Source organism: Mugil cephalus, chromosome 17 (genome assembly GCF_022458985.1).
Source record: "Mugil cephalus isolate CIBA_MC_2020 chromosome 17, CIBA_Mcephalus_1.1, whole genome shotgun sequence".
Taxonomy (NCBI): Eukaryota; Metazoa; Chordata; class Actinopteri; order Mugiliformes; family Mugilidae; genus Mugil; species Mugil cephalus.
In genome coordinates this window covers 14940481-15012569 of record NC_061786.1, presented here as the reverse complement: position 1 = coordinate 15012569, position 72089 = coordinate 14940481, and the positions used below count along the sequence as shown (strand labels likewise).

The 72089-nt window shown below is 42.8% G+C and overlaps 2 protein-coding genes across 2 annotated transcripts; both read right to left on the bottom strand.

Annotated features, from left to right (window-relative positions):
- Positions 1-61450: 61450 nt before the first annotated feature.
- gjd2b (gap junction protein delta 2b) lies at positions 61451-64685 on the bottom strand. The gene is made up of 2 exons (XM_047611695.1): positions 64205-64685; positions 61451-63500 (listed from the first exon to the last, which is right to left on the bottom strand). The coding sequence occupies exons 1-2, from the start codon at positions 64273-64275 to the stop codon at positions 62657-62659; spliced, it is 915 nt and encodes a 304-aa protein (XP_047467651.1). The 5' UTR covers positions 64276-64685; the 3' UTR covers positions 61451-62656.
- A 1458-nt stretch (positions 64686-66143) lies between these two features.
- Positions 66144-69848, bottom strand: LOC125023714 (actin, alpha cardiac muscle 1). Its single transcript, XM_047611180.1, has 7 exons — positions 69693-69848; positions 69120-69258; positions 68532-68856; positions 68294-68455; positions 67919-68110; positions 66528-66709; positions 66144-66449 (listed from the first exon to the last, which is right to left on the bottom strand). The coding sequence occupies exons 2-7, from the start codon at positions 69246-69248 to the stop codon at positions 66306-66308; spliced, it is 1134 nt and encodes a 377-aa protein (XP_047467136.1). The 5' UTR covers positions 69249-69258; positions 69693-69848; the 3' UTR covers positions 66144-66305.
- Positions 69849-72089: the final 2241 nt, after the last annotated feature.

Sequence of the window (72089 nt, the reverse complement as noted above, 5' to 3'; positions counted from 1 at the left end):
CTGCTTCCCCACACGTCCTACGTGCAGTATACACCGATCAGGTATGACATTAGGACCACCTGCCTAATGTTACAACACGATGTTGTTAGTGGGAGCTTTTGGATCTTTGTAGACCAGGTAAACCGGTTCCTAAACCGTTCTTGTGTGTGTGCCTGTGTCAGGCTACATGTCAAGTAACATCCACACGACTGCCAGGTCCAGCAAAAGATTGTATTGTCAAACGATACTCAATGTTATTCACTTCTGCTGTTAGTGGTTTTAATGCTTGGACTGGTTGGTGTATATGTTCCTTCCTTCTTTCCGTCGACACTAATTATTAAGTGGTATTTTTGGATTACACATACTGCACAGTTTTTAGGGTCCTCTAATCAAAATCTATCTAAAAATCTATCTGAAAAACGTCCTCAGTTTATAATCAGAATTCCTCAAGTGTTACCTCCATTCACCATCTCTTCCTCCCTCCATTCCTTTTATGACACAGTGTCAGTCTCCCCTGTGTCTCTATTAGACTCAGCCCCTCCATCACTGCCCTTCCCTTCCTCCATTCCTCCACCCCTCCTTCTTACCTCAGCCCCCTAGAGGGGGAGGCGAAACTGCTGATGCATCACCAACCAAGATAATTTGTTTAAATGACAGATTAGGAGGGTAACTCGATTTGTGTCCAATACAGTATGTAGTGTCTGTTACCAATCTAATAAAGCAAACATCCACGCCCCCTTTTGCTTCTCCCTCTAACCCCCTTCCCTCATCCACACACCCTGCCCCCTACCCTGCATTTGCAACATTAAGCTCCCGGTTCAATGAGAACAGGGGGCAGGAGAGCCTTGTCTCCAGTGTCTGTAACATGATTGCAGGCAGGGGCCACCAAGGCCTCCACATTAATTGAATTGCGAGGCCGGGAAGCTGCGAGGTTTGGCGAGCTCGCTCATTGACTCATTGATCGCCGCACAGGGGCTTCAGAAATATGCCTTGCAGTCGTGGCCAATCAATCAAACAATTAAGCCCAGTCTCTGTTGCTGCCTGTGCTCCATTTAAGTCTAACCTCCCAGCTCCCGGCGCTGCACATTCCAAATTAATTGCTTCTTGCCACAGAATAGGACCCACCACCTCCCCTTGTGTGCTCGGGGACCCTCTTTGTGCCTGGGGAAAAAGGTAACTGTGAGTCTGCATTTTGAACAATCGCCGTCTCTATAAAGCTCCTGTGTCAGTTGTTACAATGCACACTTCTACACTGCAAGTGTGCATGCATGAGGGAGGCTCAGTGCTGCCTGTCTGTCTTCTTCCTTGTCGTGTCCAAGAATGTTTTATCAGATTTTAGTCGTACAAGCAATAGTTATGTCAGCTCTCGTGTCATTATCCAGAAAAGCGAAGCGAGGTTGGGAGATGAATGCACTCAACAAGGGGAGGGGTCTGTCATCACTGTGGTGTCCCTCAAAGCTTTCCCCTCCTCTTTTCATCTCCTCCTCCACCTTCATCCCCTTCCCCTTTCTTTCCCCCTCCTTCCAGTATTACAGGGTAGTAAAACCATGTCCTACAACAGCAGCAGAAGGATTATTCCTCGATCATGGCTTCGTGACCAGAATTCACAGCTGCCCTCCTCTAGCCATATGGCATTATCAATTTTGTTCACTATGGCAGAGCCTGTCACCTTAAGACTGTGCCTCCCTGGCATGCCGCCCTAGCTAGCATCTGTCATGGGGGACTAGTGGGGGTTTAATATCTCTGTCTTGCTTACACATTGCGTTTTTTCCATCCCTGTCCCACCTCCTTCTCTTTCACTCTCCAACTTTTCCTCCTCACATCCCCTCCTTCGATTTCACTCCAGTCATTTTGAGTGTAACATTTAGAAGGCTTTAGAAGGGATTGTGAGTCTAGCCTGAAACCTCTTGGGTTTCTGCCGACAGCCCAAGCTCCGTAACCTCTCAGCGCTGCCCTTCCATAGCAGAGATAGAATATGATAAATCAAACGTGTCTCTTTTTTAGGAATGTGTCCTTAATCTCTCCAAATGGCCACCTGGCCTGATTTGTGACCTTGAGGATATGTGTCAGATGCTGGGAAGAGCAGCGGGATGTCACAATTCCGCACACAAGCGCACACTATGTATGCCCGCACACACACTGCTTCCACGCTCACATACATTCAGGCAAATGACAAGAAGTGTGTGTGATGCATGGATGTCCTTGGACAGTTAACACGCATACACTCACATACTCAGTCTTGAAAGTGAAGGACATAGGATCTCACCAAATAAAGATTGAAGGTGTGACGAGTTATTCTGTCTTCAAGGAAGCATCCGATGTAAAACAGACAAATGGCCTCACTACCTTTCTTCACATTTATCTGAAACTTTGATATGTATCACTGAATATTGAATACACAATTTGTTTAAAGTCCTAGCTCAAATTAGAATACAGATAACTTCAATGTTAGAACACTCAGACTAGGCTAGACTGTATATTTTTTAAAAGAGATATATTTTAAGGTAGAGAGGTTGCTAATGAGTTTGTATGTGTTTGTATTCATGTCAATGTACTTGGCGTTCCACAGGGGTCGATCCTTGGTCCTTTATTTATCTCAGTGTAAGTCCTCCTTGACAGATATTACGCAATCCCTCTGTTTTGATGTTACTCCGTTCTATCTCTAATGCCAATTCCCTGTCTGGATACTGAATACTGAACTACTCAAAATGTTCTATGACATAATGAAACCCAATCAGGCATTACAAGTATTTAATACTCCCTGTGTGACCACTTTAAAAGCAAGCTTTGCTTCAAATCACAATTCCTAGTTCATTCTTGTTTATTTTTGCATATACGCTTTGTCTGTGAAACACTTTGCAGTTTTATTCATAAAGAGCTAATAAACATGTTATTATCATTCTTTCATACTTTAAAGAGTCTTTGGTCACTCCAAACAGAGAAAGAAAGACAGTAACAGAAGTAGCTCCAGCTCCAGCTGTCCTAAATAAGTAGAACATTTGGACCGTATTGAAATCATCCCAGGCACTGCAGCAGCTTATTTTAGCTGGGCAGCATAGATCTAATGCCAAGTAATTTTTAGTAGGATGATGTGTCATTTATCTGCACCTTTTGGAGCTGTAGGTTCTCTGAGCTTTGAGTTATGATTTAATATTCTTAGTATAGAGTATCAAAAATGTTTCTGACCAGGCACATGGATCTTTTCAGTGTTCGGGGATGTTTTGTATTAAGTAAGAATACTTAATACAAAACGTCCCTGAACATTGAAAATATAATAAAACATATAGCATTGCCTACTAACCGCTAGAAACCAACATTTAAATTGCTTCTGTGTCTCTATAAGATGTGATGACTCTATCTAAAAAGAGGATCTTTGTCGTGGCCACAGTGATGTGTTAACATGATTTTTCCCCGTATCTGACATTCACACACTGAAAGGCTTTTATCTTGGATATCTGGACTAAATCAATGGAGAGTGAGCAAGGATGAAAGCCAACTGTCAGACAACGATCTATGAAGGACTGGGTGGGTAAACTGCATTCCTATCCTATCCATATCTTCTGTAGATTCAACAAATTTATAATTGCTTTGCATATGTTCTCACAAAATGTTCACCCTTTCTCTTATTCCTGTGCTGTGCAACCATGACAACAAGACAATGCAAGCTACTAATGGCTATCACGCTTCCATCACCAATTAGCTAAAGAGAGGAGCTGGCTAATTACTTCTTATGATGTCCAACAGCCAGTCCTTCGTGCGTAGGGAGGGTGATTCAGCCTGTTTTCTTCCCTTCAACGGCCCACAGAAAAAAGCTCTCGAGAACAATTTGAGTTTCACTGACTTTATGTTCAACATTTTAAATGGGCTGAGTCCTAATGGTTAAAAGTGCAGACAAATAATAAATACTAAACTACCAATATGCATTATATTGTCCTCATAGTTGCCTTTATACGGTGCTGCAAATACCAATTAGTATTTTGCAAAATGTCACTACTTCTGGCAGAGGCTTTCTTGTTAAAGAAACACAGGCACACACACACACGCACACTCATGCAAACACAGACACACAAATACATACACAAAACAACTCTGAATTTGCAGAGATTGTTGAGCAGCTGCCATGTTTGTGTCACAAACCATCTGTTTTGACAGATTCTTGTACATATTTTATTCTAAATGTAAGTCCTATCTTTAGTATTAGGTCCCAGCTCTGTCAGTTTTCACTGGTGATATTGTGCAGGTTTGTTGTGAAAAGCTGCTGAGGATTCCCGCAGGGATCCTATTAGGGACACTTCATTTGTGTGTTGAGACTGCATTGCAGGCATACTGTAAACACACACACATTACTCATACATTCTGGACTATAGGTTATGAAGTTATACTATAATTGCTCTATATTTACTCTGCAGCAATTCATCGTGGTGAACTCCTTTCCAACCCATTCCCATTTTTTGTTTATATAAAAGTCAATACTTTTGACCGTATTTTTCTTCCCCAGCACTTAGCCAAATACCTGCCTCTTCAGTCCCCCTATCCACCTTTTCGTTTTTGGTACAGTAACTAAAATGAAGAGGTGCAGGAGGTTGAGGCAGAGGCAGTGTACTATTGAACCGTTTAAAGGGCGTAGATTGATCTCGGTTGGAAGTCATCAATAAATGACCCTCATGATAATCAAAGGCAGATCAATATATGACCCTGTTGCCCAAATGCACATCAATACACAACCTTGTTATTATCATTTAATGATTTAATCAACCATGAAATATGTGCCTGTAGAATCTGCAACCGCTAATGTGGGCTAAGGAATGGAATTTAGGTTGTAAAAGACAGAATATATTGTTTTCATTTCCGATTTTCATACCGTGAGGACGGAAGCATGTATGAAATCAGTATCGGAATAGAGTTGCAGTACATCCTGCAGAGACCACATGTGCTATTTGATGCACTGCGGAAATATATGAAATATGAGAAGGATTATGAAGCTCAATGAACACACGGAGAACGCACTGTGTCTGCTAAGTCCTCCCTGAGGTCCTGCGTTATATTACTTCAAAGCAGTGGGGAGAAGAGGGTGAAATGAAAACTGCCTCATTGACTGATTGAAGGCTCGTTTTCTTTATGAGTGGATTTAGACTCATTAGGACAGATTTACCCATTAATTTTCTTTCCTATCACGCCAGGCAAAATAAAAAATAAAAAAGTCCAAAAGCCAGTGGAGTGGGAGCATGGATGTCAGAAATCTAATGCGTGGGAGTGAAAGTTGTTCAGTCCTCGTGCACTTTGGATTTTCTAGTTGTATTCATCACAACTTTGCTGCACTTCTACTAATACAGATTTATTTAGTTAACAAAGTTCTGTAGTAAGATGCCTTGGTTGGTGAGGCTCAGTAACAGAAGTGCTATTCTCTAGCCACTAGCACTAATTTTAATTGTAGGCATCAACCATTGAGTAGTTAATTACGATCACGCCATGCAACCACATGTCACTGCACTTTGCATATAAACAACACATTGGAAATTGATATGTCCATGTATATACAAATACAAACGCCGCTGTATCGTTTTACATCAGTAAATAAGAGTGCCGTTAGCCCACACAGCTGTGTACATGAGCGGAGTAAACAAACGCAGTATTTGAATTGAAGTGGTGTGTTCGGCTTTTAGTCAGCGACAGTGTGACCTTCATTCACATCTATCTAGAGCGCATAGGGCGGGCGGGGTGGGGGTGATGGGATGTTGGTGATGTTTCAGTTCTGTTCACTAGCTGCATTTCTATGAGTTCCTTGCCCTGAAACAGATACTCTCACGAACAGGATCAAGAGGGGGAGGAGGACAGGGTGGGAGACCTCTCAAGGTGAACGAGGCAGAGAGATTCAAGGCAGGAGATTATAATAATAATAAAAAAAAAAAGCGACTGAAAATAACATAAATTACATGCAAGGAATGAAGATTAAAGATTTAAGGAAGTAGGTATACAGAACATTCTCCCCGATTCTCAGACATACACAAACCTCAGTTAAACAGCGTCCAGACCTTCACGCTACTCCACCCGGGCTCTACCTCTATGCAAGGAATTTGATTCATTGGGGTAGAGTAAGGAAAACACAGCGAGCTTATTTAGGTGCACTAACACAAAAATTGAAGACGCACTGAGAATGTCAGGCTGGAGTCCAGTGGCCGTATGTCACTTGTGAAGACCTTGAGTCCTCTGATTTGCAGCCTTAGCACATCGTCCCTCCCACGCATGATGGATTGGTAACAAAAGGGTGTTCCATGCTCCTTTAATAATAGCAGCAGGTGTAGTGAAGTGAGAAACTTCACACCGTTAAGGACCAGAGATTGATATGACGGAAGCTGCAAGCACAAACTAGTACTGTGGAAAAGGGGCAAACAGAGGCAAACAAATGCACTGTAACAGCAGCAGGTGAAACTCACGTCTCTGTGAGTGGTTTAGTATCATGGCCGCTGTCCAGTAACTCATTAAAAGAGTTGTCCAAGGAAATCACCTTTATTCATTGAAACTATCTACAACCATATACAACTATGTGGCTTAATATGGCTGCAAAGACAGTTTCTGTAGTTTTATTTTAAAACATTTCCAGGTACAGGAGTAAGTACCCGCTGATCGTTCCTCATTAAACGTGTGGATTAGATCAGGACTGTTCAAGGACTCTCTGACCCTCTACTTGTAGATTTCCACTTCAAAATTAAGCATGACAACAGTTGCTAGGTTCACTCAGCCTTCTGACCGTCCACATAACCCGCCACACCTGCTCTGTGAGAGTCAGGAACGGATGAGGTCAAACCTTCACTAGGCAGGACTAATTCAGTGGTGAATAAATGAAGGTTAGACAGTAGATACAGTTAGTTACTATAGCCACTGCGTCTTGAAGCAAGACACTTGATCCACCCACATGTCCCTCCAGCCGGTGATGCACTACACACATACAGTTTCCTGAAAATAATAGTCATAAAAACATGCAGGCAAGCAAACATACCTTCTTGACCTTTACCATCATAAAAGAAAACGTAATTCCATTTAACTCTCAAAAGCGTAATTCTGTGCATAGTATTACTTGAGAATTGTCTCCACTTACATGTACCTGCAGAGACGACCAAACTGTTGCTGGAGGATGGTAGCACCTTCTATATTTAGTCTCTCCCGACACCTCAGTACCACTGCTGCCTAATGATGCTCTTGTAGCCTGTATTATCTGTTCAGGCAGTTGCTTGCCACATATTCTATATATATATATAGAATATTTATTACTTTATTGATATTGTATAGTGCTGTTCTTAACTCTCTTATAGCCCGTGCCTTAAATAGAATGCACACAGCTATGTGCATTATCTATCTGAAGAGGAAAAACAAACATTAACATGTTAATAGTGAGTGGTGTCAACACAGTAGTTATTTTTGATAAATTAATGAGCTCATCCACATGTTATAAAAGTGTCTCATGTTCATTTCATTTACATGAACAAAAAAGGTCAGAGAAGACCTGTGATTCAGATATGATGTAATCCAGTTCCCCGAGCTGATAAAGACGGGGAAAGACAGGCTTTATGTGCCTATAGTGACTAATACCCCTGTGAGCACTAAACTGTGAGGGTCAGGGTTCCTAGACACGTGTCATCCAAGGAGAAGATCTCAATCCCCCCCCCAGAAACATTTACCGCTGGTCCCCACTGTCGCATCCCTTAAAAGACCTTCTGCTTTTTAAAAAAGATTATATGGAAAGACAATGACATCAGTCTGTCGTGATTTGTAATGTAAAGCAGATGGGACTGAATGTATGAACCGCCAAAATCTGTTTTTTTCCTTTTTCCTCATTGTAAAAGAAAAGAAAAGAGGAGGCACGATTGATAGGGACTTTGGTCGTGCCTTCAGGTTCTACTTCATATCTGCTTTGACAATGGGCCCACATGACAGCCTCCGTTTCAGCTGCAAGACACCCAGCACTGACAGCTGTGTGTTTGTCTGCTGAATGTAACAGGGATGACTAACAGCTATTTCAAACATACACACACTTAAGCGAACCATTTCTTCATTTTTTTTCAATGTGTTCTTCTGTTTTTAGCTTGTGTCTTGTGCGCTACATAAATACAATGTATTTTTTTATGCTATACCAGTAAAGGTAGTGGGATTCTACACTATACAGGAGGGAGAGGACACGTGACTGTGCACACACAATCACCCAGCGTGTTTTTTGGCAAGTTTGCACTCATGAAGAGAAGGAATTTGTAAAAAATCTGACGTTTGTCGGCACATTTGCTATGCTAGCAAGGCTTAATTACTCACTGAATCACTCTCTGGCAGATTTGAGGCTCTCTTGCGATTACTGTAACTCAGAGGAGCTTTTGATGTGTTGTCTGTGAACACGCCTTTCCCCACAAATCTGTGCTGCCCTGGTTGACCAGTAAAAAAAAGAAAAATAATAAAACCATGCGAACAGAGCGCATGTTTTAGGCTATAAACATAGGGTGAAAAGTTTTTTGATTTTCAAACTTCTACTGAACACAATTGAGGCTTATGAGGCGGTTTGGCAAGCGTTCACTATTCAATTGACACATTTACTGGTCAGTTTTTAGTTTTGTAATAGTGCTGTTTTGGAACTTAACGGATTGCAGTTTATCTACATAAACCACAAATACGAGCCTCAGAAGTCAGAGGATTAGTAGAGTTATCAGGACTCATCTTTTGGGAACCGGTAGTTGTTTAAAAGCCAGAAATTTCAATCTCACACTGGTGCAAGCAGAAAAGCTTCGGGATCAGCAAAATCAATAGGGTTCATCCTCTGGCCAATGTTTTTTTTTTTCTTTTTTTTTTTTTTTTATAATAGGAAATACTCTGTAGTTATTAATCAGAATCCAAACAGAGCCGTATTAACACAGAAGCATGCAGGCTTCAACTCAATTGACTCATAAACCAGACGCACGAGCGACGCTTAAGAACCGCGATGAAGAATAATTACCATCCAGACCTGCAGGTGGTGGGTGATGCAGTGGGTGCTTTGTGTGATCTTGTCTTTTTTTTTTTTTTTTTGTCTTGCTATGGCGACACATTAGCTCGTAGATTCCCATCTATACAAGCGTCTGCCTGTCTGTCTGTGTCTCTTTCTGCTCTGAGTGGCCATCGGTCAAATATAATGACAGGTAATTCAGACCTAATCTGTCACGGGGTTACAACTGCTGCTCTGCATGTTTCTCAGTTCGCCGAGAGGAGGAAGCCAGAACGCAGGCAGTAAGAGAGGAGACGCGGGAACTGAGAGATGCATTTTGATGGTTTTAACGTGTGAATCACTGGGAACCTAAGCCACTGTCAGCCCTGATTCTTCAGAGAAATGAAATCCCTGGCTTTAATCCAGAGGCCTCTTAAAGCTTTCCAGAGGAGTGTGACCGTCCCGCCCCAACTTCACAACGCTCAGGTAGTAGATGCTGAAGAAGGTTACAGGTTCTGGCCCTAACAACCACCATTGTTATTGTCATCACCACATGGATATTTCCAAGGCATTCACGCGCATGTACACACACTACGTGTTTGAGCATTCAGTACGTGCATTTGCCGCTTTATTCTTCGGGCTTATATCGTGCACTGCGCACACACTAAAAGTGCTTGTTGTGCATTCATGTAAAAGCTATCGACTTTCTTTCTCTTCATTTCTCAGAGGATCAATACCTGTCCAGGACAATGCATGTGAGCACACAGCTGAAAAACAGGGGAACAAGACCTTTTGATGACATTTTTTTTCTGGGTTTCACGAGAAAAACGCACTAATTGGTGTCTCGCGCCAAGAGCATTGTGTCGTATTGGCTTCGCCGTTTTCAATGGAAGCACGCGCAATTGCCTTTAATAGTTACAATGGCTCGGTCAGTTAGGGCTCGAACGCTGACCAGCGAGGAGATGACGTGTTTACTGTTGGTCATCTCAGGTTTTTTATTGGTGTTCGCTGCAGCTTCGGAATATAATTACAAGAAAATTTATGATAAGAACCGCATATTCCTCCTGTTTTAAATCCCTCCTCTGCGAATGACTTTTATTGCATTGTTATTGCTGCCAATAATTTTCCCAAGTTTTAATTACTCTTGCATTAAAGGGGCCTCACACTGCGGCGGCCTGCGTGGTTTAATAATTGCACTCTTACTCTGCATAGTTGTTCAGACTGTGCTGCTAAATTTATTTTTTGCACAATTTCATTACTGCGTGGCATTAAATATTCATAGAATCTGAATGAAGAGCGGTCGAGGGTAATTACATGTTTGTTAAAGTGCACACTAATCCTTTGCAGAACATAAAACACTGACTGACAGCTGTCAGCTTAATATCTTTTGTCCACTGTCATTCCCAGTGCAGTTGTTTCACCACAAGTCACTATCTCTCTCTCTCTCACACACACACTGCAGATTAATCAGGCTTGGCAACAGTATGATTGTGTTACATGTACATGTCCATTTGCTTGGTCATCATAGAACAAGTCCATGTTTGATTGGAACTAATGATCCCATTAATGTTCCATCAAGATAGACTTGAAAAAACGTTTTCACTGTTTTAAAAACAAGTGTTGCCTCTCCCTTCTTCATGTAGATGCACTGACATCATTTTGCTTCAGTATATTCAGTAGATTGAAAAATAAAAATCTGCCCAAGTCACTGTAAATGATTTAAAGATCAATATATGCTGCGAAGTGTTCCTGGATTTACAGTGGATACGCACGGTCGTGGAAAGACTAAAGATATGAGTGAAGCATGCACAGTGAACCAGGACTGAAAAGAAATGAGGGGTGTGGAAGCAAGACAGGAAGATGAAAGTGTAGACAGGGGAAAGAAACTGGCTGACAGCACCTGCTGCTCGCTAAAAGGACCCAGGACCCCTGTCCCCCGTCCACGTCAACACTAGAGGAATGCAGCCACACGCAGTAACGAGTGACGACTCCGTGGCTCGTCACAGTATCGCACATATACCAATACACATGCCAAAGGTTTTTTTAGTGTGACGCCCTTGTGGTTGCAAACGCACCATCAGGTCTTTGACATGTCCGAAAATCAACTCACATTTGTGCACATGGCAGAACTAGAATGAAGATTTGTGGGAAAGTAGGAAAGGTTGAATGTTGTCCTTGACTTTGTGGCGTCTTTGCATCATATGCTGCTGAGGGAGCGGCAGACTCAGTCTCTGATGGTGCAGTGACTTCCACCATGTGTCTGACACATCACTGCTAATAGAGTCCTTCTCTACAGTCTGTCATATGTGTTTGGACTACAAAATAAAGAGCTTCCAGAGACCTCTTATATTAACTGAAGGCCTTAAGAGGCCCTAATTATCTTGACAGGCACTTGAGAAAGTCCTCTGTATCCTATGCTATGCTGCATTAGTGATGCAAGAAGTTAAACAGACACTGCAGCATGCGTATGTTTTAAGTGCTATAGTTGCTTTTTATACTTGGATGTGTGCAACTGTGTGCAGTAATTAATCTCTAAGAGCAGGAATCAAAGATATTCAGGCGTTATTGTAATGGCCTTAGGTGTACAGCTGGTCAGCAAAAATCATCTTCAACTTTGACCCCGGAAGAATTGATTTCTGTGGTGTGATGCATGTTAAATATAAGAATAAGAAACCTCACACACGCTGACATCATGTTGTCGTGCTTCATAATGAGCACACACAGCGGGATAGTTCTGCTTTGGTGCTGCAGTGGTTCTAGGCCGAGCTTTGCAAACGCATGTCTGTCGCCTTCCACTGCAAACTGGTGACAGTGTCAAAAACATGCAGACTATTGTTTTCTGTATTCCTGCTTTGCTGCAATAAAAGGCTGGACAAAGAACTTTGGATAAGTAGCAGGTGTAGTCAATGCGGTGTAAAATGAATCATTTATTTTCATTTCTGGACAAATACACGAAAGACTAAAAACATTCACATTGGCCAAAGTCATGCTTCAAATCTAAGGACAAAATCTCTCGTGCTAACACAATAAAATAAGACAACATATACTGCTAAACACAAGTATTGCCATGTCCTTAAGATCCTCGTTTTTCGATTTTCACAGTTTTCCATTGATCATAATCAGCCGTCGTTCATCTCTGTTTATGCTGCGGTGAACATGTGTTACAGTAACAGTCAAAGAAATGCAAAAAGATCCTTAATTATAATCTAATTAAAATGAGCGTCTGATCAGTGTTCAAGTCTTTGATCTTTCCAAACATAGAGGGAACACTGAAACGTGCCCGTATACAAATCTAACTGGGCCAGGGCCAACTATCCTGTCAGCTTTGTATACACATACACATGTACACACAAAGCTGTCTGAAGCTGACAAGCTCAGCAGGACAGGGCCTTCTTCCTCTTCATCATTTATTCACCAACACAGCACACTGTGGCCGGCGCATCCTATAGAGCAAACATTTATTCTCAGCATTCTTCAATTTCCCTCACAAAGCTTTTTTTTTTTCAAGCCTCGTGCTTAGCCTCTTCGCTGTGCAGCGCGCCGGCCATATTGGTTCCGTAAGCCAGTTTTGGCCGGCGGTATACGGTGATCCGGTCAAATACTGCTGAGAGGAGATATTGGTGTAACTGAATACATGCATGCATGGACAGTATTATGTATGAATGGACAGGATGGAGTCATGTATTTCTCAATGTGTCCTCATTAATAAGTGTCAGACAGAGAACTGACCCGTGGCAGTTCCGAGTAAATGATACGTTTTCCCTGAAGGGTTCGGTGTGAACCAAAATAAAACAAAGAAAGGGAAATATCCCAATCATTAAGAGTGAAATTAATCTGTGAAAAATCACAAATGTTCATACACCATAGATTCTCTTCACACTTAACAAGCAATAGTTTCCAGTGCTCACACATTTTTAGCTGATGTATATATTTTTCCATATTTTCTTTTGTGTTTGATTGATTTCTTTTGCAATCTTTGCTTCTGTTTCTTCTTTTTATGTAATTTAGACATTTTTATTTTTGACTCCATTCTCACAGATTTCACAAGTTTCCATTTCTCTCTGCCTTTCTGCCTTCATCGTTATCATATCTCGCTTTTCTTGCCACCCTGCTCATGTTGCCGAATGACAGTTTTCCGTTTTCACTGTTGCCAAAACGAGGCACAGGAAGAAAACGCATACGCGCTTCTCAAGTCACAACTGTCACTCGGCGAACCCGTTGCATTCAGTATTGCCTGTCATGGCTGGCTGTGTCTCATGAGTTGCACCCTAATGGTATTCATACGTATGCGCCTGCTAGATTGTTCCCCCTCCAGTGCAAATGGAATTAAAGCCCGTCAGCCACGGCCCATTGGAGCCGTGGTGCATATAGGAAAAGAATGGAGGCAGAATCAAGGCTGATGGTTTTACCACACCTGCTTTTGTCAGACATTTTTCATCTACCTTCTATATGCTGGATCAGTTACAATAGTGCAGTTGCGTGGAATGGCTTAAATTAGCTGCATTTAATAAGTCTCACCATGACAACCATATCAGAAACAGAGCAAACATTTTTGGGGGGAAATAAATTTCACATTATGAATGAATGGAGCATAAGTAGCCTATTTTTCTCTGAGATAAGTATCTTTTTGCTCTGACCTGACGGTGTTTGTAGGAACAGGGAATAAAAAAATGTTTTCTTTATAAAGAAAACCCTCAACACCAGAGCCTAAACACGCACGGGGGAACGTTTTGCAGAGGCAGATACTGTATACCACGAATGGCCGGGATGTTTTACAGCCACTCAGACCAGCAGGCACGTGCACTGGCAGGCAGTAAAGTAACAGAAGCTGTACCGTTTCTGTAGAACACACAATATAATTTAGTTCCACGCAGCCATGTTCATATAAGCTGGAAGAGTAATGACCAAATTTATGGGTTTCTATTGAAGTATCAATACCAGCTGCTATGCAACATAAATCAAACGCAATGAAAATACAGGAAAAGCCAGTAAAAGAACCTGAATTCTACAGCCTAGTCTTAAAGTGCGTGTTGTTTCTTTACAGATTGAGCTTTTTCCTTTTTTTAAAATACATATAATTATAATAGTGATAGCTTTAGCTGTGTAAATAAAGGCTTTGTAAGAAAGAACCAACTCTCATGTTGCTTTATGAAAGTCAAAGTCGGAGACAAATGGAAACGCCAGGTGTGACTCATAGATTGACAGTCACAGGAGATGCTCCAGAGCAACGTGAGTAAGATCGTGAAATGAAGCGTCTCAGTCCGCGGGTGGTTTATGAGCTCTGCGTCACTCGCCCTGTCCACCACCCCTCAAGGGAGAGCGGGAAGTGCCTTACCCGGAGCTTGAATGTCCCTGCCCGGATGCAGCGGTGACATTGGCCCGCTGCTCCGCTCCCTAACCTCGGACCTCAGTTATTCATAAATCCCTCAAAGTTCTATTAGCAGGGGGATGACGCTGCAGACTTTTGCTCACAGCTCGACTGTAAACTTGACTGCTTGAGACAAGTACGTACCAGGAGGGCATCTGTGGCGACGGCTGGTACTTGTCAGCCAAGTTTGGAAGATTAGTCATTTGAGTTACAGGAGGATACGAAAGACTCGAGGCTGCAGTTCTGACATATAGACTTGGAGTTGTAAGATGTAGAAAGGTTCAAACATAACGGGGCAAAGGTCACACTGCAGTTTCCTGCCATAAAGACCATCATCATCTGATTCAAGTACATCTGCTGAAATAACTTTAACTGAGACCTGATCTTTTATTCCTCTTTATATGGGAGTAAAAATAAAAACTAAGGATCGTCTTTGAACAGGAAGAAGTTTTTGGAAAAAATTGTATCCTCATGCGTGGACACGAGGATTATTTCACTGGATATTATAATAAAATCAATCAATAAAATCAAAATATGTTTATTTTCATTTCTGAACGTTGCTGTGCAAAAGCAGAATTGCTAATAATGAAGTCCCAATGTCTTCAATTGAGTACTTAATAATTAGCGGATTTGTTGTTACTATTGAGAGAATTTGTCGTATCAAACTAGAAAAGTTAATAAGCATAAAGTTTCAACTGTAGAATTTCATGAGGTTTTGTACCTTGTCCACTGTTGTTACGTGATCGGTTGTAGAATGAATCAACTGAAATGACCGCCATTAGGTTTTTTACACCAACTAGTATCTAGTTATGAGGATAAAAGTTTACATGGAGCAGAATAAGCTGCCACAAACCTACAACTTAATGTAGGTCCTCATATGAGGACGCAGGGTCTCAGGAGGTTAACGACGCTCATTTCATTTATGATTTTGACTTCAAAGCTTGAGGAAGTCGTGATGTCGCTGCTCTGGAATTTGCTCACATCCACCACTGAGCAACAACATACTCACCTTCCAGAGAGATGAAAATTATTTACACAAACTTTTATCTTTATCATCTTTTTTTCATTATTATTTTTTCATAAGAGCAATGCACATTAATCAACATATCAGCAGAAAGCATCAATTTAAATATGCCGGAGTTAGCACAGCTGCTAAATGTCATTCACTGTCCAAAGGCAGGTATCTTAAAAAACAGATATTACACCACAACAAATAGACAAAATTTGTAAAAATAAATAAATGAATAAATTAAAATATTACACAAAGAATATGTCCCGATTCACATAGTGGTTAAAAGTCCATACACAACATAGAAAAGATGAAGTTACCCATGAGAGCATGTTTGACTGTTTTCAACTGCTGTTTTAGGGTCTTTTTAAAGGTGGTGTAATTGTCACTTTACCAACCAGTTGTGTCAAGGTTTTTCAAACTGCGTTACCCAGAGTCCTTCACGCTGTGCCAGGGCGTGTCACTGTTTCCACTGAGGAAATCTTTCCCTGATGTGGTCCTGCATCAAAATGGGCGTGGCTCTCTGGGGTTTTGCTGCATGACCGCTCAACGGCGCAACCCCTCTTGAACAGGGCAGACTGAAATCCTGTCAAAGGCCGGCCCCGTCTCTGCGCACAAACGCAATCCCCTCTTATAAGGTGGCTGCCCGCGCACACAGCTCGCCAGCCGCAGCTTAGCTCCTTGTCGACCTTGAGGAATCGATGCAGAGGTGGTACAGCAGAGCTGAGTGGCCATGTGGAAGCTCATAAATAAGAATGAAGGATGGCCTCAGGGGCCCAGGGTGAGGAAGGTGTGGGGGCCATCACGAAACATCCCAGTACAGAGATGCACGACATAGACACTCGGCTTCCCAGCGCCCCCTCACCCATCTGGAGATTAATTACGCCTGTTTCCACATTACCATCCAGTCCCCCCTCTGGGGAACCTTGACTCTTTCAACCCCTTATGCACTCGTCTTCCTCCACCCACCACGCCATCCACCCACACACACACATTGTAGGCCACGTCAGGGAAACGGGCAGGTCACTGTAACTCAATCTAGTCTTTTACAGCCCCGTGAAAATACACCAGGCAACAGATTACAGTATTTATGCTCCTGATAGGACGTCTTCAAGCCGGAGAATTTCATATTCTTGTCAGCAGCTATCGCATAACACAATCTCTTTCTTCCCAGCGCCTATCTGTAATCGCGTATGCGATGCAGGAGCAGGCGCTGGAGCTGTTTTTGCATTAGCCTTCCTTGCATGATGACCGTGCCGTGCTCATCACTCACCACTCTGCCCTCAGAGATTATACTGCCACTGGATATTGATAGGGCCCTTGAAAAATCACCCTCATTGAAAGCATTCTGCCAACAAGGCCCATAAAGTAAGCCGTGGATCTATATAGAGGGTTAATGGGGCTTAAATGCCGCCAGACTGTACACCCAAATACTGTATATCAGCCACCAATTATGTGGTAATTGTGCTTTTTTTTAGTGATAGTATAGTGCATTTTATAGCAATGTCTTGAGTTAAGAAATCTTTGCTTGATATTTCAGATATTTCAGCTTTCAAATGATCATGTTAAGGGAGAAAAGAAAAGTTTATGGCACACTACCTTTGTTTTGGTGCAGGTTATATATATATATATACATACATATATATATATATCTTGCATGTCCCTCCATTCTTGATTCAATGCAGATAAAACACAGAGTGAAGTCCAATTTTTGTGCGAACCACGGTGCAGCTATAAAAATGAATGCCACAGCAGCGGGAACAGCTGACATTTCAGCTAACCTTGTAATAAAGTATGGTGTGACAAAAGTGCTGACAATGTATCTATCATTCTGTTTACAGTGGGGTAATATGAGAATCGTGTGTTCTGGTGGAGGGACGTTCCTTGATTCAGGAAGCGTTTAGCAGGCCGGCCTGTGAGGTGACCTGGCGTAAAGGTCACCTCTGTCCATCCCAGAACCCCCGCAGGCGTCTCTCCGTCATGCGGACCAGATATTTTAGAGGTGTTGACTTTAGTCCAACCTAAAGCTCTGCTCGCTTTGTATTGTTCTTAAAATAAACCTTTTGTCACCTGGTGTTAGGAACATATGTTTCATTGTCAGTATATCTTTAAATAAAAGGAATAAATAGAAATAGAAATATCAAATAGTGTTCGGAAATGAGCAGAATCTTTGTCAATGTTCCAGGGTTAGCGAAGAAACACTGACCAGGCATAACATTATGACCACCTTTCTTACATTGTGTAGGTCTCCCTTGTGCATACAACACAGTTGTGACTCATCAGAGAATGGTGTGTGTGTGACACCTGGAAGATTTTTATAGATTGTGCGATATGATTGCATACGAACCATTGTTTGTGTTTATTTGTTGCCTTGGTTGTATGGATTTTTATTTGGCATCGACCCCAGGAAGACTAGCGGCCGCCTAAGGTGACAGTTAATGTTGATTTAAATAACTAAACTAAACTAACTAAACTAACTAAACCTGTGGTGTCTGGTTACAGATTGTTGTTAGCGGGGCCACGTGCAAACATTTCCCAGCAGAACATTTTATTATTACAAGATGGTCGATATTATTTATGTCTCCTGTTGATAGTCCTAATGTTGTGGCTGTTTGGTGTATCTGTGATGATTAAATTATTATTTTTTTAAAACTATTTCATAAGTGTAGCGTGTTCTAATGATCTTAAATAATTATTATAACCACATTAGTACAAATCTGTGTAAAGCTCCCAGATCAATACTCATTTATTATGCATTGCATTGGCTACATAATGTGTGAGCAGCCTGAGAGAGGCTCTTATTTTCAGCAAGTCTATTTATATGCTTGTTAATTGTTGAACTCATTATATCTTATTAGCTTAATTATTAACCAGTGTCTAATTCACAGGCGTTTCCCCTGAAGGAGCGAGACTAATGGAAAAATCCTAATTAAGCATAAGTTTTATAACTACTACGATCTAAACCTGGTAAAAAAACAAGTCTTCTGGTGAAAGGAGAAGTAAGACAGATATGATTTCGTTTTCACAATGCATATAATAATTTTGTGAATTCAAGATACGGTTTGACGAGTGGATTGAATCTTGAGCTTTCAAATGCACTAGAAGCACTAAAACTTGACATGATCAGGACTTATCTTTGCCTGCTACCCAAGCCCAGAGAGATAGTACTTATTAATTGCTGCTGCAACAAAAATTCCAAACTTTGTAGTTGTGCTGATGCTTGTACATTTACTGGCTTTATCTACCCACTCTTGCATGACTCAGAACTTTTTCGCTATTTTGTATTCTCTTTCTTTTTCCTATGCTCACATTCTTCAGTCCTCATCGTTGCCTTTGCGTCTCCGTTTCCATCTCTCCATTTATTGGCCTCTCTGTCCGTCTCGCTTGCGTTCTCCTTTTTTTTTTTTTAAGCCTATATGGGTAGCGTGACAGACATCCTCCACCCTTGCCTCTGAGTGCACGTCGGGGCTGACTGAGCCGGCTGTTTGTTGAGAGCGCGTGTTGAGGCTGCTCTCGCTGTCAGAAAAACAAAACCTCTCCGTCACATTTATTTCTTTCCTCCGGGAGTTCCATTTTAAACATCACCTCTCGCTCTCGCAGACCCGAAGAAAGTTTGTCAGTGAGGTAAATAAAATTGTCGTGCTGTTTGTTTAGCGTTAAAGCCGCTACCTGACTCAGCCCTCTTCGCCTCCTCAAACCTGGGAGCCTCTCTGCGAGGGAGAACAGTTTTCGAACAGCGTGTCCCAGAACACCGTGGAGTTCGCGCGCCTTTCATCCCCTCCCTCTGCACTGCAGTGGCAAGGGTATATGTTCGGTACTCACTGTTTGCTTAGGATATGTATTGATCTAGCCATAGGCATCCTGCTCCTGAAATAACATCAAAAGAGACGCAAGGACTCGCTGGAGGGACAAATACCTTTCAGGAGCTGAATGGAAGACAGCCGGATGTTTTATCATTATCTGCAGCCCTCTGCTGTCTCTCTGAGTGCGTTCTGAATACTATACTTGGACACATACTGTATGTGCTATCTGCTCCGCCTGGAAACCACTATGTCACAGCAGATAACAATTCATGAATGTTACATTTGCTAGAGATGTGATATTTCCACACTACACCAGCTACCTCATTAGCTCATTTCAGTGTTTCATGCTGCACCAGTATGCTATTTTCTGCTGCTCATTTGCAGGGAAAATGTGTCACACCAAATCATACCTTACATTTTTACTGTATGTACAGGTTTTCCCATGCACCACATACATCTTTTGAGGTGTTTGACATTTTTACCTAAATTCTCCTGGGCTGAGGATCGAGCGTGATGCACCGTGGGCTGCAGTGCATAATGCGGAGAACTTGGAAATGTGTTCATTGTAGTAAGTCATCCCGCCACGGTAGCCGGCCACCGGCTGCAGCCTTTGTGGTGTGTTCAAGAGCAACTTTCCGGTCCAGACACAAGCGACGTCACAGCTGGCCTTCGTAGCAGGTAGTTCTTTGATGTCGGTTTGGCTCGTCCGGGCTTTATGACCCACCGGTGGACATAAAAGTCCTTGGATTTACAGTATTAGGAACTGCTGTGACGTGTCCTCCATCACTCAGTGGTGATATAGTAGTGGTATCTGTCAGCCAGGAAGGTCTTTGGCACATCGGACATTTTCAAGATGACCGCATGCTACTTTTGCTCAGAATCAGTTGATCCAATTTCAGACAGACCCTCTGCGCTTCTGTCCGTCTTCTGATCCAGAAAGACGACCTCTCGGAAAACCAACCTTGACCTTGCACACCGGGGGACTTCGGTTTACTCACTGCCGGTTGGACCTGCGTTGTGTTGTCTGGATCCCCTTTTAAGCACAGAGTCTCTGCCATAAATCAAAACGAGTCACAGTTGTTCCTCTCCCCTCTTCTCTGAGGTTATTAATGATGTGTGCTGAGAGAGCTGAGCTGGACAAAGCCGAAAGCCTGCTGCTATTACTGCTGGGATCTACCCTCTCAAATCCCAGTGTGGGCCTTCGCCTTTTATTTAAAACTCCCAATTCTGCGCCGCTACATGTTCGTGTCTGTGGGGTGTGTGTGTGTGTGTGTGTGTATCTGGATTTGTACATGCATGGCTGTTTTGTTGTTTTGAACAAAAAACGATCACTTTGACACATCTAAAAAAGAAAATAGCCCTCTGGTCTGCTTCATGTGGAAACAATGCAAATCTCATAATCCTCATATTTCTGCCAGGCCGTGATTAAAACGGGAGCTGGGAGCCGAACAGAAAGGAAAGTGCTGATATTCAAATACTTTGCAAAGTCTTAGTCTGGGTGAAACTGAATGGCGAGCGTGATACCGTTTCTTTCCGGACGCAGCCAGACGACTGGAGGATGATGGATTTTCCTGCAGACATTTTGTATCTCTGTAGAAGGCGAGGTTAAAAGTACATGTTAGAGTTTGACCCTGCGTGCACTCATTGGTCAGGAAAGCAAAGAAAAAGGGTAAAAGAAAAGACGCATGGCTGGGGAAAGAGCAGACGCCTGAGGCCAGGTTGCATGTTCAGACAGAAACAGAGGTTACCAAATAAATGTCCTGGAAATGTCTTTCATTTTCTGACTTCATTGTCTCAGCACCCAAATACTAGAAGTATAGACTCTTAGACACAGGATCTATTTTACATCATTTTGCAGTATGTTTGTGATGTTAATACAGTGACAAATTATTACATCAATGTGATCAATATGTTTATTTGTAATTCATGTAACTTGGGTTCATAGTGATTATATACAAACACAATGCTCCTGCAGGAATGTTTGTTAGTCTGAAAGGTCATGGTTGTCATTTAATCTTTTATTCATTCATAAATCATTTTGACATATATCGCCTTAAGACTTACTTGTTGTCTCTCTACTATAAAAGACTATAAAAGACCGTTAATGTATGGTACGTATATGTGTCTAGCCCTCACACATTTACATCACATTCATTTAGCAGATGCTTTTGTTCGGAGCGACTTCAGAGAACAATGAGTGCCTACGAGCTCCATGGAAGCAGAGGCTAGAAGCCATCAGCAATTTTAACTGGATGCCTATCAAGCGTGTTCAGTGGTCCAGCACAAGTGTTGTGCTGGAGGTGGCTGGTGGTTGGTCTGATGGAAATGAAGACATTAGCAAGTGCTACTGTGTGGTGCAGACTATTATTCAGGAGCTCCACGTTGCAATGCAGTGTTGGGTTTTGGTTGCTGCTCAGAGGTTGAAAGCATCTGACGTTTGACCATCACAGTGTTTGGTGTTTGGGTGGAAAAAAAAAATCTACTGTATAGGAAGGAGAAAGCTACTGCTGCAGGGACTGGGCAAGAGCAGGAGTTGGTTCATACCACACAAAAAATCAAACTCCTATTTATGGTGCTAAAGCAGCGTTATGCTTGAAAAGAATTAGTTTAAAGATAATATAAAAAACTAAATATTTTATACAAGTTCCAAAGAGATACATCCAAAAAGTGAAAGTGCAATTGTAAAATAAACATAAAATATGGGAATAAATTATCCTTTTTTTTTTTTAATCATTTCTCCTTGAATGCATTTGTTCTTTTGCAGTTTTATTTGTAATTTAGTTGAGATAGGGTCACAGTAATTATAAGGAACGCTGTTACTATGAAAGGTCATGACTGTCATTTCATAATTGATTTAGGCCTGATACTCATACATCATATAAATCATTTTGACATTTTATCGCCTTAAGGTCTTTGACGTTCTACTATAAAATACCAAACAACTAAAAACCTAAGAAATAAAAAGAGAGTAATGGGATACATACTTTTAACATTTATGTAAGTGATGTTATAGTTAAGAAGACCTGATAAAATTAAAATTGTCCCATATTACTGAAGGGAGACAAACAGTGTACGTTTTGAGACCCTACACATTTACATCACATTCATTTAGCCCATGCTTTCAATCTCCATGCATGCAGAGGCAAGAAGCCATCAGCAATCATAACTGGATTCCTTTCAAGCGTGTTCAGCGGTCCAGTGCAAATGTTGAGAGGTTGCTGGTGGTTAGTTTGACGGAAATGGGACATTAATAACGGCTGTTGGTGCAGACAGTTATTCAGAAGCTGCGTGCGCAATGCAGTGTTGGGTTGTGGTTATGGCTCAGAGGTGGTGCGTTGAAGTGGATGCAAGTCGCAACACGGAGCCAGTATGGAGAATGTATTCCATCGTCCATTTTTTGGATTGATACCACTTGATATGTTCTTTATTTTATATAATGAAACATAAAAAACAGTGAATAAAGGCAAAATATTTTATACCTATTTCAAATAGCCAAATGTGAAAAGCCATCGGTGGCATAACTGTAATTAATTATAAAATAAACATAAAATATAGAGAAAATGTACCAACATACTTTTCAATTGCTTCTCCTGAAATTTGGGGAATGGTTTCGGGGAAAATTGCTGGGCCCAGCCTTCTGCAGGACATTTGGTTCAGGCATCCAACAAATATTTCAGTTGCAGTTACCATGTATCACCACCGGCGTCGCCAAATCAGAGCCTAACCTAATTCTGTGAGATTGACGCCTCAACTGACACAGCAGAGAAATGATTTTGCAGAGCATTCAGGAAAAAAATTGCTTGCGTAGCTCTTGTGCCACTCCTGTCTATTATCATGAACCTGTGGAACTGCTGTCCAAACACCAGTTGTCGGGTGTTATTGATGGTCGCTGGTGACCCATGACCACCTAATGTCAAACGTTACGTTTAGGACAGCGAGGGAAGACATTCTTATCCTTAAATAAAAGAGTGAGTTTCACAATTTTTCTGATTGGATGACCTAAAGTGAGGGAGGGAAGAGAAGAACCAAGTACAGGAGACAAATCAGGTGACACTAGGATACTAGGATCCAATGAAAATGACTTTGCTGATGTCTGCTGCGAAATAGAAGTTGACATATACAGGTGTCAGCAGAATTTTTTATGGAAGGTCTCCCTCTCCCATCAGAGTGTCACGGCAGATATTTCATTCAACGGGTGGATGCAGAGAATCATCTCAGGCCTGTCGTGCTTCACCCTCTTAAAAAAAAAAAGGCAGATATCAGCAGGGTAACCTGTCATCCTACGTGGGCAGACGCTGACCTGACCTGCCCAGATCTAGACACACCACATCAAAAGAGAAAGAATTGAAAACACATTTATAATTATTTTCCCTCAGAACTGTGCCACATCCAGATTAAGCTTTGTGCGGATATGTTGAGTAACCCAGTCTCTGAGAGTGTGTTTGTGTAAACTCTAAATTAATGCCATTTTGTGTCATCCAGGGTTGCTCAGTGTGGAAATAGCTTTAAGTAATAATTTCGAAACACAAACAAGAAGGATAGATAGATAGATAGATAGATAGATAGATAGATAGATAGATAGATAGATAGATAGATAGTACCCTACATGCCATAAATAAGGAGTTGTGGTGGTCTTGGTGTCACTATAACAATGAAGGTCGTAATGGTCGCCATGAATATACCATGCATAAACTACAACTAATTACTAAAATGACATGCAATTGTGTTGTTCTTACCATGTCCTTGAGACGACAAGGTTGCTCCATTGTCTCCGTTGGTCACGCCCCCCTGAGTGTCAAAAACATGGTGAAATGTAGCAATACAGCGATTATCCGTGGATTATCAGATCAAATTAAGGACAACTAGACTCGACAATGATCCATACGAACCAGTATTGATTTGAAAAGTGGATTAGCCTCAGTTTCAGTTAGTTTTAGTTAATTTCAGTTATGATAAATGTAGCTAAATAAAAGATGCTAACGCTAAGAACTTTACTGAGGAGTAACGCTAGCCATACAATACTGTAGCGTCAGACTGGATGTTAAAAGGATGACGAGGAGTGATCACAAATGTTGAGTTTATGTTTTTATTGTTATTTATACAACTTAAGTTATGACTTCATCAAAAAATACAGCATCAATTCATATTATGAGAACCACAACACCGGGTTTCTGTGCCTGGATTCCAGTTGTTTCTTTGTAATGCAGTGATCCATTTACTTCTCTTTTTTTTGGGAGTAAATATAGATCTTCAACTGCTTTTCAAATCTATTAGTACAGTAAATCAAAGCTCTTTGCCATTTTTTTAGAATTAATTTTACAATTTAGATGCTATTAAAGTCTGTGATTCAAACTAATGCTGATAATCAACTGCCATTTTTTGCTACTCAGTGGCCATAACTTGCCGCTGGCTGTGACCTCACATGAATACCCTCTATATGGTAGAGAGGATATTCTTTCTTAGATTTTCTTCTGTTTATTTTTTTTTGTTTGTTTGTTTTATCATGACCCTGTCAGAGCCCATCCATCGTTTTCAGCTTTGTTTGTTGTTGCATTGTTGTATAATTGAGCACCGCCTAAATAGAAAAGATTCTGTTATTCCAACCTGAGGGTGTTCATGCATTATTCAAAGTTATCCTCACCTTAAAGCTGGCAGCCTGAATTCACCACTTTCCTCAAGTCACATACTGGGGGAAGTTTGTAAAAAGAAACAAACGTGCTATGTCCTTTCACTCGCACATCTGTCAATATTTTTCTTTGGCATGTCTGCAGTTCCTTTTTTTTTCACCTATCAGTGGCGTCAGGAATGTCCAAAACTTCTGCTTCAAAATCCCAAACGGGAGGCAGCAGTGAGTCCTTACACTTGACTGCTTGTAATTACGATACAATCAATATGACGTGAGCTTGGTGTTAGCCCTGACATCGATTCATACCAGGTGCTTCAAGGTGGCCTGCCACACTCTTAATTGCTAACCTCCTTCTCACTCATTTTCTTGTCTACTCCGCACATCCGCCCTGTGTGAATTCTTGCCCGCTATGTGTATGTGAGAGAGTCTGAGAGCTTTGATCTTTACCCGGATGCCTCCCGGTGTGAGGGAGGAAAGCTCATTAGCAGCGCCTTTCACCTGTCTGTAATAGACAACAGTATAAACCAATCACTAATGAAGTCACACATGAATACCGTGTTCTAATGCACAGGTGACTTATTAGATATGGTTCAAATTTAAATGCACATTTAAACTGAATAAAGTTTGATTATAAAGTGGAAAGCTTAGTAGCAAAAAACTAGCTAAACGGACATCTATGCATATCTAGGTTGACAATAAGTGTTCCTGGAGTAAAGCGGAATCTATTGGGATTGATTGCACAACTACAACACACAATTATTCAAAAGATAACTTCCACATTCTTAAGCCAGATTTAGCCATCGGAGCTACGCTGTACAAACGGCTTGTTCTTTGCCCTAGTTTGACACGCTCCTCTTCGATATTGTAACTACGTGTCATGAAAACACACATCACGTCAACTCTGATTGGTACTTAATGCACGTCTTAATCAGTATGTTTACATGCACGTGAAAAGAACGACGTGAAAACGCCTTAATCCGACTTTAACTCGATTTCTCCGAGTTCTCCTTATCCGATTAAGACACCCAGATAATGTGATTGGAAATCAGATTTCTCCGGCATGTATACGTCTTAATCTGACTTTAACTGGATAACGTGCGTACGCATGCCCCACAACCGCTGCGCTGGTGTACGACCGTGGAACAAAAACATCCAAGACAGCCGGTTGCATAAGAAGAAGGTAAACAGAGTCAGTAGAACAACCACCTGAGGGATAGCGCGCATCTTATTTCCACCATAAGTAGCACACACATTACGTACAAGATTTAAAAGCATGTTTTAAATGCCGGTCTTCCGTATAAATAAATGTTTATTATATGACCATATAGGGCCAAATTAACCTACTGAAAAGACACATGTCGCCACCTAGTGGTGTGGAGGAAGACATGTTCCCGTCAGTTATTTGATTTTCTCCGTTGCATGTAAACTGGGACAAGGACGAGAACTCACTCAGAAAGTCGAATATCAAGAATAGCTCTGCATGCACAGAAAATTCAGCACTTCGTTCAACGTTTACTTCATCCAGCGCCAACGCGCACAGTGTCACCATAAATTAAAGGACAGAAAGAACTTAACACAACTGGCTAGCCGCTCTCTAGTACACAATGCATGAATGTTTCCATCTGTGTCGGACGCTTGTGTAGAAGGCGCATGCTCTGTGTAGATCCACTGCTTTAGTATGACAAGCAATATCCTTTTCCTTAATTTATGAACCTTCAGAATTGTGCACAATAGATAACTTGTGGATTTGGCGTGAGTTTGCATTTGCTCTGGTTCTACTGGGCCAGTCTGTTGTTTGTGTGTTGTGTGTAGCTCTGCAGAAATGAGGGGAAGCGCGTAAAAAAATGCTTTCCAGGGCATTGCAATGACATCGTACGGTATTTATCACCTGCTTGTCCTTCCTCTGCTCTCCTACTGAGTTAGGTGAGTCACACGTTGCACTCTTGCTCTCAGATTGCTATTTGCTCTCTTTTCCTTATTACTCTATCAGCCTCTTTCCTTTTTTCGTACCTCCATCTATCCTTCCCTTTCCTTTTCCTTCTCGATGTAAGGAAGAGTGTGAGCCCTTGAAGGATGAGCAGGGTGTAAAAGCCGCTCATTGGGATAAATTACTGCACTTTTAGAAGGTTCTCCAACTCTTACAAGGAGTGAAATTAGAAGAAGGCGGAGGAAATGGAATCGAAATGAAGAAATTCTGAAGAAAATAAAAACGAGAGAGGAGGCCTTTTGTGCTTTATTAGGTCGATATCTCAATCAAGGAACCTGCGATGCAGTTCTGTCGAGCTCTATCATTCTGTTCTCCTCCATTACCAAGGGAAGAAAGCACAGACAAAAAAGCTCTCTTAACACCTATTACTCTTTGATGTAAAGAGTTTAATGTCATTCATGGGCCTTTCTTTCTACATTAAAATAGTGACTCCCGAGCGTTTTTAAATACTTGCGATAATAGCAGAATTGTTACTGAGAGCTGATGCAGACATTGTCCTGCAGCTACTAAAATGAACCAGAGTGCACTCCTATTAAGGTTTTTTTTTTTTTTTTGGTGCCGTAACAAAAGGTCAAGTGAGGGAAATTACCTGAGAGATGTGTTTTATCCTTGCGGAAAGATATAAAGAAAGAAAGATTAATTTCACTAACTGTGTTTGTGACGATCTGCACAAGCAGCTAATTAATTATAGCCATAACGAGCAAATAGAGAGAGAGCGCACATTACCCCTGTAGCCATCTGTCACGTGTTGGGGGATTTGATCCTGTAATTACTTTTTCGCTATGTGCAACTAAGACCAACTGGAACTTCTGGCTGTTTAGAGTCCACATTTAGCCAATGCTGCTAAGAATGAAAGCAGAAATGTTTGCCCTTTTCAATTTCTTCCAGGCTGCTACCTATAGCAATCTCTGAGTGGTCCAAAACTGAAATCCATCTTTCTTATCCCGTGCCAGTTTGTAATTTCACAATGATGGATTATAGAATTGTGGCTTGGTGACTGAGAAAACACACACAAGAAAAACAACCCTTTCACTTTCGTCTCTCTTCTCTGATGAGGGAGCCAGGCTTATAGCCAGGACAGAGATTACAGACATCAAACATATAACGAGGATGAAACTTGTCATACCAGGGTAGTTACGGTAAGGATTGTGAGGATTGATCTTTTACGGAATGTCTGTGTGGCATATAAGTAGATCCATGATTTAATTCTTTTGCCTCAGAATCATATATATTCTAATATATATTTGTGTATGTGTGTGTGTCAAATATATCCCAGAGGACGTAAACAAGACACTAATCAGGTGTCAGTTGTCTCTCTCAGGGCTCCTTTCCTTTACAATTTAATGTCCCCTGTCTGCCACATTAAAGTATCTCCAAGATATGTAACAGGTACTATAAGGATATTTGAAACACCGTGTCTTCCGTTCTGAAACAAGCTGCTGTACCCAGAGCGATGTGGCAGAAGTGGCCGTCAGAACAGAATTTGTATGGTACTGTATACACTTAAAACCATTTGTCCAATATGTGTTTGACTTCTAATAATTGCATCTCTGTCCTTAACTGAATTATATCTCAGAGGATTTTCCGACTCATGTGTGAGGCATCAGTGCGAGAGCAAGAAGGTTCCGGGGTCGTTCTGGGTTTACGCTTCATCGTGTTCATAAATGGTGGACTTGGAAAGAAATCCTTTTAGATTAGATTAGATTAGATTAGATTAGATTAGATTAGATTAGATTAGATTAGATTCGACTTTATGCAGTTTTTGTCATTGCATATAGTATAGGTACATACATGACGAAATGCAGGCATTGAACCAGAAGAACCAAAAAAATGGAAAATGACCCAATAGTGGGGAACAGGCTATGACTAATGTATAAAGTAATTAGTATTTTTTAACGGTAAATCATACTTTAATCTAGATATCCAATCAGTCAAACAGTCTTGATGGTAACTCAAGTCAGCTGAAGCAATAAGTTCCTCTGTGCGTTCTATATTCACACGGAAAGCTACGTCTTTAAACCAGCTCTGTGCCCAAAAAGGAAAAATAATGATGTCACCGTTTAATTACGACATCAGAAAGACAACAAAACAGAATAACACTACATCTGGGTAACAGGATGTCGCGCATGTAGTGTTTCTGAGAAAACACCTTGTGCAATGTCGTTGTGTAGCGTCACCCTAATCTGTTGGCCAAACAATGTGTTACTCAGCCAGTATGGGGGGTTCATCCCTTCTCAGTGCCGCTGGTCTTGACTGCGTCGTTTTCCAATTTAATCTTTAAAGAACGCTGAGAAGGAGAAGTGAGGAGTAAAACCTTTTGCGCAGAAATCCGAGCTTAAAGACCCTGTCGATCTTCTGAGAACCAGTGACGTAATTGGATCCCGGAAGATCGACAAGAATGACGCGTTTTGAAGCTGAGCCTCAGAGAGACAGAATTGTTAAGTAAATGGGTAAAGGCGCTCTTTCAAATCGTTCGAGTGGCAAATTAAATATTTACTGACCTGTAATATAAAGATAAAAACTTGAAATGTGAAAATGTGTCACATGTCAACACAGCAAATGTTTTTTTTATGTGCTGGTTAGCATTACTTATTCCACAAGTGAAATAGGATGCAAACATATACAGTAAAATATAAATGTATAGTAGGAATTATTTGTGAGATGTGAGTCCTTTGTGTTGTTGGGTTTCTACCTTGTGTTTTTGTTGCCATTGTTACCAAAATAATTAAACCTAAACCTCATTATATTATCTCGTATTTTGCCCCTGTAGATGCCTGACACACTGTTTCCTGTGTGACGGATTAGAATGTAGCCCGGCTATGAATCTTCAGCAGTGCTGATTTATTAACCATAACTCCTGCACTCCTCTGGCACCTGTGATTTGTTGATTTAATCAATCTTCTCCTCGTAGACAAACAGACACTTTTGATCTGTTTGATATTCAGCGTTCCTGTGTGGTCAGGGTCACACCTCAGCATGTTTCAGTGGTGCAAATCCGAGAATATTGTAATTTTCGCATTGATGCGAGTGATTTTCTTGGATTTCTGAACATATTAACATATTTACCTTTCCTCATGCATACATTTATCCCACTTTAAAGGTCAAACACTTTGCTCTGTTGTACTAACAATTTTTCTATGTTTTCAGTGTTTTCATTTTACTGGAATTCTCTAGTCTCTCAACTGGTTGTCATGGCCTCTCGTGTGAACACATCTTTGTTTAACAGTATCCGAGATGCCTGGCTAAATAGGTTCTAAGTGAGACGTAGTAAACAGTGATTGGGTGATAAAGACCTTCCACACCTAGCGTGCTTGTGTCCGGCAACAGGATTGATGGAATACCAAATTCCGGTCACACCGCGGCACATCCCGCACTCACAAGCCAATGAATTAGGATCCCGACCGCCCTTTCAGTTCCTATTTGCTTATTGATCGCAGATTTTCATCAGTCTTACGTGCTGAAGTATTGCCGGGAGGAGGGCCGTGAATCTTTTGCCAAAGAGCACCACGAGCCGTAAGTTATAGCCAAAAACAGGGGCTTCTTCTCGGCCAGAGGACGCTCAGCCTTAACCTGTCAGACTGGGGCTCGTGTTGTAAATCCAGGCCCAGAGCTCGTGATGGATATGTGGGGATTGAAGTGATGGCCTTAATACCACCAGACTGACCTGGAGGTTAATCACAATGTGCTGTTTAAGCAGTCTAGCACCCACAGCGACACACCTAAAAAACACCCACGCACTCCTGTCACTCATGCGCCCGCCTCGCACGCTACGCTCACACGCCGATAAACAAACTGCACCGCTCCCGCACTTTTCTCTGGGTATGTGTGCGTTTGACTAATGGCGCGACAGTACATCATGTCACGGCTGCACAGAAGCGCGGGCAGCGGCCACACTGCTTGTCATGGCGTTCCCGGGGGAAGGGGAGGGTCTCTGTCACACTGACCTTTCATTATGCTGAATTAGCACGCCAGTCAGTGTTCAATCTCCTGGGGGGAACCACGTATGACATAGGCGATCACCCATGGTGTTGTGTAAACTGCACCTGTAACCGTCTAATAGGTTGCTACCGTAAGTTCCTATCTTTTTCATGACATGTCGTGAAATCTTGATTTTTAAAGGGATTTTAATCTCTGAGCTGAGTGTGTCTGATTCACCCTGACAAGTTAAAACCTTAAAGAAAAAGGTGGTTATTCTTTTGGTTGAATAGGAATCATTCCTAGTTAGCCACCTTATACTATCCGTGCTGGACACAATCGCCTAAACCGCATTGACTGCACGTATAAAACAGGCCTTCCATGCGAGCGGGCTTTTGCTGCATCACCATTATCTGGAATGAATATGCTGACTGGACATGCATAATACATGAGAAAATGGGTGCAATTGTGATGCGTGAATCTCAGTGGCAGTCCCCTCCGCCTCTCCGAGTAGTCAAAGCGGACACTTATATGCAGTGAAAGGGACATCGCAGCACTGGAGGCCCATGGGCTTCGATGCGATGCCAAGGAGGCAGGAGGGAAGAAAATGAAAATAAGAGAAAAAAACTCGGAAGCCTAAAGCCGCGGCTCATTATTGTCGGCCTATCTCTTTCTCCCTCTCTGTTTTCCTTGCCTCTCCCATCCTTTCCTCTGTCAGTCAGCCTCTGGCCCTTTCTCAAGCATCCTCCTCTCTCCCACTGGGTCCCCACCAGCCACTGGATCTGGCCTGGATTTTGGCACAAAGCGCTAATTACACCGTCTATCTCGGCGCAGTGACAGCCACGGCCGAGGAGATCTCTGCTCCGTTGTTTGTTAATCCACAGCTGGGGAAACAACACTTCACTGAACACTTGCTGCCGTCTGACGAGTTTAAGTTGACATTTAACAGCGCACAACAGCTGATGGGAATGCTTGGACCACAACAAAGCCTCCGTTACATCCGTTGTCACAACTCCACTGAATGTATCCTGACACTCTTATTGGATACTGTAGATGATTTGATATGATTTGATGCACTGTCTTGTGCGGTACGTACAACGTGAGCGATCGGAGACACGCGAGTCAGGCGGCCGCGCGGCCGCTTCGCACGCTTTGTTTATCGTGATGCGAAAACACATGAGCATCGAGCAGCAGATGTCTGAGGGGACACACGGTAGCATCGCCGCTGATAAAAAGATCTCGAATCATTTGCATTGTAATCCACTTTGCTATCCCTTCTTCAGATTGTAAACTCCGCCAATCCTGTTACTTTAAGCCTTCTTTGCCAACCAAAGGGCTGCAAGTTGCCAAGCCTATTGTCAGACACTTACACCCGCGGCCTACACCGCGTGTCCCACAGCGAACAATGTCTTGACAGGAGCACCTGTGTGTGATTGTTGCCGCTCGTGATCATCGCACGCTCGGTCACGCCACCTCTCCCCTCGCAAGGTCGGAGGATAAGCTAATGTGCAAACAAAGGAGAGCCGAGTTGTAACGTTGGTTTGCACGTGTTTTCTAAAGCCAGTTTGCTCCGGTTTGTTTTTTATTCACTGGAGATGGGAGACAAGTCAAGCCAGATTCCTGCCCACACCACATTAAGGCTTTAAGTCTGCTTTGGCCCATTTAAAAGGAATTTGTGTTTACTGAAACAATGTCAACAACAATGTCAACAATGTTTAGGATGCTCTTGCAAGTAAAATGGCTCATAAAGACACAATTTCTAAGCTTCTATCTTGAGAAAAATGGCCACCCTAAATTTGCATTGGCTGTATACTTTTAGGAATAATCTTTAACTAAATATTTAACTTCCTTTTTTGAGTTGTCATACTTTAGGGTAATTTCCAATATTCTGTCAACCAATGCTTTCAACCAAGGTATAGTTGGACATATCTGACTGTTTAGATCCTGAATGCTTCACAGCTGTGGTGAGTGTTCCCTATAATATTCACTTTTTTCTTTTCCATTTGCTGCGACGGCAACTAAGGTCACCGGTGTTTTCTTGGTTGACGTGTTGATTCGCTGCCCCTTTCCCAACCCCTGTTCTCTGACACCTCACGCAAAGGTCAAATCAATTAAAGGGGCTTAAATTAGATCCTGGCACTGTACACTGTTGGCAATTGTGTCTGAGGATACAATGATGTTTAAGAGGAGCTTAAGCTCCCCAGTCTGCCCTTCAACAGGTTCTATTATTCTCTAGTATGTGAGTGCACATGGTGGGGATTTGAAAGTCCCTTCCAGAGCTTATGAAAACCTGAAAGTGTTTGACAGTGACAACATTTTATAATTATATATGTATATATATATGTATATATATATATATTTGGGAATGAGGCAATTTAAGATAAGATAAAGTGCCCATATTTTCATAATTTTCCTGCAGTTACACATTACAGTGCAGGCAGAGAGTCAATGAGTGTGACAATCTCACGTCTCTCAGACAGGCTGCACGTGTGTGTGTGTGTGTGTGTGTGTGTGCGCGTGCGTGCGTGTGTGTAAATGATATGTTCCGAATATTACTTCCCCCAGAGGGTAGCTTATACCTTCACATTGACGGGAGTGCTGATCTGCAAACGGGGACGAGATAAATGCACGTGTCATTCGCCGCCACATGGGATCTCTTCTTGCCGGGGAATGGAAAATGAAAAACGGTAGCGTCATGACAGTGGGCTGCGCTGTGCAGGTTAAATAGTGCTAGGAATGCTGGAAGCCTCTTAGAGCCCTAGCCCTTTAAAACACTTGCTGACCTATACTGTATATTACAGTGCGCCGACTGTGGAAAGGATCGGTTTGGGTCAGCTCCATCTCCTAAGTCAAGGTGATGTAAAAGTATCCGAGTCCTGTCTAAGTGAAGCCCTGCTGACTGATGACCTTTGTGTCTTTCCCCATCTATCACGCCGTGCACAGTGTGCGTCGGTGTTGAAGGGTGCTCGCTTGCGTACCAGTTGGTGCATTTGGACGTGCGTGTGCGAGTGAGAGACTTTGAAGGATTTGTCTTTGTCGTTGCGTTGCGTCAGTGAGCAATCTGTCCTGCTCATATTCAGCCAAGCATATCCAGCCCTGGCCCCAGCTCTGCCCGTAGTGACAGGAAAGCTGTGGCAGTTTAAATCAGTTGACATTGTTCTGGCAGTCGGAAGTACTTATGCCAAGGATATATCTGTTTGTTTTCTGCCATGTGCCGCTAAGAGTTTCGGTATCCCTGATAGATGCCAGCCCATCTCAAGATTAAACCAAAGGCAAATACTGTACATACTTTAGAAGGGATAATATTCACTGAAGTGTTCACTGCCCCATCCTACTGTTCCCAGGTCTACCATAGATGAGACTAGCAACTAACATGAATCACATGTACAAAGGCTTAAAATGATGCATTATTAATGGCATGGCCACTTTGAGGGAGATGTCCGTGCCATGGTTCCAGCAGCCAGACGTCATATAGCCGTTGTTGGACACAGACGAGACCATGACAGCCACATGGTTCAAAGTTGCTCTTGAGCTACAGAGCAGGCGATGTCACTCAGGTTTTATTCATCTTTACAATCCACAGTCTCCTGCATCTCCAGTACCTCTACCAGTGTGTGCACTGACAAAAAATAGTAATATTAGGGATCAACTTTCCAACGTTTAGGGAGTGCAGAAGTGCAACTGTCACCCTAGGGGTAGATTAGCGGTGTTCCTGTCTCCCACGGGGATAACAATTGTGTATACAGTGCCGTGCAACAGATAACGGTGCGGAGGCCGACAGTCGGATGTGTTTATCGGTACCGGGGGCGTTCCCCAAAGCCCCATATTAATGGCAGCTTTACTCCGCATCTTTATACCACGGTTTTTTGGAGAACGGCCAGTTTGAGTTGTCTCCCTTCTATTTTCTTCTCTGCCCACTCTACCAGATCTCCTCCCTCCCTCCTCGTGTCTACCTTTTCTTCCTCTTATTATTATTCTGCTGCCTGTACACTCTCCTCCCTCTTGCCTTTTCTCTTTTCGTCCTTCTTGCGCCTTCTTTTTCTGCTGCATGCCGTGCCGTACCAATCATTCTGTCCGCGTGTATTAGTGTGCGTGTCAAGCCTCTCACTCTGGGCTGATTTACTACACTGTGGGAGAGACAAAGGTGCAGGAAATGGAGGTCAGAACTCATCGTTAGTGGCCAATGAATTCTTAATTAGGCCAACAAATGGTGCAGTGCTTCCACTGTGGCTGGAGGGCTCCCAAAGCGGCAGAGAGCGGAGGGCAGTCACCTACGCACCCCAGGATTCACCTGACCATTTTGCTACATGGCTGTTTGCTGGACTGCAGCAAACACGGGTAATCATTCCACGGTGTGGGTTGATGCGTCTGGGGGTGACGACTGAAGGGAGCGTAAGCAGATTTAAGAAACAAAAATAGCCTGACTTGTATGAAGTAATTAGCTTATCATTATTTTACTTTTAATGGATGACCACCCAGAATAAACGGGAGAACGGAGGAGGAGCCACCACAGGGAGGTTCACAGCATTGTGCGTGTGGTATTCTACGTGCCCCAAGTGATAAGCTGATACAGCCGTTTTGAATCTATTTATGTACATTTAATGAGAACATGGAGAGTTCAGGCATTTTAAAGCGCCAAAAGGACGTTGTTTTTCTCTGCCTTTCATGTACCTGACACAGAACCAGCGATACCCTCCCTGAGAGGTCAGGACGAGAGCAGCAAACAAACAACTTCACTATATTGCTAAAAGTATTTGGTCACGACTAATATGTAAGCTTTAACTTTAGCTTTTTTTGTACTTTTACTGCATAGTGTTGTTTCATTACGTTTGTCTGTCTCAGGGTGCAGCTAAAGCTCTACAATTAGCATCCGGTGGGATCTGGATTCTGTGCTTTTTTTGTGATTACAAAGCCTGGCTGGGAAGGAGATCATATTCAAGTTTGCAGAATTGACTTTTCCACTGTTTTAGTTTGTGTCAGCTCTGAATGGGGAAAATATTTCCCTTTTTTTTTGGCTCTCTACACCCAAAGCTACGCAGTAAACCGTGAATCAAATCAATACCTGTCTAATTAGCAACCGCTCTTCTGCCTGCTTGTCTTGCCATGTGCTGTAAGGCCGAGGCGGTGTCTGTTGGTCGTGATATTTATCAGTTCCCTTGGCAAATCAATGCTTCTGCTTTTAGAATATCAGCACCAGATTAAAAAAAATAATAAATGTTTGTTGTGAAGGAAAAATAACGCATATATGGGTTGTAGCCATGCTCGGTATATGTTATTTTCCCTGGTCTTACCTCCTTTTCTGTCCCCTTCCATCCGTCTCTTCCTTCCTCCCATCTGTCCTCCCATCCTCATGCAGTACATCAAACGTCCCTAGCCTGGCTGTGTGCTGACAGGCAGCCCACTGACAAGCTCCCAGGCCATTCTGAGGGGAGCCGAGCCTCCCTTCATGAGGCCCTCGAAGAGACAGTGTCACAGCGCATCCACTCTGGAGACTGGCCAGCCCAGTCAGGCTTGTTCAGAGAACACACAGGAAACAAACCATAGGAGTTCTACTTTGTACATCTGTAATGTGTAAGAACAATGCCAGAGAGCAGGAGACAGAAAACAGGAATTTAGTTCACGCTTTATGCAAACATAACCCTCCGTTTCCCCCAAATGGCTAAGAATCCTTGGGTAAAAGAAGCACGACTAATAAGTGAGATGTATTCCTGTCTTGGTCTCACTCTGTAGATTGTTGGATTACCTTGGCTGATTGTACCAGGGGACGGGTTAGCACTAGCGTAGCTCCCATGAGGTGCATGTAGTTAGTGAGCGTAGAAACTAATAGGTTGTTTCTAATCCCCGTTCTACAACCTAAACAGCTTCCATGATAGCATGTACCTTTTGTAGCTGTTGTGTGCGAGTGTGTGTGTGAGTCACATGACTTCTCTCCCGATCTATTATTGAACATTCTGCCACACTCTGACAAAGTCGCTGCTGATTAATAAGTAAAGACAAGGCCCCAGAGGTTGTGGCAAGCCCTGAGCAAATTGCAAAGAAATAAATTCATTACAAACAGAGGTAAATCTTCAGAGTTAAGCTAACTTTTACCTTTTACAAGTTTGTCTCTTTTGTTTGAATGTGTCAGTAACTTAGCAGTGGCCGTCGCGGTTGCCTTATTGTCTATAGCTGCCCTGAAATATTTCCACGGAGGCTTGTCTTGGTGCGGTTCTCTGGTTCGGGCTCGGGTCGTGTGAGGTAGATAGAGTGAAGGGTGGTATTTAGACAAGTGCAGCCTCTACAACTCCCCTATCTATCTCCGCCTGAATATGCAAGATGTTGAACTGAAGATCACAATAAGAAGACCTCAAAGAGCCATCCCTCTGAAACACATATACACACTTGCTTGCGAGCAACAAAATACACACAGTAACACACTCACACACACACACACAGTGTCATCTTCAAAGGCACCCAGGGGCTGCATGGCTGACGTGACAACAGCCCTAATGAGCTCGCCTGAGTGGGTGACCCTGGCGCCTGGCGAGAGGAGTGGTGTCACCATGGAGATGAGGAGGCGAAGGGTCTGAGTCATGGTGTCATGCAGGTGTTTTTGGAAGGGGATTAGACACCGTCGGTTTTTTCCACGATTTTCACGTGTGCGCCAATATCCGCGCGCTGCTAAATATAACTAACACGACAAGCTGGTCGGTGTGAAAGATTACCTTCATGGGAAACACGTGTTTGCACTTAAACTACACCCCCGATAATATTAGATCATCGCATTTCCAGCGTGGCCTTGGCCTTTCTCCTCTTTTCAGCGTTACTGTAACACAACTTGGCTTTAGCAGCCTGAGTAAGTGGCCATTATTATTCTGCCTGACAGGGCCGACCATGATACATTTAGTGGTTTGAGGTGTATAATGATGGCTTTGCGCTCCCCAGTTCTTCATCATCTTCAGCGACTGAGAGACAATGAGGAAGAGGCGGCGAGAATGAGTTGGTGGAAAAGCGAGAGAGAAAGGGAGAAGCGAGCGGAAGGCTGAGAGCTCCGGGCTCCTCGGCGTGCTCGGTGATGATATGCGGGGTAATGAACTTCCAGACTTTATGCATTAGAAGCATGACGCTCCACATCGACTTGACTGTCAGCAATTTCTGCCTTGTATCAGAGAGATGACGCCTCCACCCCCTCCTCCTCCTATAATCTCCCTCCATCCACTCCATACCAGCTTTTGAGGCTCGCTCTGCCGACTTAAAGCCTGCATTTCATTTGTCAGCCTAATGGCGAAATTTGTAAGGAGTTTAAATCCGGGCTTCTCCTGGAGGTGTCATGTGTAGTTGTCAGCGGTGTCGGTGCGGAGGGAAGCGAGTTTGCAGCTCGAGGTGAAAAGTAATCACTTTCAACTTGGACAAGTTAGAGTTTCTTAAAAGAAGTGTGGGCTTCAGCTAGGATGTGTACGTCTCCAAACTAATGATACGGTTATTATCACACAGTAGAATTCTTGTAGGAAATTTAAGATCAACCTTTTGCCTCACTTAAAAGCCAGTTCTGTTTTACAAAGACTTGGGTTGATTTTGTAGCTGTAGCGGCATCTCTTGATTGTTGTGATCACCAGGATTGAAAGAATCAGGTTATGTACAAGACAAAAATCATGTTGTCTGAGGTGAAATCATAAATGAGTGAGTATTAGGTTGTAGATATTATTCTATAGAAAACTGTGCACACGCATAAACAAGTATGGAAGGTCAACGAGTGTCCAAGGCGTGATGGATGATGTGTTTCACTAAACGCCTTTGTTCCTTTTCCCACTTAAGTTTCGCTAACCCGAAATTAGTTTAAAATCTTGGACCGATAAATGAAAACTAGGCACAAAAATGTACAGTAGGCGCATGCAAACATAAGCGCACACTTCTTCAGAAGCACTATTTTCTTGGCTCGCGGCGGGGAGAAGCCAGAGCCTCTCATCCCACATGAATAATTAAAACCGAAATAATGCCTTTGGTTTCTTGCAGGGTCAGCGCACAATCAGTAGGAAAGGTCGAAACCGTGGACACTGTTTTGAAGGGGGCTGGGAATGAAAACAAGCTTGTGCCGCCGCACACAGATGAAAGAGAGGTGTGGCGCTGAGATTGGGTGACAGTGGGGGTGGGGGGCGTGGGATATCAGGCGAGGGCTGAGAATGAGATGAAATGGATTTTGAGAGGGCGGATGTGTCTTTGGAGTTATTACAAAAAAGGGTGGATATCTTGGGTCGGGTGATTGAACTGAGAGATCGATCTGTGAGGGAGGGTGACTGATAAAGACTGCGTGTTTCTGCTGTGACGTTACGGCTGCGCCGTCGTGCCCCTGAGAAGACGCGTCGTGTGACAGACTTTCTGTCGGATCGCGGATTCAGAGAGAGGTTTTTCCACGTGAATGCGCTGATGTTTACATGCATCTTTACATGAATCCGGCTCTATAGAACGTGGTGAGGGGTGTTTGCGCGGGTGAGCGTGTTGTGCACGCATGCAAATGGAAACACGGCTAATGTGGATGACAGTCTGTGCATACATGTACATAGATAATGGCCTGTGTCTCCAGCGTTGTCCCCGCAGCAACCAGTGTGTTGCAGGAGATAAAGTTCAGCTCTCATGTGTTAGGCTCTATACAGCGGCACGCATGTCACCTTTCATAATGTATATGATTCTATAGTATAGATGTCATTCTCAAAATCAAACTCAACCTTATAATTTCCTCAAAAGAAAAGAACGATTAGTGAGAAATGCAAAACATTATTCTTTTCGAATTATAGACCGTATGCACACATGTAGAATAATAACAGTGTTCAGATGAAAAGAGCATCAAATCAACTATTGTGTTGAACATACAACATGTACGAATGATAAACTGTGTCTTGACATTTCTTTTCGCTGCTATTGTTACTACTGTACGCTGTTCACAGGGACAACAATGGCTGATCTGCCATTCTCACTCTGAAGTGTTTACAGTTTATGCCTTTAGAGGCTAAAACTGTAGGTTTAGTCCTGTTTGGATGAAAAACTGCATTTGTAGACTGTTCAGATGTTATGAAAAGATAAATTTGGCATATGATTATTGCTTTATGGTTTGTTTTTTTCAAAGTATATCATATTCAGTGGTGCCACAGTTAAGGTTATCCGATTGTTCCCTTAAGTTTGAACTTAGTTTCTTTACTGAGTGCTTGATTTTTAAAACCAAGTTAGATTAAAAGTTACTTTATTAGTTGCATTCTGCACAGTAACTTGGATAAGTAACTTTAATCTGATTACTGGTTTAGAAATAGCAACGTGAAAGATTACTTGTTACTGGAAAAAAGTGGTCTGATTAGAGTTTCTAAGTAAAGTTAGTAAGCAAAGCGTTACTGGTACCACTGACTATATTTACACAAAAAGAGACCTGAGCTTCCAAAGCCCAAATCTGGGAGAATTTATAGTTTTGCCGCGTTAACTCCTTTGGTTTCTCATGAATTCTTTTGTCCCTCTCTGTGTCAAACGATTAACACCATCACAGAATTACTGACGGCTTAAACGCTATAAATTTGGGGAAATGAACAACAGTGGAACCAGTGATTTTTTGGCATTTCATAGTGCTTATAAAAATGACTTGATCGAATACAACCAAATACATTTACATCACTATTTAATAATAATAAAATAAAAGATAATCTTATCTAATTATTTCAACTTTCAAGCACTGCTTAATTAGTGGAAATCACATTAACATGCGTTATAAATAACACCTTTTTGCCCCAGCCCCCCTCAAATATACCCTAGCTGTCAAAATAGTGTAGTCGACTCATCAGTAATTGGCTCATGGCACGTTAGTTAACTACACACGTTAATGTTTGCAGCTTCATTTAGAGCAGACAAACACAACATTCACTCTATTCTTTACAAATCTGCTGTTTTAGGTTTAGAGAAAAGACACCTCCCTGCAAATTCTAGGCTTAAAGCCACTGCCCAAGACTTTGCAATAAATTCATCTCATGACCTAACCTCTACCTGTGGCCAGCTGTCATATGAAAACCCTTAAACAGACCCGGTGTACTGTGATGACTAAACACTAACCACAAAATAAATGAAGAACTTTTCAGGCACTGTATTTACTATAATCTTCCCTCGGAGACACACAGACTTCCACATGACCTCAGATTGGTACCAGTCCATGCGTCCACTCTGCCCACTCTAATCATCAATCTGCAGCCTGGTTCACCAGCCGCTGGCACCTGTCAGGATGAAAGACATGGATTAGAGACAGAGAGAGAGAACGTGAAAAGGTTGGGCATACAATGCTGGCGTCACGTGTCCCGTTGCTAGGGAGGTTGTGTGTGTGTGTGTGTGATTTACATCCAACACTTCTGTCAGGCCTAGCTGCAGGCACAATGGAACGATATCCAGATTTGTGTGTGTGTGTGTGTGTGTGCGCGCCTTTCCCTGGGACGTGTGTGGCTTATACAACTGTGCTTGTGCCTCTTCTCCGACGGTGTCTCGAAAAAGACTATCACTGCGGATCATTCTCACCCTTCGAATCAAACGCACACGCACGCGCGCACACCGCTCCCGCTTATCCCCTCCCTGCTGCGTTTCTAAAAATAGATCTTTTTCTCAATGATCTCTGTGCTTCGTGAGGCAGGAGGCTGCAAGAAGGGCATGTGCATGGGGTTAACGGCAGCCCATGCTCTGAAGTGCTCTCTCTTTCTCAGCACCCCACTCCCCACAAACCTCCACCATCACACACACACACACACACACGCTCAGAACAGCCCATTCATGGTGCAGATGGCAGCCAGTGTGTGTGAGACAAGAGACCCCATGCACTCAGTTGGTTAACAGGGAATGGAGCTCATTGACATGCAGGCAGCGCCTTTCCCTCCAGTCCAGGAGAGCACGCTTTACTCCGGGAGGCAGTTAGCTTACAAGCCATGATGGCCATATGTTCATTACACCCTGATTTCCTATCACCCCCCGTCCCTGCCCTTGGAGAGGATGATATCAGGCTTACAGTGAACACACCACAGTCTAATATAACAGACCTTGTTGAGCAAAGATGGTGGATAAGATGGAAGGAAATGGAAGGTGCCAACAGGCTTTTATATGCGAGTGAAAACCTTCATTCTTCATTTAATTGGGCGCATGTCCTTACGGCAAAAATCACTTTAGCATATATCCCTGTGCACGGCCAGCTGCTCCGCTTACATCCATACAGCCAGTTACCTTCCTAACTAACCTCTGTAACCCCCTCCCCACTAATGATTAATCTACTCACCTTTCCCATGATCTCCCACGTGATAATCCAGTCATTCACATAACCATGCGGCACAGCAATTATGGAGGAGAGGCAGGCTACTCAATCAAAATCAGATCAAGGATTACATGAATGAAAATTCAGGTCTCATTAAATTACTTATGTGCTTTCTCTTTCTTACATACGTGATTATGAGTCAGTTACTACCAGTAGATAAATGAAAAATAACTTACACAAAAACAGGATAATATATAGAATATACAACTTAACATGAAGAAAGCATTCCTCTATGTGATGTTTCAGTCAAAACTATGAAACATTTGTTGTTTAATTTATCAATTAAATATTCTTCTATGATAGCGCAGCATTCGTCTGACTAGGGTTTGAAAATATAAAGGATGACGTTTATTTTGCAACCTCAAACGATCTCATGAAAACTGGAAATTTAGTTCCTCCCTTTAGTTTTGTTTCCGAATTATTAGGCTTAAGATGTTGGTGGAATAAACGTGTGTAGTGTGCACATACAATAAAACACCAGCCCTTACATTGCCCACCGATATGTACAGGACTTTGTTTTGGCCGAAGCGCTTCCTGTTCTGTGTGGAGCCTCGAAAGTGACGGTTGCGAGCAGCTGACGTCCTCATTAGGAGAGTCAGTGTAACAGCGAGCTAGTTAGCGGTGACAGGTAAAGAGAAGGTCGTTGTGGTGTGACTCCAGTCTGTTTGAGGCTAACAGGACGATAGGATCATCCAGAGGGATTAGTGCGGCCGACCAATCTCTTAAACATGTGCAGTGTGACCATGAGTGGTTCAGAGAAATCTGCTGATTAGAGGTCCCTGGGTTTGGGTCGCGTTCGCGGGAGGCTTTCCCTCACGTCCTGCTTGTTGACAGGAGTTTGCTGCGTTCTCCACTTTTTCCTCTGCACATAAATTCTGGTTTTACACCTTGTCTGCGGCCCTCTTTGTGGTGTGACTTATGAGCCGTGTCGGAACAAAGCACACACAATAAAACAAAAAACCCTCCCTCGCGCTCGCTCCCCAATTAGTCACACCGTTCATGTTCACATCTATTTAACCGCCTCACATGTCATGTTCATTAATAAAAATTGTCATTGCCCATAAATTAGATGGATTTCTGGACTGTGCGTGCGTGCCCAAACCAGTGCCTCTGTGTGTGTGTCAGCTGTGCTCTAAGAAAGTAACATCCATCACTCTGCTCAGCCAGGCTTCAATAATAATTGGGTTAGAATAAATGGGCCATGATTTTGGAGCAGAAAGGCAAAAAAAAAAAAAAAAAAACACAGGGGGAGTTTGCCAGCCGAAACAAAGCCAGAGACAATTCAATAACCAGGCCCCACCCAGAGAGGCAAGAAGTAGAGCGTTGAGACACAGTGAAGCAGAGGCTGCAAACACAAAGCGGATTGATGTCCTGCCCCTGGACAGGGCCAGTTCTGAATAAAGATATATTTGTTACTAAGGCGGGGAGGAGGCTGTGTCCCTGAGGAAGTGAGACAGAGTGACACAGCAGAACTCTGCAGTATTTTATCACATAATATGCAGTGGAATCCAGGAAATATGGCATTTTACCAGCCATGCAGCGCGAATGCTGATAGTTCCGAATCCTGTACGCTAGAGTAGGATAAATTCCAGACTGAAGATTAATAGATTCATTTCAATGTGCAAAATGTGAGAGTGAAAAACATTCGTCGAAGGGGAGACAAATGGCGAAAGAAGCAACGCGTCGTGATTTGAGAACTAGTTTTCCAGACTGGTTAGAGCTTATTTAAAGGTGGAAAGCCCTGTACGTGTCACCAGTAGCATGCATGGTGCATGCATGGCTTGTATGTTGGGCACAGCATAAAAAAGAAGAAGAAGATGCATTGTGGTTAGAGAGCGTTTGGGAAATTGCGATAACTCTTGGTGCTTTGATTTTGGCTAAAATTAAGGTTGAACTAAGGTTACATATGAATAATTTTGAAATTGACTGACATTATATTGATGATGCTTTATCCTTGTTTTCCCTTTGACTAGTTTAACATTTGCATTGTGCATTTGAAAGAGAACAGTTTTTAATATGCACAAATTATACACTGAGGATACTGATATAGCCATGGAGACAGCAGTGCACCAGAGAAGTCTTTTGAGTCTCTGCTTCACATAAAAAAAGTATGGAGCAAATGGGAGAGAGACTTTAGATGCAAAATTATCAAAGAGGCCTGATAGGTGACACACAAAACGAGTGGGCATCCCATGTATCCTACATGACGGTCCACATTTTATACAAGCGCACATTCACGCCCTTGCTTCAACCCCCGCTGATACCCTGGCTCACTGTGAATGACTAGGAAATCAGTCAGTGACTGCGTGGATCCTTTGGCGGACTCACTTACACCCAGACAGACTCATTCTTGGACACGTTACTCACCTAAAGATACTACTGAACACATACAAGCACGGATAGACGCTCCCTGTTTCCGCGGATCATTCTCCAAAAACAAAAACAGGAGGATTCCACCTTCCTCCAGTGGGTTTGCATCAGGCAAAGAGATTAACACTCCTTTCAGAATCGTGCATGTTGTGAAACAGAGTAGTGGCTCCGATACAGCGCGGCAATGTGTTGCATTGCCTAAAGTGGGGGTTTTGAAGTCACAGATAATCTGCTTTTGAGACAATGAGATAGTGTTGCTTTTCATTCGCCTCAGTTAAGCCATGCGCCAAATGAGGAGAGAGAGATACTGTGGATCAAAGGTTTTTTTTTTGTGTGTGTGTATGTGTGTGTGTGTTGAATCCCAAAATTTTGCAGCTCTTTTAAGTCTCAACAGCTCCAAATGCTCCGTCTATTGTGCTGACTCCTTTTGGAGATGAATTTCTGCATTTTGGACAAAAATAATCTGCATGAGTACGGATCTCAAAATATCAAACAGAATCCACTCTCCTTCTATAACCGCTGTGCGCTGTACTGTAGTGTACTGTACTATATGTCAGCTTAATATGTCTGCGCACGGGCACCCTCTGGTAAGAAAATACCCCTAAAAACAGTTTGAGGAACAAAAGGCAATTTGACAGCAATATCCATCTTTGTTAATATTACTTGTGGTTTTAAATGCATTCAGTTGTAGGTATTGTTTGGTTTATGCTTGAAACTAATGTAAATGCAATTTAAATATAATACAACAAACACGAATGATGACACGCAGTGTGAGAGAGGGGTTGAAATGTGTTTTACATGAAGGTATATGAACAGATGGCCTCAAAGGTATCCGTAGTGTGACACTTGGTTGAACCCTCAAAAACTAGAGAACAGTTCCAAATGCAAACGCTGCCCCTTTTACGACTCCGTGAAGCCATCACTGAAGCGAGGTTTTTTTTATCTTTTGTTGTGCCATTGAGAGGTAAAACAACAAAATATGTAATTCCCATTATGACATGTTCTGCCAAGACTGCGCACACGCTTGATTGGCCACTGCAGCACCTTGCCAGAAGATATCACAGTGTGACTCTGTGGGTTTTTATTTTTATTTATTTATTTATTTATTTTTTTGCCTTTGTCTCCGACGGAACCCCCACTGCACCAAAATGAGTGGCCTCATTAAAATGAATGAAAGGACTGCGCATTTTCGCCCAACGCTCTTCTTTGTCTGTGTATGCACGTAACAGCCCAAACCTGGCCGGCCGCCGCGTGAAGTGGCTATGATTGTTCAGTTGTTACGTTGTTATGGAAAGATTTGGCAGCGGTCCTCTCTGTTTTGTCTGGTTGACTGGAAAAAGCATAATTTTTTTTTTTTTTTTTTCATAAATAAAATATAAGTCACGAGTGAAAAGTAAACGTCAGAGTTCACGAGTAGTGACGTATTTGCTGACATCTTCCGAAATGGCAGAGGTGGATAATAAATGAATATACTGTAATTCAGTCATATAAAGCTCTTTTAGTAATTTGATAACATCTCTGAGATTTTTCTTTTGATATTTCTAACGGCCTCATTCTTTCATTATGCCTTTGCATTTCCAACATTAAGTGGCCCGGTCGTACTGTAGCTATACAAGAATATGCAGCCCATAATCATATTACGATTTCATCCAGGGATAAATGACTGAACTGAACTCTTGAACCTTGAAATGTATCGTGTTATGTTCAACAGCTCCGTGTGTATATATAAGGATATTTTATATCCTTGCTTAATAAGCTTACCAATGAAAGAGAATTATTTATTTGGTCAATTTAGTCCAATCAATATCTTGCATGTTAGTAATGGACAGGTTTTTTTTTTTTATGAGTGTTATTATTATGATTATCACTGTAGCTGGGATGCATGAAGCTCTCTAGCGTTGCAAATTAGATTTATGCTCAACATAAATCCTGATCCTTTTGTTCTCCTGCCTTTATTTGTATGGTAATGTTTGAGAAAAGAAGCATGAAGCCGAATGACATTTCTGTATTACACCGCGCTGTGTAGAATACCAACTACTGTATTAGGATGTGAGGGCGGAAAAGGACGAAGCAGAACCCCGCAGAATGTGAGATCAAAATGAGATGTTTCTCATTTAAAATTCCAGTAAGGAAAAGTGCTCCGAGACAGAAACAACGTTTCAAGAGGTTTTACACGAGACGGTGTTCGGTTTTTGTGTGCGTGCCCGACGCTGGCCTGCGTGGCGGAGAAGTCGGGGGGCTAAAAGGGGAAGAAAAACCGAAAGAGGCAGAGAACACAGAGTCCTGAGCACACATGTCCAGGTTCGCTAATGGAAACAGGCTGCTGCTCGGCCCTGCCACTTTGAAAAGAGCCCCGGACCATCGACCACGCTTTAATCTTTAGCAGGTGCACGAGCACACAGAAAACAGACACGAGAAAGGGGGGGAAACAAAGGTTAAGTGGAAAGAAGGCTTTACAAAATGGAAACCATGGCAACTTGCTGCAGGTATAAAGTGACTGCCTTACACAATGCAGCTAAATTAGCAACCACTCAGTGGCACACAGTCCCATTAACGAGCAGCAGTTTAGCTTTATTAGCGTAATTCAACAGAGCTATTTATAATTGCTCTGTCAGTAGTCATTCTGGCTTTTCATTATTTCTTCCAAGCGAAATGCTATGAAGCATCCGATCAATGCACTCAAGCCAAGACAGTTGTTACCGTCATTTTGACAATTAGCATAATTTCTAAATTGAGATGTTATATTTATATCATTATATTTTAGACACCTCCTGCCACGGTGTTGTTATAACAGACAAATGTAGCAACTAGCTGCTGAACATAGGGGGCATTCAGTTGTAAGTGTAGAGGTTTTAATGATAAATTAATGTGCAGACAGTAAATAAATCATCCTTTTCAGGGGTTGTTATCTGATTGCATTGAATTGCTTTTATCCTGTTGCCCGCCGTCACCTGTAAGCGACCACAGCGGTATTTGCATGCCTGCATGTGCATGCTGAACGGCTGCTTGTTTGTGTAATGTAGTATGTTAGATAGCCCCTGGCAGCTTTCAGAAACGGACTCCGGGATGAGAGACGAGGGAGGCACAGTAGCCACAGCTGAGCTCTGGCACTGATGAGCCAACACGTAATCAGAGAGACACGAAGAAGAGGAGACGCTTCAGATTTGTGATAGGAAGGAGCTAACGAAGGATGGGGAAAGGACTGTAGTGTGCTTTCCCGGCACTAGTGGGTGACGAGCGTAATGTCTTAGTCGACAACTGTCAGGGCAGGTGTGGGTATGCCCGCGCTCCTGCGTTTCCTGTGCTGCAAAACAGAGCAGGGGCAATCTGAAATTATTCATCTTGAGTCAGCTCACGGGGCATGAGAAAGCAGCACAGAGGCTCCCATTTCCCTCCTATAAGGGCGGCCGCTAACATGGCACCTCACACCAGCAACAAGAGGCTGAGTCGGTGCAGTCCGGAGCCCATCGTGTGTGGAAGTGTGACACGTGTCGCTCGCTCTTCCTCAGACGCGTCGAGCACCGACTGATGCAGTAGGTGTTAAAAGCCTTTAGGATGATATAAGAAGCCGCTCATACCTTTACGGTCTAGCAGCTGTTGATGTCAGGTACACAGGGAGAGGTGTGGATTAGCATTTTAGACTGACAGGTTAAATAATTGTTTTGATATTTCAGCGGAGGACGAGTTTTGGATCAGGAATGTTGCTGGTTATTTACAGTGGCTACGGTTTATAAGCAAGGACGTCTGAGAGAAATGCACAAGCAATTCCTTTTTTAATATTGAAGACCCTCAAAATCCCCCCCCCCTATCTTTTCGTGACTGGAAAGTTACAGCTCTGCTTACAACAGGGGTCTTGAATGTCTTTCAGACCAAGGACCCCCAGTTTACCTTCTATATGTGTATATGTGTTCTATATTAAACTAGTGCTGTTTATAAATATACATTATTACTATCACTTTGCATTCAATATGATGCTAGTCAAATAATGCACAGGTTCAAATATTAATTTTTTTATTTCAAACGTGTGCAACAGTAGGGTGGCCGTGCAACTGCCAGAAACACAAATATACCTACGTACAAATAACTGAACATAGCTAAATTATTAACATATGTACATGAAGAAGGAATACCACTCATTTTGGCCGCAGTAGTTGGCCAACAGGAGTGAGCTGCACTGCTTATATTTCATCTGGGGAATGAAGAGGCTCTCGACCAATTGTGCGGAACCTGACAGAGCCCGTGTGTAATATGCAGTCTCATGATTGGCTCAGCAGCGGTAGGGGCGGGGTCTGCAGTGTATAGGAAGCTTAGACTGACAGGTCTCAGCTAGTGTGGTCCCTTTTATTCCTTCACTGAAATATGTTGGATCCATGTTAATGTGTATTTAAAATTTAAAAAAATCTGTAAAAAAATGTCTAATCAACCAAAGGTTTTGTGACACCCCCCTCCTGCAGACCCATGGCTTACAGCATATGAGTCAGAGCCATGAAATCACCTTGTACTGCGTTGAGGCCTGACTCCACCACTCTAATATACATTCCCCCCCGTGTGCTGCCAATATCACACCTGCTTAAATTACAATCGACAGAGGCAGGAAAATAAAACAGAAAAGAAATGAATAGAAAGTATGTCACTAGTTGGATATAGGCACAACGTCTCAGGTGAGCAATGGACTGACCTTGGAGCTGCTCCCATGAGCTGCCGATTGACGACATCCGTGAATCATCACTTAGGGGACTGCGCTAACGTTTGTGTTTTTGTATCGAGAATTTTACTTTTATTATCATTCTTATTGTTCGCCCTTTCCTGGATCCACGTCTCTGGAGACGGACCTCAGGACTTCCTGCGTCACCAGCTGCCTGTCCTCATCAGAAAATAACTTTACTTTTTTATCACAAACTTCCCGTCCGTCGTCTCCCGTCAAAGTGGCCAAAGTGGGACATGAACTCGCATGGGGGCAGGGAAGTGGGGAGGGGGGCACTGCTGGCTGGCTGGTTGGAGATATTTGGTCCTGAGGGGAATGCTCTCGGGCTTTTGACAGAATAAATGACTGACAGTGAGTGTTTGCCTGGCTGGCAGACATGGGGTGAGTGGGGAGGTCCAGAATGGCAAAAGACACGCCAGAATGGGGACAACAAACAAGGTCATGCAAACTATGCCGACTTTAAAACTATGGAGGGGTAAAAGGGCCACTGTGGTGATGGTAGCGGTTTTAAGTTTGGTGTTTTTCCATGCACACACGGACTTGTTTTAAGGGCGTAAGATCACAGCCAAGAGAAACAAATGAGCTAAAATAAGTTTAACAAAGTATAATGATAAATATTCATTTTCGTAGCCTTCATAAACTATGCAACACGCAGAATGTAACGCCTACAAAGTAAAACTAAAGTGTTCACTGAGAGTGTAAAGATAGACATTTCCAGTCACATATCTTCATGTTGGAGCACAGCTGCAGCTCAGCTCTGATACATTATGCAGTTCAGGATCATCCCAAACGTTTTTTTTTTTGGGTGGGTGGTTTAGTTTCTGCTCTGTACAGTGTAGTAGTAAACAATGCATGATTTATCAAAGGCTAGAAAACATCCTGTATCTGCGCTGCGGGTTTCCACAGAGGAGGAGAAGGAAGAGGAGGAGAAGGAGTCACGTGCATAAAAGTATACGTCTGGCTGTCGCTAATGCCGCATGGCATAGGCCCTGTCTGCATGAGTGAGATCATATCCTCAAACAAGGAAGCTGTGGTGAAGTCATGTCTGGCTAGCTGGAAGAGACAGCAGTCTAAGGCAAACACACATGTGGCCCCGATCCACCGCTCCCCCTCCCCCGCTTTTCTAATTTATTTCTTTTCTTTTTTTTTTTTCCTCCCACTGCAGCTCACATTCTCCTCCTCTCAAGTGTAATTTTCTTTTCCGCGCGCCCTCGCCTGCCGTCGCCTTTTGTTCGGGCCCTGTTCCGCTTCCCACCGCCCCGCGATGGGGTGCAGAGGTGATGTAATGCAGGTCTGCGCTCATGAATGTTTGAGCAGAAATTTCACACTCTACTTCAGTCATGTGAGGAGTAAAGCGGGAGGACTGACCAAGCATATTTAAAAAAAAAAAAAAAAAGTGTGTCTGTGTGTGTGTGCGCATGTGTGTGCATTCACTCCAGAGAATAAGGGGGGTAAAAAAAAAAGTTCAGATCCCACGCAAGTTGTTTCGCATAAATAATAGTTCACCGCTAATCACTGCATTTAGTGGACGTTAAACATATGGAAGTAGTTTGATTTTAGCATATGTGTTCCGTGCAGTGCATGCATTTACATGCATTTGCATACATTCATTCCTATGAGTGTAGCTATGAGGTGATTATTTTGTGAATTTGTTAGTTATTTGCGAAGCAAAAATCTGAACATTTGTCCTTAAAATGCGAGAGTTTACTATTTTCTTGATAATTGTTAAAGGTATACATCGTGAATTAGTGTTGTGTTTCATATACAAAGTAATAACTTGTTATTACATTAATCATAATAAGTGTGCTTGTTAAATTGTGCCCCAGAGTAAGATTACTGGGAAAACAAGTTTAGGAAAATTGGTATTGCATTAAATATGTAGTCAAGTGAAACGCTACCCTTAGCATGCCTTTGTGTTTATGGAGGCCGCTGGACAGTCAAAGACACGGACACACACAAAAAGGGAGCTCCATTAACCCAGAGAGAGGACAGTCTTTGCCAGATGTGTGATGTCTCCCAGGGGGAACCCTGGTGCACTGTGCTCCAGGATTAATCGTTTGAATAAAAGAAAACATAATTAAAACCTTTCCTCATGCCCAGGCAATCAGACTGATAGAGGAAGAGAGGAGAGGGTGGAGAGACAGCTTTGATGGATAACCATAGCCTGCCCCTCTCCCCTTACTCACATGGCACACACACACACACACACACACACACACACACACACACACACACGACATACTGTACATAAGCAGAGATTGCACAATTGATGGCTCTCAAATGCAGACTGCGTCGATATTTTTATTTATTTATTTTTTTTCTTGTGTGGCATTACAGCGGCCACCGCAAAGCGGGAGTCAGCGAGTGGAAACGATTCTCTCTGCCGGACACGTAGTAGTTGGTATGTGAGAGATGTTTTCCTTTACGTGTGCAGGGCCTCGGTTGTTCCAATATTTGCTGTGAGGCATTCCAATCTTAAAACAATAGTGAAGAAATCCTGCTTCATTCATATAAAATGAGATGAGCGCATCCACCATCTGAAACGTTCATTCAAGCGGAACATATTACAGAATATTATTTAATATGGATGGTTTTAGTCTGTATCCCTTCTGGGTGTTTAAGAAAGCTTCCACTGCAATCTCTCTAATGGATGGCAAGCTGCAAACCAGCACTCCCTCCATATTCATGAGGAGGCTCTATAGTCCTGCATGTCAACGCGGGGACCACGCAGCCTTCTGTTCGTGTTGGTCGGACATTTTTTATTGTCTGCGTGTGAAGGAGAGAAGAGCGAACAAGTACGTATGAGTATGTAAAACGGCCTGACATGAATCGTGTCTATATAAATGCATCTGAGTAGAAGTGGGCTGAATAACGAGCGGAGCTTCTCCACAGAGGGCATTCCTGCTCTGTGGTGCTGCAGGGTGGGACTGTGGTGGACAGCTGCTCGCTCAGGTCATGTGAACCCAAATCTCTGTTTGGAGGGAGACCAGCTTGTCTCCAGTTGTGTCTCCCAAGGCACAGCTCCCAGACCGGCCTGAGCCTGAGCAGCTTTCAGTGGAGAGACGCTGTACGAACCCCGTGTACACCGATCAGCCATAAAATTAGAACTACTGACCATCTTGTAGACATGTACCTCCCACCTAGACCAGACCGAGCACCCCCATTCTATAATAATGACACTTTTTTATGGCAGCAGGATGAAGCCTGACACACACACAAAAATGGTTTAGGAACAACTAAAAAACAACATGAAAAAGGTGTTGACCTGGCCTCCAAATTCACTAGATCCCACCCACATGATCCAAACACCCCCACTAAGCAGCATCCTGGTGCCAGACGCCACAGGACTCCCTCAGAAGGTCCATTCTCTGATGAGTCCCAACTGCTTTGGAGGCACGAGGGAGACCTACACAATATTAGGAAGGTGGTCATGATGTTATGCCTGCTTGGTGTACAAACCACTTCCTTGAAGGATTAATAAAGTATTCTGATTCTGACGGTAGAGTTTGGACCAAGAGAAAACATTAAAGTACAAACTGGAACAATTATTTGGTCTCTCTTGCCAGTTTTTTAGGTATATTGGTGAAAACTAATGGTTTCCAATGTAACAGTCCTGCACTAATTTTTGTGAAGGTTATGGGATTCAGAGAGATGTTGTGTATCCATTCTGGACGCTGCTCGTCTACTATTGAACTGGATCAGACTAATATATGCCCAAATACTGTACATGGTATGTGGTGCGTCAGCATTGATGAATTAAGACAGCATTAGTTTATGTGGGTACTTAATACTTAAGAGATCACAATGTCACATTAAATCATATTTTATTAAAAAGTGATCAAGTTAAGCATAAGCCAGTTGGCCAAAGCTAAACACATCAGAACCCGAGGGAACTTATGGTAAGTGTGTACCTGTTAATTCCGACCTAGACTCCTCTCAACGTTTCACACATTTATTTTTCAAAACTAGTCACGCCTGAATGTGTTAAGAAATGAATGCATGGGTGAGCTCCTGAATTTCAGTGTAAAGTTATTAAAACACACTTACTATTAAGTCACAAATGAGCTCTTGACTATGCGCCAGATTCCCTCTAAAACAAATAAAAGAACATTTTTACCCATTTTTTTAAAAAATGCATCTATAACCCACTGCTTATAATATGATCCAGAAGAGATGAATGCACTGAATAGTTATGAAAAAAACAAAGCGCAAATGTGTACATTCAGGGATCAATAATGTGTAACTTCTCTGGATGAAACTGATGGTTATTGGTCAATACGTTTACACATACCTGTACAAGTAATTTCGCCTTAATAATCTAGGAAACTGTCACAGCTGAACATTTGCCATTTTCCTGAGTCTGCAGCAGCAGTGGGAGAAGTGTTTTTACAGTGCAACAAAATCATCTTTTTTTCTCTTAAAAGGAAGTAAGGAAACATCACACATGTCCTAGTCAGAGGGATTAAACTGTCTTTAAGATTCATGATCATTTGCAATACAAGACTAACATGTGCAAAGTTGCCACTCCCCCCCCACCACCCCAAAAAAACAACAAAAAACAGCTGTAGTGGACAGAAAAGGAATTACTTCACCAGCATAAAACATTTTTTAAGACTTGTAAGACACAGGTTTTTTTGCAGAGTGATAGCGTAAATCAGCTGAAGTCAGGAGAAACGGACTTTCATCAGGTAGAGCCCATCTGGTTGCTGCTGGCGTATTGATCCCAGAATACCATTAAGCCATTTCTTTAGGTATTCCACTACATCAGCAGACTGTAGCTACACCACTGAACTCTGCCCCTGTTGTCCTTGTTCAGGTCATCGCTGGTCCTACCACCTCTATAATGATTTTTGCCTTGAAACTCCTCACTCCAGTCGCACTGGTTTGGTTTCATCATTATCTGCATATCTTAAAAGTGTCATTTATCGAACTGTCTTAAGCTTTCATATGTAATATTCATGTATTTCGATTTGAATCTCATCAACACTGTTTTTTTTTTGTTTTGTTTTTTTCCTTTTTTTGCTGTGGCAGCATCCAAATACAGCTTGTTAATTATGTTATGAAACTGCGGCGGTGTTACCTTTGGCGGCACAGACACGTTGGCAAGAGAAAGCCGAGAATCATTAGCACAATCAACGCTTGCCGCATGTCAAAGCCTGGCTGCTGCGATCCAACTCGCAAATTTATACTAGCTTTGGAAGGGAGGCGAAAGACGACGAGATTGCAATTGATCTCCGGCGATCAGGTGGAATTTCATGCACGCATTTCAAGTGGCTCACAGTTTAAGATGTCCTCCGGCGCGCGGAGCTGGCTTTCTCGACGCGTGGGTGGGAGGTGTTCCGTGTGTATGTGTTGTGTGTGAAACTGGACGGCTTGGAAGGAGGGTCGATGGCGAGATTTCTCAGCCTAATTAACGCCTCTGCAACGACGGCAGCATACGTTTCTGCACGAATTTCCCGGCAGAAGAAATGAGGAGGGAGCGGCGCGGCATGTGTGCACGAGCGCTCATGGGAAATGGGGCGGTGTGGAGTATGCATGTGTGCCATTTCATAGGTCATTTTAGGGAAATGGAACAGCCTGACACGCTACTGGGAATATTTGTGCTTCGTAGTCGACGCGCGGCTTGGCCTTAATGCCGCCATTTGCAGCATATTGCCAAAATTCAGGTGTTTGAAGGCATACACACGTATGTAGGGGCTGTGTCTCTATGAGGTTTGATGAAGAAAATGTGACAGATTTAAACTCTTATATTGTCTCAGCTTCCTCAAGAGCTTATTTCAGAGCCAGATTAAAATATAAAGCTAAAATATAAAGGCAGGGGTAGTTCATGCTGTTGTTTTATTTATACAGTTTTCCCTTAAAAAGGTTCAGCTCACTAGCTGATATTTTTGCTTGGGTTAGAGGTGTTGATTCGTCGTTTGCGCTCTCCTGCTGCATCAGGAGAAGTTCAAAACAACGTGGCTTCTCTGTTTATAACAAATGCAGTGAATAAGGTGAACAGAAAGCATGACAGGAACACGACACGGTGCTGCACCAGACTATAGCACACAACTGTCAACACGCAAATAAAAGCTAAATGCATGTGTCTCAGCTGCTATATATATATGTATATAATTTTAGAAGCTTTTGAAATAGTAAAAATGTATTTGCCTTATATGAAGCAGTATAATACATGATTATTCTGCTGTTTTTGCACCGGTCGTGTCTTTTTTGAAACACCTGAGCATTTCCTTTTTCTTTTTTTCTTTCCCCAAGCACAGCAAACAACGGCGAGGCTGTGGTCGCACATGCCTCGAATTCCTCTCTATCATTTGTAAGCCAAACGCATCAGCCCGATCTCTAAACCGCGCTGCGTCAAAAAGAGAGACAGAGAAAAAAAAAACTGATAGCCATGCTTCAAAGGGTGATTTTATACCATTTCTTTGGGGTCGTGTAAAAGCGACGGCCGACAAAGTGGCATCAAACATAATGGGAAGTGGGTGGGGGGAGAGGTGTGGGAGGGGAGAAGAGAAACAAACCGGGGGGATGGTGATGGTGGTGGGGGGGGGGATTAGAGGTATCAAAAGTGCGAGGGTTGGAGAAGGTAGCGGGATGCTGAAATAGGGACATAGATTATTTTGTGGGAGTGAGAGAAAAAAAAAAAAAGAGGAGCAGCAGAAAAGCCACTGAGAAAAAGCAGATGACAGTGTGCCGGGTTCACACAGAGTGCAAAGGTAAACCGGAGCGAGGTAGAGCAGACGACGTGTGAACCGTGGGTTCGTCTCTCACAGCTTGTAATTATGCATTCCTCTTGACATTTCTAAACAAATGAATTGACGATCAAAGTGTTAATATTTGAGGGGGAAAAAAAAGCTCTGTTATTTCTTTATATAGCAGCAGCTTCCCCTGTCATCTGGCTGCTAAGCAGCAGACAAGTTAAAAGGTGGCCCCTTTATTCCGCAGCCACAAATCTTACAAGGGGGGGGTATTATCTTCTATCCCCGCGCGCCTCTCTGTAATGCACAGCCGTGATTCACAGCCTTCTCCGCGCGTGACTGCATTTCAGAGTGTGTAGTTTTGAAATTAATATCTCCCTGCCTCTTTTCCCTCCGTCCTGCACCTCACTCGTCTGCACCTCCTATATCAGCGGAGGTCCAATTGGCCGGCGAACAGCTCCGTGTCCGATTAAGACTTGCCAGCCACTGATTTTTATTGGCTGTGTAATGGTGCAGAACCTAAACATTTATCAGGGTCAATGGCCTGTGTGTAGTACAAGCTATTAGGGATTGCGGAGGAGGAAAGTGGGTGTGGGAAGTTCGAACAAGCTGTAGATGTCAGAAGGAACTGTCGCCGGAAAGAAATAGTTTCAGTTTTGTTTGTCTTGTTTTTTTTTCTGCTGCAGTGTGGCTCGGCCCTGTCTGATTTGCATTAATGACAAACTGCTTTAACGAGGGGGGGGAGTTGGTGCAGTAAGGCAAAAGGTGTAGTACCCCATAGGTTGCGGCTTAAAAATGCTGGATCTTCACAACCGAAAGTCGCTGAACCTTAACAAAGTAATTAGTAAAGAAAGTTGCGTGGTCTCATTTTCATTATCCTAACTTGGCCTACCCGCCAAAAAAAAAAAAACAGAAGAGGAAGATTTCATCTGCTTTTGGGTTTGGGTGCGTCGTGTCCTCACCCAGGTGCTAGCTGTCCCACGGTGAACCTCTGGTTGAGCATAATCCACTAATGTTCTTAATCCTGGGGTCACATTAAAAAATGGATGAGAAATTAATCTGCTGTCAGGTCTGTCAGGTATATTTTGTCAGTGCCAGCGCTTATTTTCAACCAAATCCGTCTGTATGGGCCAATACGGCCTCAACACCAACCAAATCAGCCGGCGAAATCCCTCGGTGCAGACGCTGTCAAATGTTCTCTGTCCCTTTGTCCTTGTATTGTGAAGCATCCATTATGATGGTGAAGTTAACCCTCGGAAGTTTTGGCCTATTTTCGCCAGTTTTGAATACTTTTGATTTTGCCTTTATATACCACATAAAAAAATGTTTTCTATGCCTGTGTTCGGTACCTTTTCTTTAGCTTGACTTCATCTATATAATTTAGTTACCTCCTTCTTTTGGCACCTCCCCCTGATCCACATCTGTATATTTATCATGTATAGTAGTATTAGATGATTCAACTGTCTTTTTTCTGTTTTGTAAAATGAATGATGATTACAAAATACTGGGACAGAGTTTCAAACTGACCGCAGCGCTCCGGGTGACCTAGTTTTTTTAGTTTTTTTTTTTTTGTCTGGCGTGGTCACAGACTAGCAATGGTTAAAGACAAAACACCCAAAGCAAACTTCACAGGCGGAAAACTTTTGCTTCCTTGAACTGCCTTAAAGGACAGTGGCGAGGAAGGAGAGACAGAGAACCTTAACGGCAAGAACAGAGAGAACAGACAACAGAGGTTGCCTTTGCTCCTCTGCCAGACAGGAAGTCAAAAAAACTTGGTTTACAAACGCATCGCAAATGCATTACTGCTCCCTCCTCCACACGGATGCAAACATCAAGTGTGTTTTTGTTTCAGTGTTTGCCATATCTGCCTATGCCATGCTATGCCGTGCATATGCGCCGCCGTAACCGGGCTAATTGCATTGCTTCTGGCTGAGTGGATCAAAAAGACCCACATTCACAGTTTTTTTCTACTGTTCGCTCTCCGCCTTTTCATGCTGCAATATGTGCAAAAGGCAGAATTGAAGCAGCACGCGTCCCCCTCGAGCCAGTCTTCTCTTTTCAGATTGGTGAAAGAGGAGAAATTGGGAGGACATGCTTGTTTTGGGGCAGAGGGAACGCCGGATTCAGGTGAAAGTCCTGCCTTAATCTGTCTATTACTTTGTAAAGGCCACACAGAGGTAGGTCATGCTGCGAGGAAAAGTTTGTGTTGTGTATACTGGTCTATACTGGTCTAAGAGCAATAAGCAGTTATAATCTGTTTTGTTCTCATTCATTACTTTATTTAAACATTAACATCAGCAAACTGTTTTAAAATTGAGTGTTGAATTAAAAGTTTCTCACAGAGAAAATTAAGATGAATCATTTTAACATATGTGGTTCTTGTCCTTAAGTAGTAAGCAAATGTAAACATGTATTTAGGTCATTAGAACATAATTGCTGATTCAGGCACACACACGTCATCACATTAGACAACATTAGGCCACGTCATCATGGAACCTAATAAATCAGTTATGCTCAGCGTTCATGCAGAACTGGACCTTGTAAATCACATTTGACCCCGATTTGACCTGAGAATGTTTCCTTGATCTTCTCAGATTGACACAGGAACGCATAAAGGGTTAATAGTACAGTGGGAAAGTGTTTGTAACTGTGGACCAGGAGGAATCCGGACCACCCCGTCTTCCAGAACTGCTTCGGTGTGAATGTCTCTTTGAGGTCATTCCACAGCGTCTCTATTTGCCTTCTGCTGTGCTGTTGAAGCTTCACTGTGATGTCCGTGGTCATTTTCAGGCTGCATTACCCAACGTCTGCGAGCTCCAGCTGGACAGCCACCCCGCCACGATCCTGCAATGACTTCAGTAGAGTTTGGAGTTTATTTTCCACTTGATGGTTGCGGGGTATCTAGGCCCAGAGGCAGGAAAGCGGCGCAATGTTATTTTCATGGCCGTGGTTCGTAGTAGTGGAGAGGAGTGGAGTGTCAGTGCTCCAGTGCCTCGGTGACTTACACCTGGTAGACTCATGAACAGACTCCAGCTCTAATGGATCTTTTCCGTTACTCTTCTTTTCCCTCAGGTACTCAAAGTTGTGCCTTTTGATTCATCATAGCCGTGCACTGTGGGACTAAATCACTACGGTACTCAGTCATCTCCATTTCTAGACAGTCCGTCTAAATGCAGACGCATGTGGATCTGAATGGTTTAACATGGCTTTGCAAGCTTTCCAGTTGAATGTGTTTATGTATTGATTTTACACATCAGTATAAACCATACTTACATGCTTTCCCCGGCATGCTATATGCATGTGTAGTTTCAGTAAATTCTGTGTTATTAATTTAAAAAAGATTGCGTTTGTTCATGGCTGCACCTGATCCAATCATATTTTAGGACTGCATTTTATACAAATATACAGTCAGAATCAAAGAGTTCATCAACCTTTTCTTGCCAGTGTGTGAGAAGAGGCTGCCGTGATTGTTGATAAAGATGTCAGCGCTTCAGCTCCATCACTCATGTCTGCCGGTCTGGGCCTGTCACTTACATTTAAACACATTGTGGTCAAAATAAATCACATCTCCAATTGCAAACTATGAAAAAAAATAGATAAATAACAACTTGTTCTCCTGAAGAAACAGTCAAGAGACGCTAGTCGCGAAAAACCAACTCACTCAAATCTCAAACTCGGTCTTCTCTGCGTATTCGAACAGACTATGGCCTGGAGCTCCACTCTGTCCAGAGTAAATAAATAAATGTACTCTCTCCTGATAGAAGACATAGAAAAAAATTCTAAATGGCAACAGCGGATGCACATGTGATGATTTTGACTTATTCAGTGAAATCCTGCAGATTTTAGCAATTTCAGTCAACACACGACAACAGAACAGAGTGACCTGGTGACCCGAGAGCAACCTTATACTGTAAATGAATTTTAATGTCAAGCATGAGACCTTTATTCTTAATGCCTTCAAGTCCTGAATATTTATATATTTATATTTGACTTTTCATTCACTATGACGAGTGTATATGTGTTTTTTTTTTTTACTGAAATTTGTAAACTTTCACACACATAGGAACAAATACTCATCCTGTAAATTGAGAATCTTAATTTCTCAATTTTGCAGCATGAGCAGCCTATGGTTTTGTTCTCTTACAGTCCACGCTCAGGGACAAAGCCAGTCCTTTAATGTGCGTGTATTTTTGTTTGTGGTCCACGTTAAAGATCGGGGGAGGAAATATGACTCTAGAAATGCCTTCTTTCCACCCGAGAACCTGCAATCACATGAAATCTGAGGTGTTCCTGCAGCAGTTGTTGCCTTGTAGTCTTAAAATAGCTCGTGTGCAGCCTAATTGTGTTCTACTGCAGTTGTCAAGGTGGCTACTGCCAGCAGATAAACGCAGAGGCCTTTGACGGTAGCCCGTTTCTACATACGGTGCGCCCACATTGCCTCACATGTATGAATATATAAAGGTTAGTGTCATGTAGATTTGCTGTACCGCTGCTCTGTGTGTGGCCGGTAGCCTGGGCGCCGTGGCCACAAAGAAATGCAGATCTCTGCTGAGCCCTGCAACGCTCACATGGTGTAAATGCAGGACAGCATGCATAATTGCGTTCACACATACCCCAATAATTTTGCAGTTCTTGACACCAGGTTATGAATTTTGCAGGAAAAGGCTTCAAAAATAACTTTACAGTGATTGTTTGAAAGGCAGCAGCGTTTTGCTACGTTTTCCCATTTTATTAGAAGTGATTGCCTCATAATTTGTGTTCACTGTGTGAATATTAAACCCTAAAACTGAATGCGGAAACACTGCAGTTTTTAACTGCACTGCATCAAATGAATGTTGGCAAAGCTGGCAAACGTTTTTTCTTTTTCTTTTGTTCTGTTCAGTTCCTCTCTTTTTTTTTTTTTTTTTTTGAAGTTCATGACTTAAGGAGTAAACTCAAATCCCTGCTGAGTTGGAGATGGATGCGCAGGTGCCTTTTTCTGTTTGATTTCTCCCGGCTTTGCAGAGTCATCCTGGCGGGAGAATGGTAAAGAGGCCGGCCCTTCCCTGATCACCTGCAACGGTCAGCTGCAAATCTTCCGTTATAACTCCGTTCCTCTCTCACTCTGAATCTCTCACTCTCTCTCCCTTGTGTGGTCAGATATTTGAGCGCTTTCCTTTTTTTTTTTTCCCCCCTCTCTACATCTTTTGTTTTCACCCTGACCTTCACGAGGAGTGAACAGCTCTCTGCTCAGTTCAGGCTGCTTCCTTTCTTAAATAAGACGAGAAGGGATGAGCGGAGCAGCAGAAAGGGCAGCTCCTACGGTGTTCAGAATTATGATTAGTTTTTCTGTCATCCCTGCAGAGTACAAGGAAGGTCTCATACTAAGTTTACAGTGAAGCCCTGTGAATTGACAGTTCACCTATAAAGATAAGCATCTTATTTGATTCTTGGCATAAAGACTAAAAGTTTCCCTACTCCACTCTGTTATGGAACGTAGGTGTGGATGCGTCTCATGGAGGCAGCATCAGTATTGCAACACATTGCAGAGTGGTGAGATTCTGTACAAGGTGTGTCCTGCAGTAGGTTTTTTTTTTTTTTTTTTTTTTCATACAGAGGAGTGGGTGTGGCTAACATCTTCACTGCACCAAGGCAAAACTTCCCCTGGATGTCTGTGTGATAGCTCGGTCGAAACGCTCTCAAGCAGCCGACACACAAAGCACTGCACCTCACACATTTCTGGTGTACATGAATCCCACTTTTATTTTCCACAGAAAAAAAAAAAAAAAAAAAAAAAGATGTTTGGTTTTTTTTTTCTGGTCTGTTTCGGTTACATTTAAAACCATTCTATGAAAAACTGTAGCACCAGAGCAGATTTCTTTTGCCCGTTCTTTGATAAAAACCTCAATTTGTGCTATGTTTCAGTTTTTGATCAGCTTCAATTGGGGAGAGAGATTCCTTTCATGTCATGTTTATAAAAAAAGACTAGCACTTCATTTCTTTTTCCAGTCATTTTGCAAAGTAAAACAGAGAAAACTGTATATCTTATTCTCTTTGTTTAAATCACAACAAATACATTTAAAGCAAATAAAAAATTGGGCGGTATTTAGCATAATCCAAGCAGGGAATCAGCTTTCATGATGATTATTATATATTTATATATATTCATATGTATACATATATATATTATGTTTATATACAAGTATGGCACTTGATTACACGAAAGCAAGAAAACACTTCACAAATAAAAGCAGTGGGCGCTTTGGTGTGTCATAAATTAAGGAAGTCACAGACGTTAGCGTTTGCAGCAAATTCACCAGATACTGTTTTGCAAGTTAGCTATTAAGCAATGGAATGGTTACATATGTTAAGGTCAGTGGTGCAACACAGGCAACATAAAACATGAAAGAAGCTGATGTATTTTAACTACGTGGAACCATAATCAGTAAGGATTTATATAGCTATGCATATATAAATCTGGATGGTAGATTTGTCCTTTGTATTGTGCCATTGAAATAGGTTGGTGCCAAAAACAAGGTGGAAAGAAAATCTTAAAAACACCGTCAGGTCAGTAGCACATTTGGATAAGATCAGGCTCTGCAGTGTTCACCTCTTAGTGCAATTTTTGCATTTACTCTCTTCAAGTACAGCCCACAAAGAGTAAATATGTGAACACGTCAACATGGTCTCCTTTTCAGCATCTTACAGAGTATAAACGTTACTAAAAAGTTGCATCAGTGCAATAATAAATAAGTAAACAAACGTGTAATCCACGCTTGCCATGAAGTCCCAACAAATCAAAACAACGAACAAAAATCTGCCCACTCTTTAAAGTCATGACACGAATTAGGCGTGCGGAGCTGTCCATCATGTCCATCAATGTTTTAGATGTTTTAGTTTTTTTCTGTCTTTTTTTTCCTTTTTTTTTTTTTTTTTTTTTTTTTTTCATATTTTCCTTCCACTCCTTCTTCCCGGGTGTGTTACACATAAGCAGAGTCACTGGACTGAGTGCGGCCGAAATTGGGCACACTCATCCTTGGCAAGTCCTTATTTCTGATTTCATAAATGGACTTCCGCCGAGCCTGCACACCTCGCACGGCCGTTTTGATTTTCCTCCAGCCCAAATGATTGAGTTCTGCCAGGTTCAACACCACGCAAAAGCCGCTGACCGCGAACATGAAGACCAGGAACACTGTCTTCTCCGTTGGTCTGGAGACGTAGCACTCGACATCTTTTATGCAGGGGTAGCGGTCGCACTCGTACACAGACGGGACGTTGAATCCATACAAGAAATACTGACCCACCAAAAAGCCTATTTCCAGCGCGTTTCTGAAAACCACCTGGATGATGTAAAACCGGGAGATGCCCTCCTGTCGCCTCATTTTGGACTTTGTAGTTCTCATTGCCGAATTAGGGATCTCTTTGACTTCTAAACAGTCTGGCTCGGCTTCTTTGGTGGAGTTCTCTGTGTTCTGAAGTACTCCATTAACAATGGTGTTCTTTATCTTTTTGCTCTCGTCTCGCTTCAGTGAATCTTGATCCTTATCTAGTGTCAGATAGACTGTTGAGTACCGCCGCTCCTTCTGCTTGGCCGACTGGTGCACCGAGTATGTGATAAAACAAAGACTCGGAGTGCACACCATGATGATTTGAAAAACCCAATATCTAATGTGTGAAATGGGGAATGCCTTGTCGTAGCATGCCTGGTTGCAGCCCGGTTGTAAGGTGTTACAAACAAACATGGTCTGCTCGTCATCATAGACAGTCTCTCCAACTATTGCTACGATTAGAATCCGGAAGATGACCACCACTGTTAGTAGGATCCTAAAAAGCAAGCAAACAAACAAACAATGTGAAAATAAGTGTAAATATATATGTGTTTACATGTGGTTCGGTTGTGCGCTGCCGTGGTGGCTGATGCGCTTTGAATCCAAATCGGGCGAATTGGTTTAGGGAGCTGTCCAGTGCTGAAACAGGACGCGCTTAGAGGTGTGCTGTTTTTTTTAATGCAATTTGCTCCTTTTTATGTGTCTGTCAGTGTGTGCGTTCTTTTGTGATTTCATGGCAATGGCATGTAAGCAATCGGCGTTGCTTTGACTGCACCTGTGTGAGGTTTCTTAATGGAATGAGGTGGAAACGCCGACTCTCTCTCCGCCACCCATTAGAGCACAACCACCACTCAAACTCACCAGCAGACATCAAATGAATAAACGGACAAATGAATACATGAAACAACACATGAATTTTGTAGTTTAGTTTTGGAGATTTGACTTTGCAGCATCATCCAGGGTTCTGACAAGACAGCTGGCAACTGATTTACTTGGCTGTCTCTTCTACGAGGAGGACAAAAAGGAAATCTGTGAAACAAGACAGAAAAAATCCACAACACAGACACGAAGGACTGGGCACCATACTACAGACGATCCTTGAGGCACAACACAGAAACGGGGGACTGGGAACCATGCTAAAGACGATCCTGGAGGCTGCTGCGATTCTTCGTTGTTCTTGGTTTTTGTTGATCATCTTACCTTCCTATCATAGTAGAGTGCTGCTGGACAGCAGCCTCCAAGAGCCTCTCTAGTATAGTCCATTCCCCCATTTCTGTGCATCCGGAGAAGACGAGGGCACAACGGCACTCTGTTCAAATCCCTCAAAAAAAAAGCGCTTTATTTCCTGTCAGGCTTCTCTCTGTCTTTCGTTGTTTTCAGTCTCCAAATCGTCCGCTTTCTGCTAAAAAATGCATCCGTTACGGGATGCTGCTACCGTCCCCGTCTCTCTCTGGCTCTCTGCGCGCTATCTGGTTGGTTTTGCGCTGAGCGCGCAACGCCAGGCAGCGTCCTGCTGTGTGTGCCGAGCGCTCTCCCAACGTTGCTACACCTTTCCTTGTCATGAGAATCTGAAGGGCTGATTACTATAAGCCCTCCTATTTTCGATCTTCAGATCAGTTTGATGGGCTGCGCGCTGAGTCTGGATGGAGGGAGGTTGGATTTAATGTCTTGCCAGCGTTAATCCGCCTTTAAGTAGTCTCCCCCCTCCCATGCGTCACGTACGCGCAGACAGGTCGGTGGAGCGCAGCCAGGAGAACCAGGGCTTGTGATTTCCAATATTTTAGGTTAGTATATAGTGTGCGCGATTCGGTGGATACTGCTGAGGACGGCTGTCTCCAGATTGCTACAACCTACATGAGTTTGTGTATTTTATTACTTGGGTGTCTCCTTATCAAACCCAAAACTGCATTGTATCGCCCCATACTCAACTGTCGAAGCTACGGAGCTGCTTGTGCCTTACATAGATCAATTCTTGCTGGGCATGGCTTGTGGATGCACCGTGTCCTGAGAATACCGGTCAAGGTGACTGTGCATAGTTTTTGACTCATCAGTGATATGTGGTCACTTGCTGGTCTAGCTCATATGTTGCATATTGCATCATTTCAACACCACCCATTGTTCCATCTATTGCTCCGTGTCCGCGCCCACAAAGTAGACAGCTTTACAAATGAACGCAATGTTGCTTTCTTGGAGCGGACAGCCCCGCATGCCCCGAGGAGTCACTCCCCGTGTCGCAGGCTGCTGCCCGGCTGGTAGAGCTGTTGTTTCCACCCCGGGCAAAGATGACGCTCTGGATACAGTGACAGAGTGAAAGTACCATCCGAGTTGCTAATCGCTTTACAAGGCAGCCTGTCTGTCCGTCCGCCTGTCTGTCCGCACCTCTCTGTCTGTGTGGAAGTTTAAAAATAGAAGCAAAAAATGTGACCCCGCCCTTGCTCCGAGATTTCAACTTATGGCGCTGCATTGTGTAAGACGCACAATGCAGCGCCATAAGACTGCTGTGCAATTTTACGCAATGTTAAGTCTACATTTTTAATCTTTTTTTTCTTCGTTTGTTTGTTTTTAAAAAAATAAATAAATAAAAATACTAGCCTATTGCTTCATTATGAATTCATGCCGAAGACTAAAAATAGCTCCTCCAATTTTCTCATGTGTTGCTACATTGTGTCCCGCTTTTATGGAGTCACACCGGGGCTTTTACCAAATCATTTACTATTTTCATGTATATATATATATATATATTATATATATATATATATATATTTATATATATATATATAATATAATTATATATATATTTTTTATTATTTTTATTTTTACTCCCACAGGTAGGCGAATGTATCGATCTTTTCTCTTATGATTAATTGTATCCAGCCAGGCTGAATGACGGCATGACAGCAGTGTTTTCGCTAATGAAACTTTGCGAGGTTAATTTCTCATGAGGTGGCTTATCCTCTCCGCTCACGGTAATCTTTTCTAATTCAACCCTTTAATAACCTTTACTCATCCATCACGTGATGAAAGGACAGAGAGCTTTGCTGCTTTCGAATGTCAGAGAAGAAAGAAAGAAAGAAAGAAAGAAAGAAAGAAAGAAAGAAAGAAAGAAAGAAAGAAAGAAAGAAAGAAAGAAACGGAGAGACTGGCTCGAGCTTGTTTATTTATAAACCTATACATATCTACATATAAATTCCATATGTGCAAACAAAGAATTTGATGAGAACACATGTATTGCTGCTTGTGGGCCATGATTTCTGTTTCGTTGGGAGAAGGTATCAGAGGGTGAAAACGGCGAGGAAACGGCTTAGAAGCACTTCCTGTGGACGATGGAAGGTCCAGCCTCATCATACTCCTGCTTGCTGATCCACATCTGCTGGAAGGTGGATAGAGAGGCGAGGATGGAGCCGCCGATCCAGACCGAGTACTTCCTCTCAGGGGGGGCGATAATCTAAACACAGACGCGTTTGTTAATATGGGAGTCAGCCATTCGAAGTGAAGTGCCGCTGTACTATTCAGCAGTGAGTACCTTAATCTTCATGGTGCTGGGTGCCAGAGCGGTGATCTCCTTCTGCATGCGGTCAGCGATACCAGGGTACATGGTGGTGCCACCGGACAGGACGTTGTTGGCGTAAAGGTCTTTGCGGATGTCAATGTCGCACTTCATGATGCTGTTGTACGTGGTTTCGTGAATGCCAGCAGATTCCATCCCTGTGCACACACAGCGGATTGTCTAGTAAGTTTCACTCCGCCCCCGCAGCAAGAAAAATAAATAAAATACTCATCTGACATCGCCATCAGCTGTCATAACAGGTGCTGAAATGGACAGCTCCGCCGACAGCTGCGAGCTATGTGGAGCAAGTGTGAACCCTAAGCCCCCTGCTTTCGTGTCTATTTATCAGCCATGGAGTGGTAATAATAATTACTCAATAAAATTAGCACTTAACGCAGAAAAACTTACTTCCACAAGTTGGCTCTGATATAAGTTCCAGCAGCTACATGAGCCTGAGAAGAACAGTCCAGACTGTTTGCTGACTCACTACACATGTTCTATTAACAACCTGATTATAAATATTTGAAATTATGTCTAACCCTCATCTTTCATTGGGAAACCACAGGATTGATGAATTTGGGAGACGGAATGATAAAAGCATAAAAGTGATGCTCCACAGGGTGCAACCAACCAACTCTTACAGTTTCCACATGTGTAAGCCGCCTACTGGACCATGACTGGCAAATTAGTTGTGTTGTAACACTGCTCGCAAGGGTCCAACTATATCTGAGATGAACTCAGAAAACAAAACAAAACAAAACAAAACAACACACACAAAAAAACAGAAGAATGTGAGCGCAGTCTTCTAGTGTCAAACTCTGAGCTCACATCATCCTGCCCAGTGGAAGCCAGGCGCTTGAGAAACATAATAATGAGCAAAACTGTTTTTGAGGCAACTGAAAATAGCAAAGGTAATACGGTGAAAGCACTCTGTATTATCGGCGCACATTAAAATCAAAAAGCACAACATTCAAACTGCAAACTGGCTCCTTGTCATGTGTGTATGTTATCAGAGGAGGAATCATAACCACTTCCATGTTGATGTTGAGGTGCAGGCAAACCATGTAGTTTAACCTAATGTAGTGCACCATATCTTAAAAACTCATGTTTTGGGACTAAATCAATTAAGTTGTCACATAGAATAAAATAGAACAACGTGTCCCTTTGAATAATATCAAAAATCTTAACACAGGCCAGAATGTGTAGTCAACAAATTAAGCAAGAATTTTCACTATTTTTTTTTCAACTATTACGATTTTGAAACATAATTTCTGCTTGCCAAAAATCCTAAATATGGTCACCCATGAGCAACACAGTGTCGCTGAAACTAAATGAATGCTTGGATGCCTGCGTTCGCCTTTACGCACCAATGAATGAGGGCTGGAAGAGGGTCTCCGGGCAGCGGAAACGCTCATTGCCGATGGTGATGACCTGACCGTCGGGCAACTCGTAGCTTTTCTCCAGGGACGAGGAGGAGGCGGCGGTGGCCATCTCGTTCTCAAAGTCCAGAGCAACGTAGCACAGCTTCTCCTTGATGTCACGCACGATCTCGCGCTCAGCTGAGAGGAATCAGACATGGGTGTTTTGACGTTAGTCATGTGCGCCTCATCTAACACCTAAGAGAATGGTGTATGTTCATAGTTTACTGTAAACTAATGGACTGGAGTTCTTGCGTGTATTGTTGTTTTATAAATAAATCATTTATTTTGTCAGATGTGACGGTGATTATCACTTTCTCTCACCGGTTGTGACGAAAGAGTAGCCGCGCTCAGTCAGGATCTTCATGAGGTAATCTGTGAGGTCACGGCCAGCCAGGTCCAGACGCATGATGGCGTGTGGAAGCGCGTAACCTTCATAGACGGGTACGTTGTGGGTCACACCGTCACCAGAATCCAGGACAATACCTAAAGGCAGCACGTGAGCATTTATTTTATGCTTCTACTCACCGGGAAAAATGCACACAGGAGGACTTTGTCATACCTGTGGTACGCCCGGAAGCGTAAAGCGACAGCACTGCCTGGATGGCAACATACATTGCGGGTACATTAAAAGTCTCGAACATGATCTGGGTCATCTTTTCTCTGTTGGCCTTTGGGTTCAGTGGGGGCTCTGTCAGCAGGGTGGGGTGCTCCTCCGGGGCTACGCGCAACTCGTTGTAGAAGGTGTGGTGCCAGATTTTCTCCATGTCGTCCCAGTTGGTGATGATGCCGTGCTCGATGGGGTATTTCAGGGTGAGAATGCCTCTTTTGCTTTGAGCCTCGTCGCCCACGTAGGAATCCTTCTGACCCATACCGACCATGACACCCTAAAAACGGCACGGGCATTGGAAATCAGCGATGTGATGGGACTATTGATGATCATCAATACAGCCAACACTTTACTGGGGAATTATGTGTTTTTAGTAAACACAGATGTTATGTTTTCCTGAGTAGCCGTGCGTAATTCTGTTGCGCAACTAAGGCACGGATGAGCTGGCTTTGTTTGTAGATATATGAATGTGATTTAAACCTCTCAAATTCCCCCCTTCCCCTCCCCTCCCATCAACAACTTTGAGTAGTTTCCTTTTACCTGGTGCCGTGGGCGACCCACTATGGAAGGAAACACGGCGCGTGGCGCGTCATCGCCGGCGAACCCAGCTTTCACCAGGCCAGAGCCGTTATCACACACCAGGGCGGTAGTCTCTTCGTCGTCGCACATGGTGTCAGCTCTGCAACACACAGGACGGGGACGCGCACGTGCACGGTTAAATTCAACAAGGAAATTTCATGTTTGTTTTGGATCAGACAGCTGAAGGCATTAACATGTACGCAAATACAAGTGATCGCTTTTGTTGAAAGAAACTATCAGTGAATTTAAGATTAGTTGTGGGTTACAGTGAACTATAGATCTACACATTTTATATGTAGAAGAGGGCTGCGCGTTATAGGATTGTTAATATTTTTTTAATGTTAATATTTTATTTAATATATCACAAGAACAGTAATCCACAGAAGACACAAGTGTCGATATGGTGAGATAATGTTATCTGGTTAGTCACAGGAGGAGGTTGCTGTGTTGAAAACCTGTGTCCACCCTCTTGCAATAAATCCTCCGTAGTTGTCTTTACTCATTCTCGGGGTGGTCTGCTGCGCGGGTACTCACCAGATCTGCACCAGGCGCCCGATCTTGAGTGTGTAACCCAGGGGTGGCGAAATGTCACGTCGAGCCAATTTATACTCTGACAAGCGTCCCCGAGACGGGGCCAAGCCGCGCGACCCCGTCTCCATATTTGGTAGCCCGTTGCCCCACTGACAACAGCCGCTCCATGAATGGCATGAAGAGTAGAGGGAACTCCCGTTCGGACGTCTGTGCCTGCCGCCCATGTATGGAGGACAGAGGTGAGGACAGGGAGACAATGACAGGCCTCCCTTTGATCTTGTAGCTTTCAGATAAATCACTGTAATATTACTGGGGGGGTCACGGTGTCAGTGGTATGTCCAGTTTGGTCACACATTTCTACCTCATATCACTGGAATATTACCTATGGGAAACAAATCATATCAATAGTGAGAGCTATAAATATATTTAAAAATAAGAAGCGCATTGCTATTTTTTTCCCCCTCCACTCGTCGGTATCGGTGATCTTACAAAACCTGACCACATCTGCTCTATTTGACATGGCTGACTGAAGGTAGTCCATCCTACAGATGAAACATTCCCTTTGTAGAGCGCCGAGTTCCCCGCTCCAAAACCACATCACCGAATTCCATGATTAAATAAAAAAAAGGAAAAAAAAAATGCACATACGGTGAGCATGCTGCGAGGCAGATGAAAGGACATATTTGCACATGCATTGCATTGATTTCATTAGCATAAAATCAATGAGTTTACCATTAATCATAATAGAGTGCTTTGAACGTTATTAATGTGGTGGCAATCCAGCATGCCTTGCATCAGCAATCTGAAAGTAAAAATAAATAAAATGTTGAATGTAATTTATGGTTTGCTTTCACACCTACAGGATGACACATATCAAACACAGACACAACTACTTGGCCTAAGGTATAATATCAAACATTAACAGAGAGCGCTTAATTTATTCTCTTCCTCCAACTACTAGTTTAATAACTACCTTTTTATGTTGTAAAAGTCAAATGTTCACTTTTTAGTCAGAAGCCTTGGTAGAGTGATCAAATGTAATGCTGATACATGGGTCGTTCCCAGCGTTCAAACAATGAGGCAAAAGGAGCACCTTGTTGTGACATATGCAATATTCTTTCTTTATTCCTGCACTGAGAAGAGAACAAGGAACGAGGAGAAATGACATTGCCGGTTTACTTGAAACAGACGGAGACAGAACTCTGAAGGCTGCGAAACAACACTGGCTGAGAGCAGTAGATGGTCCCACCACAAGGAGGACAAGACAAAAGGGCACAGCAAGCCATGAATCATATGCTGCTGTCACGCGACCTCGAGCCATAACCCTTCACTGTGTGACTCTTTGTTGTGGTCTTACGTAATGAACGGTCGGCAGTGGTCTGCTTTAAGCATCCTTTTGCCCCACTATTCAAACATTTTATGACCGTCACTTCGTTAAGCCGGTCCACGGAGAACAGCACTGCAAGGATGAAGAAAGAAAAGTGGGGGGCAACTTTCAACCCACGTTTGCACTTGCCCCAAAATATACAATTGTTTTGTTTTCTTTTAAATGACATTTCAGTGTTTGCCGCTGTCTCTTTTCATTGCATGTGCAGGTGTCATCACTGCCAGGGGAAGGGCTCGGGATGCGTGTTGCGTAACGTTATTGGTAAAACACTCATTTGGTTTGGGTGTGAAAGGTTCATGCAGTGCCCGGATTAGACGCAGATTAGACACTTGGATTCTGCTCAAGCAGCCTTGTAGTGTGACTCTCACTTTAGTGGATGCTACTGAGATTAAATCATTGTGGCACGATCATTCCCCTCCTACTCACAGCCCCTCTGGAGATCGACCTCATTACTCAGCAGCAGAGATGTGATAATAAGGACAAAACTGTCCCGAACAGAAAACACATTGATATTCTATGGGAATTTCACATCATAAACAGAGTACAAACCCTTCTAAAGAACCCTGAGGGGGGGGAGTCATCTCTCTGATGCATGCAAGGGTTTGTACTTCAGTTCGATAATGTGCAGATATGTTGGAATGTCCCCATGCAGGATCGGAGCATTTGAGCTGTTCATCAAATGCTCGCTCAATACAAACGGTCTGAAAGCACTTTGTTCTTTGTATCATGTCACATTCATCTGCGCCGAGCATCAGGGGCCGTTTAAAGGTCACAGCAGAGAGAAGACATGAAACATATTGCTCAGTGAAAATTGGGTGTCCTCTTTCTGGCCTGTGCACTGAATACTGAGTGACAAGCTGTTGGCTTATGTCTAAGTCTTCTGCTGGGTTTCTCATAGGAGCACGGGGGGGCTTGAATCACTGCCACCGTGGCTGAATTTATACTGCAAACATTTGCTCATTCTTCATCACTGATACTTTGGAAAGTAAATTGAGCTTTTTCTAAAATCTTTA

Excerpts from the sequence above, each read along its gene's own strand:
- gjd2b (XM_047611695.1), bottom strand. The coding sequence starts at position 64,275 with ATGGGGGAATGGACTATACTAGAGAGGCTCTTGGAGGCTGCTGTCCAG. Across the intron at positions 63,501-64,204 it reads CACTCTACTATGATAGGAAG|GATCCTACTAACAGTGGTGG; the intron begins GTAAGATGATCA and ends CTTGCTTTTTAG.
- LOC125023714 (XM_047611180.1), bottom strand. The coding sequence starts at position 69,248 with ATGTGCGACGACGAAGAGACTACCGCCCTGGTGTGTGATAACGGCTCT. Across the intron at positions 68,456-68,531 it reads CGCTTCCGGGCGTACCACAG|GTATTGTCCTGGATTCTGGT; the intron begins GTATGACAAAGT and ends TGCTGCCTTTAG. Across the intron at positions 66,710-67,918 it reads CTTCCAGCCCTCATTCATTG|GGATGGAATCTGCTGGCATT; the intron begins GTGCGTAAAGGC and ends GTGTGTGCACAG.